The 54,745-nt window shown below is 39.0% G+C and overlaps 1 protein-coding gene across 1 annotated transcript; it reads left to right on the forward strand.

Moving 5' to 3' along the window:
• Nucleotides 1-228: 228 nt before the first annotated feature.
• Nucleotides 229-29,534, forward strand: CCDC170 (coiled-coil domain containing 170; the record flags this gene model as incomplete). Its single annotated transcript, XM_084201539.1, has 11 exons — nt 229-264; nt 3,595-3,726; nt 6,680-6,936; nt 10,572-10,716; nt 12,449-12,634; nt 19,023-19,340; nt 21,913-22,113; nt 23,895-24,068; nt 24,834-25,076; nt 25,635-25,871; nt 29,337-29,534. The coding sequence occupies 11 exons, from the start codon at nt 229-231 to the stop codon at nt 29,532-29,534; spliced, it is 2,127 nt and encodes a 708-aa protein (XP_084057665.1).
• Nucleotides 29,535-54,745: the final 25,211 nt, after the last annotated feature.

The following is a 54,745-nucleotide window of genomic DNA, read 5'->3' on the forward strand; positions in this document are numbered from 1 at the left end:
GGTTAGATGTGTGTTTGAATACTGTGGAGACAATCAAAGCTCACAGGCTGCTAGAGAAACTTTCCCATGGTGTTCTGCTTTCATGCCCAACTTTGTTGATGATAACCTATGATACAGTTTAGCATATTGGTGAAAAAGTACTGTCATGTGCCATCATATTACAAATCTATATAATTTTTAACCTTTTTCCTCTCTTCCTCCCACTTGCTCTGTAGAAACAAAGGAAGAATGAAGTCAACAAAGGTTCGTGAGTCATCATTTTTGGTATGTCAACCCTGATGTGTTTTGGTTCTTTGGGAATGGGAAGAAGAAATCCCTGCCCTGAGCACAATCTATGGCAGGGCATTGACAAGTCACTCAGGGTGGTGATGGGAGTTTAAATGCCTACTGGGGGCTTTCTGTTTCCAAAAAGATTTTTTAAAATTATGTGTTTTGGGAAAGGGGTCAGGGCTGTGTGCAGGCAATGGCAGCAGTAGTGCACTTGGCAGCATTGAAATAGGAAATACAACAGGAAATTAAAGACAAGCTGCCAAAAGCAGAATGGGAGTGAGTGACTTTAACGGTTGGCTGATTTCAAAGTACATGGATAGGTATAAAACTACTGAACATTGCTGTAGTTTTGTTGTTTCTGAATCAAATGAAGGTTTCCAAATAAAGGCTGGCAGATAAAGGCAGTTATATGGTTAGAAAAGTCAAAGAAAAAATGGCCAACAATAACAAAAATCACCATATATTGTTGATCTTTTAAAGAACACCTATTACTAATAAATCTGAAGGTCTAAGTAGATATTGCCCTTAAGTAATGTAGATATAGGCTCAGCTTTTGTTTAGCATATGAAGTTAGATGAAAGCTTCATTTTCTTGCAGGTAAGTGGAAAGAGATCAAAAAGATTAATAATGTGAGTGTAAAAAGATTAATGTGAGTGGGAGAAACACCCAAAATCTAGGTTGTTTAGAGCTGATTGAGTATTAATGTATTAAGACTTCCTCTGTTTACTCTCTCTAATTCTTTTAACACTTCACTATTTTCCAACAAAAATCAGTACAGATTACATAATACTCAAGAAAAATTAGAAATCTGATTTTTTCCATGGATAGAAAAATGCTGCATCTGCATTACAAATTTTATCCCTATCGTAAAGTCATCCCAATTTAACTGAGTTGTTGGATAGGTCTGATTAAAGATCAGACTTGTGATTGGCTGATGGCAACCCAGAAATATAGAAAACTATTAATTTTAGAGCATTCATGTTTCCTGCTAAAAGTATGATGATAGGGTGGTGCCACCATGATTAGTTTTATATTTACCAAGGCACTGGAGGATGCAGAGATCTGCCTGTGTAAATCTCACTAAAACTGTAGATGAGTCAAGCAGTAATTGCCATTGACTTTGGCACCTGGCTTCATTTAAACTTCTTTTAAATCCTTCTGGATGTGTAGCTGCATCTTTAAAGTGTTCATAATTTAAAAATCTAATTTGTATGAAATGCATAGATTTTGGAAGTTTCAGCTCTAAAGCCATTACGTTGATTATTGCTGCTGAATAGGGGCTTCTTTTCTTCAGCTATGCTCTGAAATGTATTTATTTCACCAGTTTTGATACATACTCCTTCTTTCTGTGAAGCCATAAGTTGTGGTTTTTTGGGAAGAAAAAGAAAAACCTACATTCATGCAGTACTACAAATGTAATAACATACATAACCATCATATCCAGTGTTACTGTTTGCAACCTCCACCCATGGTTTGCAGCCTGGTGAACTACAGAATGGGAAAAATGCCCTCTACGTTAAAAGAATTTCATGTGGTCATACGTGTGAAACAAGCAGAGTGAAACAAAAGTAAGACAAAAGTGGCAAGGAGATGGCACATGCTTTCCTTCACTCCCTCAGAACAGTGATAAAGTGTTGAGAAAATTAGCAGCCCTTTTATCTCCAAGATAATGTGCTGTGTTCTATGTGGCTGTGAGTTTTCTGCATGTGTCAGTCTGGCTTGATGAGAGTGGCAACTCCTTTGGGGAAGAGCACAGCTGAGTGTCTTTGAAGGAGATGAACGCAATTAAACTTGATGGGTCTTATCTAGTGTCAACCAATGCAGGGAAGAAGGATTAAAGAATAGAGCTGGTGATATTATAGCAACTAATCCAAGGTGATTTATCTTCTGCTGCAGTCTAAGCAAGTAGTTTTTCCTTATTCCTCAGGGATTTCTCTCTGTGTTGCATGGTAAATGCTTATTTTACTACATGTTCACATATTTGGAAAGTTCTTCAGGATTTTTTTTCCTATTTGAAATGGGTAGGGGTTGAACTTGTAATTTATCTCAGCCTGAAAATTGATGCTGATGTAATAAAACAGGAAGAGAAATGTCTTCGTCTCCATTGCAGTCCCTTTTCCCAAAAGCAGTCATTATCTGGGGGTGTATTGCATTTTGTAATTCATACCCAAACTTACCAGGATTGCAGTTTTGTTTCAGTGCTTTGTGAAAGCTGATGGAGAACAAATCTTATGTTCAGTTCTCTGCCATGTGTGCTTCCAGCATAGCCTAAACTTACTTCTGTTCTGAAGAGGTTATATTTCATCAGTTTTAGTTACTATTGATTGAAAAAAGAAAAAAAAGTTCTGTCTAATGAAACTCTACTAAGACTTCAGGTCTGAATTTTCACCTTGAAAGACTTAAGTAACAAAGGCCAAGAAATCCAGCACATTCCTGCTCTACTGCAGAAGAGCAGAACATCTCAAAAAGGCGAAAGCCTACTATAGAATCTAAAGGGCACAGCTAAAGGGTTGTACAAGTGGTGTGAAGGAGACTGTACTAGAAAGACAGAGGCAGTGCTTGCCATGGAATCAGAACTTGAAAAAGAATGAAAGGTAGTCATTATGGTGATGGCTGGGGATGAGAAAGCATCAGTCAGAAAGCTGAAGTTGTGTCCAAGTGATGGTGTTCAAAAGGACCTCTATACCTTGAAAGGTTAGAAGTAAAAAAGCAAATGGCAAGCCAGAAAGTGACTTGGAGGAGCAGATACAAGTGTCTGAGTAGGCATGGGCTCTTCAGCCTGGTAGAGAGACTGTGGATGTGAGATATGATAGAAATCTGAAAAATCATGAGTGGCACAGAGAAGATGGATAGCCATTGCTTTTTTCCAACATTTCTTCCGAACGAAAAATGAGGGGGTGTGCGGTATAACTAGGGTCTAAAATCCAAAGTTATTCCTTGCATAAGAGACCTTTGAGGACTCCCTTTGGGTTAAAAGTTTTACAGGTTGAAAGAGTAACTAGATAAGTTTGTAGAAAAGGGACCTTTTCTACAAATATATAGAAACTGCTGGAAATAGCCAGAGCTGCAAACAGTGGGAGGTCATGGGATTGTTGTCTTACTTTAGCACTGGTGTTGGTGGCTGAACTTGGAGATGAAGGTGGAAACTCATAGAAAAGTGACTCTTTAACCTATTTTTCAATAAGTGTGTGTTACTCTGGGAATAATACTCTGCAACATTAGGAGTAATGCCCTGGAGCAGCTTGATCAAACAAAAAAGCACTGAAGCAGAAATGTTCAAAAAATGTGATGTCTAAAGGTCTTGTATTCATTCTGTCTTCACAGGAATCTCATGATCACGTTCTTTTGGATATTCCTGTCACTAGAGAGCAGATGAATCATTATCGAGTTGCAGCTGAAACTGCTCAAAGTGAACTTGCAGCACTTTCAGTGAAGTATGACTGCGCCCAGTCAGAGGTCCATCTAAAAATAATTTCAAATCCTTCTTCAGACCTAGAGGATATTTTGCAGTTTCCTTATGTAAAGAATAGAAAGCTTGCAGAAAGTCTGAAACTTGCTTTTCTTACAGAACTTTTGGGTTTTTATTTTTAGAATGTCTGTGTGATTTTTACTTTATTTCCTTCTGAGATAAAGAATTGATTATAAGTTTGTATTTGGAAGATTTGAAGCAGTGTAGCTTTTTATAATCATCTAAGTGCAATATGTTTATATTAAACCTGAAAATTAATTAAATTGTGGTCGTACAAATGTTCAGATAGATATCCTCCTCTTCCTGCTGGTGAGTTAAGATCTAGCTGCTTATCTTCACTCATGTCTCCCTGTCATTCAAATTATAGTTCCCCAAATGTGCTCTGCTTTCATCACCAGTGAAATTGTGTTTGTGCTAATGAGGTTGATTGTAGCTACAGAGGCTGAAGAACACATACATATACTTTTTTCTCTTCCTGCTCTATAGATGATGTTTCTAAGGAGAGGATTTATTACGGGATAATTTTTAGAGCTGCCTTATTTCCATAAGCATTTTTTTTTTAACATATAACTGGTTAAAATTGATTTGATTGAAGTCAGCAATGTGGGCAGTGGTCAGTTTAAGTGGAGTAAAACTTGCCTTTAGAAGACATGAAATGCTTACATTAATTCACATACAGAACTACAGGCATAAGTGGCCATTGGCTGAGGTTTAATTTGATCAGTTAATCCTGCAGTTACTGCAGGGTTCCCCTACATTTAACATTTATCCAGAACTGGTGCCTTAAATTTAAATGTATTTATTTAAATTTAAGAAGCCATACAGAATTTAATGTTCTCATACGAAGAATTTATTACTGGAAATGTTGAATGGCTTTATTGCCAGAACATCTGACTGATTTATAGATTTTTCAAGACAGTGCTTGCAAACGCATAGTCAAGAAAGCAGCTGTTCATGCTCTTGTTAATAAAGACCTTCATGACCCAGCTGAGGTCAGAGCCTTGTTCTGCTGAGTGCTCTGTAAAACACATGATATGGGATTATTCTTGCTTTTTCTGCAATTGGAACTGACCACAAAGACAATGGACAGATGAAAAAATATCACATGGGGAGTTGAACCACAGAGAAATTTTAAGGTTATGAGCGCTCTAAGATACCATAGCTTCTTCCAGCTGCCAAGCAAAGCAGCGCTATTGTTCCTTCAGCTGCTCATTTCCTTCCCCACACTGCCCCACCCCTTGTGCTGGCACAGATGTATGTGTCATTTTTACAGTGCTCTGCTGTGTCCATGCAATTGAAAAATAATTCCATTCCTTCTGAGCTGCTTCTTAGCCAGATCAGTTTGCCAATCTTATTTCACCTTGTAGCCATATAAGTGCTTCTTCTAGCACTAAGAGGAGGGTGGAGTATGGAAATGAAGCCCATGAACCCAGGAAAAAGCCAAGCTGCTTTCTTGAACTCAGTGCTGCTCCAGAATGTCTGATAAAGCTGTGCTTGCATGTGAAGCATAAGCTTATTGAAGGCTCTGCTGCTGCTGCTGCAAGGGTGATCCTCCTACCTGATTTCTCAGTGTTAGCCTTTGCTCTGTGATTCTCTTTCTCCTCTGCAAGAGAAGAAGTGAACTATTTTCTATCGGTTGTTATTGAATTGTTTGTAGGGGAGTCGGACAAACACAGGGCTGGTGCGAGGGAGAAGACAGGCGTGCGTGGCTGGAAAGAGGAGAAGCAGGACTTCCCTTTTCCAAGGCTGTTGCTGTTCTGTTGGCTCACCAGCCTCTCAAATTTCTCTGAGTATCTTTGTTTGGTAATGCTGAAAGACTCCAATAGAGGAGTGAATTTCCCATTGTCCTGGATTGCAGTCTAATGTCTTAAATATTTTTCCCTTAAAATGTTTGCCACAATTTAGAAGTTCTGTCATTCACCATAAAGAACGGTTCACTTGGCTAAATTATTTTTCTGTTAATTTTATGTGATAGAACAGAAGTCCTTCAGATTGCATCTTGCTGCTTTTCGGAATTGTCAGGAAAGCTGAAACATGCCTTAACACTTCTTGTGACAAAAAAGTCCACTTTAAATTACTTCTTCCTAATAACAGAAAAAATAATATGGAAATTTTATGTGTCTGGTGAGCCTCCCTCAAGTGCAGTTTTCTAAAGAAGCTTCTAATAGAAATGGAAGTTCAATGGAAAATGGTATTTCTAACAACGAGAGAGAGAAAAATTTACTGAACTCCATGAGCTCTTGAAAAGCTCTAGCATCATCCTTCTAAGAGGTCTTTAACATTTGAGGGTGATTTTCCTCATCCTACTCTTCCTTAAAAGGCTCTGTTGCTGTTTCTGTGTAAATACAGCTACATTTAATTGGATTATCATACCCAAAAATAACTATTTGCATATGGTGAGAAGAGGGTGCCTACCACACAACACTCCAAAAATTTACTTGCCTCTGAATATTCCTCAAACTGTCAAAAGGCTCCACAGTCATACAGCAGAATACTTTGCTGTTACAACTCCCTGCAGCTCTAGATTATCAAAGGAATTGAGCACCAGATTTAGAAGCAGGCAGGCAGCAGGCAAAAAAGAGGGAATTGTGGTATTAATAACTTTTCTGTAATGCAGATACATAGGAGACATGAGTTAAGGTTGTGCAGCAGAACTTAAGTTAGACTTTTTCTAAATTCTGAATTAGTAAATAAACTTATCTATCTTCCTGTAAGATGTGATCTTGAAAAGTTCACAAAGCTATCCAACAGTAGCTTTTGTTTTTGCAAACCTCTTCCATTGATTTTTCCTAGCCATATGAAAGTAAAGTTGTGTCCCTCTACACAGTTTTGTAGCGATAGAAATGTGTTTCTTGTCACATTACTAAGCTTATGATATAGTCAGGTTATTTCAAGCTGGGAAAATTATTCTTCATTAGTTTTCTCCTTTTATATCTATAGCTGCTTAAACTCAGGTCAAGCATCGTCTCTAAAGAAGCTTCCTTTCAAGAGCTGAAGGCTGAAGCTGAAAGCCATAAGGAAAACAAGGCCAGGCTGATGTCTCGCCTGCTGTCTTTGCAAACGCGAGTCCAGGAGACGGAAGAAGAGCTGTGCGTGCTCGCTGCCGCTAAAAACCAGGCTGAGCTGGCAGCTCAGGCGGCATGTAAGGAAAACCTGGAGCTGAAGGAGGAGCTTCATGAGAAAAGTGCAGAGCTTAAGTAAGAGTCATGCGAGATAAGAAACAACTTCTTTTTGGATGGGATGACAGAATGGTACATTTGTCAATATAGAAAAATAAGTAGGTAGATAGACTTTCTTGCAGTTCTGAATTCTGTTACAGTGCCTGAGTGTGTGGAAGGCGTTCAAATTTGAATTTTGTTTTGAGTTGGTAGTCAATACCTAGAGGTTTGAATGTTTTATACTTTGAAGGTGAAATGCATTGAACTTATAAAATAAAGTATCCTTTAACTGTACTGTTCTTAGCATAGTGTATCAGAGCACTGATATATCAGTTCTACATAATTGCTCATGTTTCGTGTCTCTAGGCTGGAGACTTGTAGCAAAATTGATTGGTATGAAAATATTTTAAGCTCTTAAATTCCAAAATCAGTGTCAGTCCTTTTAATAGACACCTGGACTTTTAAAATGGATTTTTCTGCCCATTATCAGACTAATATTTCTGACTCCATCAATACTGTCTAAAGCAAGGAGTGAGTGTTTATCAGAGCAAGGTGAGTGTTTACCTGTATTTCCCAAATCAGTGTTTGGCACAGCTCTGCCAGGTTTTATGCATTAAAAGTGAATAATTAAGTAATTTTAAAACTTAGAGAAAAAACATTACAGTGCACTTGTTTATTACCAGCTGATTTGCCAAAAGCCCTGCCTGGAGAGTGCAGTTTTACATAATGGCTGCTAAGAGTCTTTAAAATGCTATTTCTGGTAGGTTAAAAAAAAATAAGAAGAAGAAGAAAAGGGAAGAAAAACCTATCCTGTTTGCTTGTCTAACTCACTGGGAGAAAACTTCTGGAATACTGTTTCATACTTGCCTGCCATAAAAGTGATACAATCAATTTTATGGGCATAAATCTCTGCTGTCACTCCCAGAGCAGTCCTGGCTGCTCTCCTTAGCATACAATACTTGTGTAATCAGTTCTGTTTGTGCTGATGTGTGGTGATCAGGACCAGGGGACTGCTCCAAGAGAGAAGTGAGCAAAAAAAAGACCTTGATTTCCACCTCTACCAATCCCAGCTCTGGTTCACTGTGCACCTGGAGTGTGCCATTGGACTTCTGGCAAAAGGGAAGAGATACAGGGATAGTGACTCTGCTCATTTGCAAGGAACAAACATGTTGGATTGCTCATGAATGTGCAGTGTTTGTTTCCAAAGCTTTTTGTTATCCTCAGCTTATGGCTCCATGTGTCCCTTCACACTAACCAATATATTGACTCAGTGAACTTCAGTCCCTCATTCTGGCCACCCTGGTAGTGCCTGGCACATGACTAGTCCTAATTAGGCGCTCAAAAAAGATTTTCACTGGAAACCACTAATGAGAGGGAAGAGCAAGCCAGCACTCATGAAGTGCACATTTGCATTCTATACCTTGGGGATACAGTAAGAAATGTTTGGTGAATTCTCTGATTGGCTTCCAGGATGTGCACCTCTCCTATTGAAAATGGTGCTTTTCTACTCGACATGTCTATTGCCATGGTATTTTTAGAGTGTGAACTGTCAAAAGCTTTTTTCTTCTTCTTTTTTCTTCCCTTCTCTTTGCTCATTAGTTCTGAAGAGCTAGCACAGCTGTGAAAAAGCTGTGTTCTACTTTTTTGTACCTGATTGCCTATTTTCTAGGCGCTCACACCTCTGCGGCCCTACTGCAGGTAATTAGATTATTCCTAAAGTTATCAAATGAGTGCTTTGTACTTCAGATTTTTTATTTTTAGCAGCAGGCATGGTTTTGTTAGTGGATACCTCAGTTTCTTAGAGCCACGGAACAGTTGGGGGTGGTCAATCTTATATAATATTCTGACATATAGGCATGCATGTATGGCATGTCTGAGCCTAACACCTTTTCACTTCTGATATATCCCTCCTGACAACAACAGTTCAGCAATCTTCTCATGGCTCAGTTTTGTTGGGGCTACAGAGGAGAGGAAGGTGCCCAGAGGTGAGGAAGCTGTGAGGGTGCTGGTGTTCTGAGGACAGTGTCTGCTGCAGAGGGCAGAGCTCTTTTGGCTCACGGTGTGTGCTGTGCAGCAGTGTGTGGAACTGCCCTCTTCAGTGTCCAGAGCAGCAATGAATGTTTTCCATTCCTCTCTGCTATTCTGCCACTCTTTCACTTTGCAGCATTTTCAGCAGCTGTGCTGATGCCCCTCCTAAGGTTATGTGTTAAATCTGTTCATGGGCTGTCTGTTTTGCTTACTGATTTATAAGCATGCAATGTACTGTGTTTGCACTCACTGTGCACCTCCTGTTGGAGTCTCGTGGGGCTCTTTGGTTATGGAATGATGCTCTCTTTGATTGCCAGCTGGGAGAAGAAGAAATCAGACATGGAAAAGAATGAGTCCAGCAATGACTACTGGACCCACCTTAAAAACTGAGAATAGTGCTACACTTTGATAAGCAAATGAGTTTCAATAAAATATTTGCTCTAGGCATGCATTTGGTTACATCTCAGGTCTTGATTTATTCTAGAGTGAAGAACTTGCTTTAGAAAAAACCTTGTTTTTCAAATGGAAGCTTGTCTTGCAAATTTACCACCACCAATCTACCATGTCTTGCACTCTTCCACTAAGTACCTCACTCGTGGGTGTTACTGAGAGGTACTGGAGTTGGCATTTGGATTACACTAGTGGTTGATTTGAGCTCTTGTTGGCTGGCTGGCTTTGCTAACCTGTTTGTTTGTAGTTTTTCATAAGTGATGTGTGTTTCAGCAGCATGAGCAAGACTTTTTTTCTGTTTCCTACCAAATCAGTCTGTGGTGGTTCTTGTTTGCTGGACCCATCTTTGTCCCTGGCAAGGGAAGGAATGTAACCACATTTATATCGAACTCACTGCTAATTTATTTGGTTGGTTGTTCTTGTAGAGTATTTACAAACTGACCCCTGCTCTTAAGGCTGAGAACACGTTTCATGTGGGATATACATCCACATGATAGGCACCTGTTGAGTCAAATGGATGACAAAATTGTGATGAAATTGCTGGCAAAAAGCTCCATTTTCTTAATATCTTTGTGGTAGCCCCTAGATGCTGTCTTATTTAAATACATCCCTTTCATGAGTAGTGCTTCAGAGTACTGTACAGCAAAGTAGTGTCTCCCATCTCTGCTTCTGCTGGTAAACTTCCTTTCACAGGTACTCTGGATGTCTTATACTTCCATTGGTCCAGAAAGGCTTCTCTTCACTTGAGGTTTGTTAATCACCTCTGTCAGCTTCTTTAGAGAGAGGGGATGTGAAGTGCTTTCCACATATTTTTGCTGAGAGTTGATCACTCTCCCCCCCACTTACTTTTTCTAAGGTTTTGCTTGCATTTTCTGCTCGTAGTATCTTGAGGGCACTATTTATTTGTGTCACTTAGTTCTTGTGTTTTATTCAAATTTATGCTGAGAATGAGATTGGGATCATAGAAGATCTTTTTTTTTAGCGTTTATCAAAAGCAATGATGAAGAAATGTTTACACATAAGGCAACAGCAACAGTTATTATGTATAACATAACAGATATAGAGAATTAAATGTAACTTAAAATTCATTTGGTGGTATGCAGAAGCTAGCAATAGTCTTGGGACAATCTATTTTGCCTAGAAATCTTTTTCAGGGAACATTCATCCTGACGTTTGTATTTTCTCTGCCTGATTAGTAAATATTTGAATGAGTGTGAAGAAAACATGACTCAAGCTTCTAAAATCAGCAAAAACTATGAAGAGCTCCTTACACATCTTTCTGGATTCTTGGACACAGACATCAGAGAAAAAGAGAAACCACAAGAACATTTAACATCGAAGGTGATTGTGTAGGCAAATGTTTCTCTACAGTGATTTAATAGAAAAATATTTAGTTGTCACAGAAGTAAAGCAAATAATAGAGACCTTTGTATTTAATTATGGTTTGCTGACAGTGCTATCATTTAAAGATGGATTTTTTTTTCATACTGGGCTAATTTTCAAAGGTGCTGAAGACTAATAGGCCTCACTGAACTCAGTCTGCTCTTATCTGCATAAATAATTTATGAGCCTGCAGTTCCCACATACAGCCCTGCTTAGATACTTGGTTAAAAGCTTTCCTTAAAACATTAATGTGGGGGTCAACAGGTGATGTGTAAACTGTAGCACTAGATCTTATCTCTTATCTTGAGCTGACATACCGTTAAATACAGACATCTGAAATGGCATGCCCTAAACCAACCTTTTCTGTGTCCTGTAATAACATACTGTAAATAACTTTGTGGTGCTTCTGAGACTTAATAATATAAATTTATAATTTCTCTTCAGAATACTTCTGAAGTTCCAAAAACTAAGCTTCCATTTAGGAAAAGAAAGTTGCTTGTATATTCTTTTACCATCTATCAATGCTGCTGAAAGTAATTTTATTCTAATTTTATGCATTTGACTCATCTTCTGTCCACTCTTTGATCTCTATTTTTCTTTACTTTGGAGCCCAGTAGATATTTGGAGAAACTCTGTTTCATAATGTCCATGTCATGACTGTAAGATTACAGTCTTAATAAATCAAGATTATTTAGGTATGTATCCCAGTGAGTGTACGCCCTCATAATATTACAAGCACATTGAAATTTTAATAGATGCTCTAAAAATGTTGTCACGCAAGATGCACTCTTGCATGCTTTAATAATTAATAAGTTAATCATTAGAGCTATAAAAAACATTTTTTCATGTCTTTTAACAAAGTAGTAATAAATCTAGTTGGGAAATCTAATTTGTGCTGAAAGCTGTCCCTTAGGAAACCTTAGCAACTAGTTTTTCTGGGGTCTTGGCACATCTAGTTAGCTTCTTTTCCACATTGCGGTTTTATTTAAGACGGAATTGATCTGTTTTAGTCTTAACGAATGTCTTGCCAGCAGGAATCAGGGTACATTTTTTGCTCACTCTTTGAAGTGCCCACATTTGTCTATTCCACTGATTGGAAATAGCAGAGTGTACCAAAACAGCCCTAGAATACTCCTGGAAAGGACTCATTTTTCCAAGGTGTTGGCTGCTCATAGTGTCAGCACACCAGGTATTTGGCTCTGTCCTTGAATGTGCTAATGAAATATCTGTTGCTAACTCAAACCTCTGGTGCTTAAAAAGTTTTGAACATGAATTGCAGCTTTCTTGTTCCAAATGAAAGGCCCACATCTTAAAAAGCCAGGCTGGAATGGTTTGCTCCTCACATGAAGGAGCTGCAAGGTCTGTTTTCTGACCTGCCTCATGTCAAGCACAGATATGCAGCAGCAGTAGCTCTCCACCTGTTTAATACATCATAAAGTCTGTGTGGGAGCAAATCTGAATCACATTTAGCTAAGGTGGGGGTTTATAGCGAGACTATAATTCTATGGTTTTAACTGTCTTTCTACTCTTTTTCTAAAGGAGCAGTAGAGTACAATTATAAGTCTGATCCAGGGGTCACCAGAAACATTGAGTCTTTATTGGCATGATTAGGAGCAGATATAACTGGAATGAATATTTTTAATTTTTAAGAGCTTTTAAAAAGATAGTAATATTTGGTTTTTTTCTCAAGGTCTCTGAAATATGTAAAGAAAATGTGACACTAAAAGACCAGGTTGCTGCTCTTCAAGAAGCTGTGAATGTCCATGAGATGGAGTCTAAAGCTAACAGAGAAACTATAATGAGACTAGTTTCAGAAGTGGCCAAGGAGCAGAAAAAGGCAGCAGGATACTACCAAGACATGGAAAAACTTAGTAAGGTACATAATTGCATGGTGTGTATGCTTGTCTGGTTTTCAAATGTTTTCTTGAAATTTCAAATTAATTTTCAATAGGAATTGCATGAGAAAAAATTATGTTGATTAGGGTCTTTCCTATAAAGGACATTTTTCTAAGGTTATTTTCAACTTTTTGAAAGTGAGATATGAAGATGAAACAATAACATTTTGTAAAATAGATCTGAGGTAGATTTGACGGCTTTCAATGCTGCTTGCAAATTTCTGGTTTTGCTGTCTTCTTAGTGTTGTAACCTTTGTGCTTGCACAAACATGTAAATAAATGAATTGTATATTGTTAATATCTCAGGCACAAGTATGAAGTGGTGAAAAATGCTTTTAAAAATAATATTTATTTGATACTGCAAGTTTTCTGATTTTTTTTTTGACTCAGTTTTACAAGAATTCTAATGAGAAATTGAAAGGAATTGACTGGACACTATTCTTTCTGTTAAAGCACTGGCAGGTTAAGTGTCTTGGCTTCCATACACCCTAGATTATCTTTTCACTGCATTATAAATTTGTATTTCATAACCATTGACTCATAGCCCAAAAGTTGTAGCAATAGGATGGCTCCTGCAGGAAAGCAAGAAGTTTCACTGTTGGGAAATCTTAGAGGAAATCTGTGCAGCAGAAAGGATGGTCAGATGAGAAATGTAAGTTAAATTGTAGGTCAGGTATTCCAAATTCACCTAGCTATGATTTGTAAAGGAAAAGGATGTGATTTAAGGATTGAATTGCTCCAGGAGTACTCCCCATTAAGAGTTCATGTATTTCAAAGGATGGATGAACAAAGTGCATTTCTCTTGCAATTTTCCTTATTGCTTTGCCCTTTGAGTGGTATCTGTGGAAAGGAAGCAGTTTAGTGAAGCCAGAATGATCTTCTGCAGGTGAAACAGTGCAGTTAAAGCTGATGGCCAGAACGTGAGAAAATCAAAGAAACCCAGACTGCCAAATACATAGCTGAGTTGTGTGTGATTGAGTTTGTAGGAATTTTTAACATAAAGACAACCTTCTGCAAGTGAGTTTTCCAAAGTAGCAAAGCATTTTCCCCACCCCTGGCATTCCTCTCTTCCTGAAGAAGAGACACCCACCATACACTTTAAAGGATATAGTGTTCTGATTTGGTTGTAAGCAAAATACTTAGGAGATGAGAAATAGCTGGCAGCCTGCTCTGGAAAAGAAAGAATTTGTGTGGAAGATAAATGTAAGTACCACAAGGGTAATAAATTTTTCTTACTGCTGAAAATAGTTCGTACCAAGCTGTGTACAATTTTCTAAGACTCAATGGAACTGAGAGAGAGCCTGCAGCAAAAAACTTAGACAGGTCCTTTTTGAGAACATTTTGTTTTCATGCTTCACTTCAAACACAGGTGTGTGAGGAAGAACAGAGCGTAGTTTTCTCAGTAAGCCAGAATCAGGAGATGTTTTAAACCAAGATCAGGGCTCCATTTGGGGCTTGTTTTTCAAGTTTGCTCTGACTGCCAAAACATTAACCAAGTTGAGCTATTTTCTAAAAAATATTTTCCTGCCGTTATTTTGCATGTGCCAAATACATAATTTATTTAACCAATTTTACAGAAATATCTTTCTAAATTATTAGCATTGCCTTTCAAGAGCATTGCCTTTGAAAAGCCCCATCTGCGTAGAGGCTGCAGATTCCTCCAGTGCAATTTCAGTTTAACAACTTACATTTGCAGACACTGAGTAAATCCGTTGAGAAGGTTTTGCGTTCACAAAATCTTATGAAGAAGTTCAGTATTGAAAAAGAAGGTAAAAAACAAAAAGTGCTTTAAGTCCTCACATGTGAAGCGTGGGATCCCCTGCTCCCTTGATGGGTGTGTGGCTTGGTCACAGGAGGGGCACCAATGGCACAAGTCAGTCTGAGTGCACTGTGAACACCATGCTGCGCAGTTTGAGCACATGAATGGAGCTGCATGTGTTGTGACATGTTCCCCCATCAAGGTGAGAAGCAGAAATCCACACTGCTCCTGTGCCAGAAGACTCATACTTGGCTGAGTGTTTCTGGGCTGCTTTCTGGACTTTATTAATGGAAGTGCCTGTAGCTGAATTTACCCAGCAAAGGCTGAGTACAAGTGGCTCTTGCCTGCATGTACCAGCAGCTCTCAGGGTCAAACATTTTGGCTGTCTTCAGTGTTACAGATGGAGATGGCAGCCCATTTCCCCCAGTTTTCTCTTAAAATTCTTCCTCGGTGTATAGAGACCATCACACTGTTCTGTCAGTCATCTCTACCAAGATTTGGCCACCACACTGTTCCCTGCCACCCCTCTGTTCTCCCCTCCCATTCCTTAGGAATTCTATGAATTCCTTCTCTTGATCAGGTGCCTTTTTTTTTTTTTTTAATGTCCCAGGAGGAAGTAGCTGCCTGTATTCAAAAATTCTTACTGAATAAAATGAAAGCTAGTTAATTACATTTGGAGGTTAATATATTCAAAGTATTCTTTAGCATGTTTAATACTTGAGTATTTGTTGCAGTTAGCTGGGCTTCATTTGAGGAACATTAAAAAGTGAACAATCATTTTATCTGTTCCCCTCTCAGTCTCACTGCATGACAACATCAAGCAGCAAAGAATAAAAGGCAATAATTCCTGAAACTATTAGAAGTAAAAAAAAGCAATTCAAGAAGCTGTTTTTTTTCTAATCTATTATTTTTATTTATTTCTGAATATATTCTTCTATTTATTTCTGCATTTCTCATGTTTGTGGTAGAATATTGCAAGATTTTGCTTCTGGAAATCTGTAAATAATGTGCATACCTTTATTATGGCTACATTGGATATCAAATTTGCATTTGATGAAAAATAACTTTCAAATCCTGCCCAGATTTCTAGGCTGAGAATCAGAATACCCAAACTTTCTTTCTGTATTTCAAGAGAGTGATTACTGATTATGCTAATCCTAATTAGAGAATGATAACATTCTTTGAGAGTGTCTATAGGTCCTCTAAAATGTCTTATTTACTCTAAGCGAGTTTCTTTTTAATATTTAATACCTCTGTGGTATTTATCTAAGATATAGAAGAGGATCATGTATTCTTCCAGATTAATTTAAATACAGCATTGCCACAGATGAACCGCAAGAACAAGTGAACTGTCTTGTTCTGTTTCACATCTTTGCTGATGGTTCAACCTGGAAATATTTGTGATTTCCCTCTGGAGTGCTATTTTAAACATTTGTTTTGCAAAGATGTGCACCGTACAAAATCTTTAAAGAGCATACTTGAAGTGTATGCAAGCAATTTTAATTAATACAAATACTTCTGCATTTACTACTGATGCAAAATTAACCAAGAAAATACCCTTCAGTATGCAATATTGGCTTATATTGTTATGTTAATGAACAAAATAGATCTAAGTAGTTTCTAATCAATATAAACATATTAAAATAAATCCATTTTTATGAAAAGAGTTAATCAACATATGAAAACCTTATTTAAGGAATTTGATTGAACTTGTGAAACATGGCTACATTTTGAATATACCAAAATACTTAGATTGTAGTAGAAACAGCCAAATGATTTTAGGTTTCTCTTCTCTCTCTCAGGAATGAGTTTCTCAGAACCTGGATTTTGTGTTTGTTTGGGTTTTTTTGTTTGTTTTTTTAATAAGATGTCATTAAGAAAATATTAGAGGCAGGTTTCAGCAGGCATCACAGATATTTCCAGATTCGATCATTTGAGAAGACAGGAGATAAGAGCAAATTAGTTTGCAATCTTCATGGCATTAACAGTAGTAACTGGAGGTGCAGCTGGCGTAAGAATTGATCTGGAAAATTCTTTTATTACCTTATTATTACTGTTAATGTGGTGTGGGCTATTTTTCGTAAATGTATACATAGTTGAATTTAGTCTTTTGAGAGTGTGCTGATGACTGGGGTGTCAGTATTAATAGAATCATGGAATTATGTAGGTTGGAAAAGACCTGTAAGTTCATGGTGTCCAACTGTTAACCCAGCACTGCCAAACCTGCTACTAAACTATGTCCCTAAGTATCCTGTATACAGTATCCTGCATCCTAATATCCTGTATATCCCTAAGTATGTCTCCAGGGGTGGTGGCTCCACCACTTACTTCCCTGGGCAGCCTGTTCTAGTGCTTCATAGCACTTTTGATGAAGAATATTTTCCTAATATCCAATTTAAACCTCCCCTGGCCACAATTCAAGGCCATTTCCTATGTTTCTTAACTGGGAGAAGAAATTCACCCCCACCTGTCTCCAGCCTCCTGTCAGGCAGCTGTAGAGAGTGATAAGGCTGGCTCCCTTGAGCCTCCTCCAGGTTAAACACCCCCTGCTCCTCCAGATCCTCCTCATCAGACTCACTCTCCAGACCTTGCATCAGCTCCATTGCCCTTCTCTGGTCACCAGAGCCCCTCAGTCCTCCCTGCAGTGCGGGGCCCAGAGCTGGACACAGCCCTCGAGGTGCAGCCTCCCCATGCTGAGGACAGGAGGCCATCCCTGCCCTGCCCCTGCTGGCCGCACCATTGCTGATCCAGGCCAGGGAGCCATCGGCCTTCTCGGCCACCTGGGCACAGCTGGCTCATGTTCAGCTCCTGACCAGCACCCCCTGGTCCTTTTCTGCCAGGACACTTTGCAGCCACTCTTTGGTGGCTTGTATTTCTTTATTTTAGACTTTGCTTTTTTTAATAAACTATGTTTGTTTTCAGGCGTTCACAGTTTAACAAGATGGTGATTAGGTAAGCTCCCTGGTACTGGCAAACCGTTTTAGCACTGCCTTTCTGAAAGGAAAAATACACGCTGCTGAAAACTATAATTGAAATAAATGACTCTTTATTCTTTGATGTAATTACCATTATGTAGTTCTGAGCACAGGTGGGAATTTTCTATTAATAGGACTTGTCTAGAATAAAAAAGAGAATTTGGTAAGGAATCAGGCCAACATTTGTTTCTAAAACAATTCTAAAATTACTTCAGAAATGTGTAATAACAAATAATTTCCTAAATGGCAGGGGTTGTTTTTATTTATGTTTTTGCATGTTTGCCTTTTTGCTGCTATTAAAAATTTTAGTGGCTTTAGTATCATATGTTTGTATTTTATTTTCTGAAAGTACCCTGCAAATTCCTTTTTTTTGGCCACCCTCCCTGCTGATCTACAGAAATGCTCTCAGATTTAACTGCTTGATTGGCGGGTATTCCATTAATACAAATGACATGCTGTGCTCCACAGCATAGCAAGCACACACAGACACCGAGAGACCCTTGAGTAATCACCATATTCATAACTCCTCCAGGAACACTTCTCTAACTCCAGTGTGCACAATCTTAACTCTCATCAGTCCACTTACTGAGCCTCTACTTATCACTGAGACCTCCAGAAGAATCCAGTCCTTCTCTGTAAATATTCCATCCTCTGTAGTAATTTTGTGTCATGTGTGGAATGATATTCTTTCCCATTTGTTCTTCCCAATCAATAAGTGACCTGAGAAATGAAGACCTGGTCTTTGCTGTACTTTTGGTTGGACTTGCTGCAAATATTTTTCTTGTATGTGTGTGTGCAAGCACTCTTAATATTGGTATTTTGGGGAAAGGAGAGACACACAATACTTCATTTCTTCATGTTTAGATGATAATTTTTCTTTTTTTTTTTCTGTCATGGTTAATTTTGTTGTCATGGGTCAGGATGCACAATTCTGTCTGCTCTGACCTGTTAGGTCAACATTTATACACAACTGATATAGATACATATCTATTGGCTATATTTTATCCTTTCCCAACCAAGCCTTGGTTTGTCTGGTCCCTCACTTCTCATTTCTGTGAATAAATAATCTCAGTAATTTTTGTCACATAAACTTTTGTCAGATAAACTGATCCCAGAGATCAGCTCTTATCGCTGTGTTCAGGGATTGTGTCCATGGTTTTGGTCAGCTCTGAATTGTCAGGCAGTTGGAGATGTCATCACTGCAGGTCCCTTCCATCTTAAGTATTCTATTCCATCCTACCCTTTCCCCTCTCAGTTTTAGTACTTTGGCTTTATTTGTGATGCATCTTTTTCACTGCTTGTTTCTCAGCCCATATTGTCCGGATGGAAAAGTAAGGTTTCAATAGTTTTACAATAAAAAATTTGGTTTCATTCACCTGAAAATTTTACTTATGTGTTCTTTTTTGCAAACCAATATAAGAGGTTGCTCTTTAGTGTGATTACAGCAGACTTAAGCTTTTCATCAATTTTAGTGGCAGTTCCCCTATGAGACCCTGATGTTGAGCAAATATGAGGAATATGGGTCCCAGTTTCTCTGTCTGCAGTACCTGCTCCTGAGTTATTCCTTAATTTGTGTGTTGTGAAGAGGGTTTATAACTGATTCTAAAATCTTGTTTAATATTTCATGCACTTTAGGATCTTGACAGTGCTATAAGAAAGAGGCAGAGTTTAGAGATGGAGATCAGAAACCTCCAAGAGAAACTGACTGTTAACCAGAAAGCTTTGGACACCTCAAAGCAGGAGCTGCACAATCTGAAGAAATCTTCCAGTGAGTTAGATGCAAGCTTGAAGAGTAGCAGAGAAGAGGTCAGGGCTGCTCAGAGCTCTTCAGAGGCTTTTAAAGAAGAAATTGCTACCCTGCTCAGCTGTGGATCTGCAATGGTTAAACCTTCTGAGAAGGCCATTTTGGAGAGGATCCAAGAAATAAATTGCAAAGAAAAGAATAAAGAAATAGTAAGTCAGCCGCTACTGCACTTGCCCCATGTGTGTATTTATTGTCTTTGGGTTCTGTTTAATTTTATTCATCTGGTAGAGTGTTGGTGCTTTCTGCTTAGGTTTTGGAATTACAGAAAACTCTAATTTTGCTGTCTATTGATTTAAGGTAATAAGGGAAAAGCATCTATGTTTTACTAAACAGGAAGAGTTCAGAAATTAAATTACTAATAGATGATGTTAAGAAGAAAAGAGTTGGAATGGTCTTTCAGTTACAACACTGACATTTGGTTTCTGTGCCAGCAGACATCAAGAGTGGCTGTTTGGTTGCTATGATTTAGTAAAACCTGTGAACAAGTATGGATTTGCTGCTACAATGGTGACTTCAAGAACTTCTTTCTCAAAGCAGATATAATTGATGAGTTGCCAGAGGCAACTTCTCTCCCTCCAATCCTCAAAACCTGCACCTAAAAATAAAGATGTGTTTTTACACTTACAGCTAAACATTATTCAGCACCCAAAGAAGGCAAAAGGAGGGCTCTGGCTTGAGGCATTTGGGCTGGTGGTTTGCAAAGGTGTGTTTGAATGTATAGGTAGAGAAGGGGCAGCTCAGGGGGAAAGTGAATCAAAATGCCAGGAAAACCCAACTTTAATATTCTTGCTAAAGTTTGAAATTCTCCCGCTGATGCGAGCAGCAAATGGTTCTGTGTTCTGTCCAAGGCTGGAAATAGTTCTTGAAAATATCCTGTGCATTTTGGCAAAGTACTTAAAAAAACCCAAACAAATACCAAAAAAACCCCATGTTATTGGCTTTCCTGCCTACCTAGGCCCATTGCTGGCTCAGTTTCAGCCAGCTGTTCACCAGCACCCACACATCCTTTTCCCCCATGCAGATTCCCAGCCACTCTGCCCAGCCTGCAGCAATGTTGTGACCCAAGGGCAGGACCTGGCACTTGGAGCTGGCACTTTGCCTTGTTGAACTTCATCCATTGGCATCAGCCCATTGATCCAGCCTGCCCAGATCCCTCTGTAGAGCCTTCCTACTCTCCTGCAGATCCACACTCAGACCCTGCTTTGTTCACATGTAAAATGGTTGTAGTCTGAAATTATCCAACAGCCACATTAAAACAAAAAGCAGGAAAGGGATTTTTATTTTGCGGGTTGACCGATCAAGCTGCATTAGTCATAGAAATGAGAAGCTGGGGAGGTCAGAACTGCACAACCAAAAGTGCAGCCTTCATAAATGATGGATTAGGCATGGGTGGGTAACAAGATGCAATGTTGTCTTAGGAAATGCCTACCTTGTGGCTTATCCCGAAGCCAAGGATGAAAGTTACACCAGGATGCCCCAGGCTCCTAAAATGACAGCTTCTGCTCCGCTTCTGTGGCATAGTCCTTCCCTTTCTCACATTTATGCATCTTTGAAGCCTCTAAAACCCCCTCTGCAGCCTGATAAAGGGGCTCTAGGCTCCCTGGCAGTAATGCATCTGTGGTCACTAAAATTCTTGTTCCTGCTGGGTGATGTGAAATGCAAAACACATCAAATATGTTTCTGGGTTCTTGCAGATTTATTATTGTTTAGTGTTGTCTACTGCATGAGCATCAGTAATTTCTCAGAGTTTTTAGGCAAGTTGGGAGCAAACTGTTTGTATTTAATTGCTGTTTGAGTTGGAAACCTTTCAGTGCCATTAAAATTAATGAGAGCTCCGTGTACTTACTGTTAATTTTATTAGCAGGAACCAACAAGATGCTTAAAATTAAGAGGCTGCTTGGAGATGAGTATCTGAACACTGAGTTTCAAATGCACTATAGTTAACTATGTAACCAAATAATTATATGACAGTAAGAAGAATACAGAGGGAAACAAGCAACATGGTGCATAGAACTGCCTTTCAGTATTTGGCAGATACTTTAAAGCATTTAATTTATAAATAGTTTACAACTTAGTATCCATTACATTATATGCAGGTGTTGTAAAGTTAACAGTGAAGAATTAGAAATTTTTTCAAAATTGTTCTAATTGCTTGTTTTGAGATTTATCCTTTTATCCTTGGGCTCTGGCTAGATTACAAAAATTATTATTATTAATATTTTTTAAAGCACAATCTTTTGAACACTGCTTAACAGTTACCAGTTGGGAAACACTCCTCTGAGACTTAATTATCCATATCAACATTCTCCCCTACATACTGCATATATTTTCTGAATAACTTATGTGCTTTTTCTAATCAACTCCTCAATAGAATAGTGATTTCTTTGGCTTATTTCAAGGAATGATAGCTGACTGCCAGGCATTGCTGCTGCGCCCACATCTTTGGAAATTTTGTGTCTGAATTACTTAGTATTGATTTTTTAATACAAAGTAATTGTATTTGACTCATCTTATTTATAGTATCTGCCATTCATTTTTGGGTGTCTCCACTTCTGCAATTTTTTGGTGGTGGTTACAGATTTTTCTTTTTGACTTTTAAAATGCATATATTTTAAAAATAGATATTTTGCCCTATTTTTAATAATTTGTTGATTTATCTTTCATATCTTTCTAGCATTCCCATCTAACCCCATATGCTTTGTTGTTTTGCTTGCTCCCTAGATGGTATCTCAGCTTGAAACCCAATTAGCTAAATTGACTAAAGCTTTGGAAAATCAGACCAGATTGTACCATGAAGCCCTGGAGAGGAGCAGGAAAGCTGAAAAATGTTCTGAGAATTTCCACGATCAACTGAAGCACTTGGAAGAGGAATTATTAAATGGAGACCTGATGCAAGATGGTTTGAAGCTTGAGAAACAAAAAGTAGTTGCACACATTATTTACTTTTGAATGGAAGTCACTAAAGGCAGAGACACAGCTCATTGTATTGCTTTGGTCTACTGGAGCACTGCAAGTAATGTGAAATAGCAAAGTCAGACATGATGTAGGGAGTAATAATACCTTTTCTTTAAACAACCACTGGAAGATGTAGCTAAGCTTTTGAGTTCATTACTGTGAAACAAAACAAACAAAAATCCTAAACACCGCCCAAAAAAAACCAAACCCACCAAGCAAAAAAAAAACCCCAAAACCAAATTACACCCCAAAAGCAGCTTAAAAGAAGTCCCTGTCACTACCCCATCAGAAGTCCTTCAATTATTCTCAGATCTCAAAATTTCTCTCATCTTTGTCTTTCTCTAAAACATCATCTGGTCTGCAATCTCTCAAGATCTTGTCTGGCATCTTTGATTCTTTTATATGATTAGGCAATTGCGACTACTAGGTTTTTTGTCTAATTGTATGAATGAACACAGCCTAGAACTCATTCACATACCAAAGAGTTTGAAACATGACATAGTACCTGGAAAGCCAAACACTACAGCTATGAAAAGCAAAGTTGCAGCACGTTGCCAGGTCAGGATTAGTGCTTAGAGGAATCAACAGTTTTGTGCTATTTATTTTGCCTTAGACTATGATAAAATAAGTTTTTTGAATGAGGCATCCATCACATTGGGAGAAAACCAGGAAAAGGAGCTGTTACTTCTGCTTTGCTTCCTCTGTGAATAACATGTGGCCCTAGATTCTTAAATTATTCCCTACATTTTGTTGCAATGAAGAGATCTTTTTTGTGGTTTTTTTTCTGTCAATGAGTAACTTCAGTGCTTTCCTCTTCTGCTGCTGTTTTTAATTTTTTGAATCAGAAATGTCATGGAACAAAAGGTATTCTTGGTAATGAACAAATGGTGAAACTGGTTTGTTGGTGTTTTGGTTTTTTTTTTCTTTTTATTTATTTTGTTGGTTCTGTGCAAAGATAATGGTTTGCACCAGAAGTAAGAGGAAACAAAGGGAAACAGTTCTTAGTGAGAAGGAGGGCTTTGGATTTTGCAAGAGAAGCTAATTGCGAGCAAGAGATTAAAGCAATTTTTAAAGAGCTGGTAGGGCAGGATGAAAGAAGGAAAAATTGGATTGAATACTCTTTGATATCTGTATGTGTTCACATCAGTAAACCAGATGGAGATGCAATTAAAATAACCTTAAAAGCTATTTGTAAACCAGTAACTTATCTCTAAACCTTGCTGTTCCAAAGAAGGGCTGAAGGCTGACTCTGTTAACATTCCTGCATCTCCTCAGACTACATAGCATGTCATTCATGGCATCACTGGTACCAGTTCCCCCTGTTTGAGAGCTCTCAGTATGGGGAAATCCCAGCACTTGCAGTATTAGTCAGGACACAGCTGCCCATTCTGACTTCTCCCTGCCCATGCACAGCTGTGTAAAACAACAGAGCTCCAGACAGGAACTGGACTCAAAAGCAGGGACCTACCTGTTGCTGCAGAGAAGCAAACCCCAATTTTTCTTGCTAAGAAGATAAATATATAGATCTAGGGATTTATAGACAAAGCAAGTGTTGGCTAAAAAAGGACATAGGGAGAATTTGCAGTTGTGTCAGGAGTGTGCCCAACTACACCCTTTCAGTATATTATTTCCTATAGTGTACTTGTACATATTGTTGGCTGCTGTGATAGTGGGGATTGCTTTATAATTGTACTTCATGACTTTTAATGAAATTTTATTATTCTGCTGCCCACTTTCCCACATCTTAGTACCTGAAATTTCTGGAGCAACTTAATGAGAAGATGAAGCTGGACAGTCTAGCAGCAGAGGTTGGATTTGACATGACTATGGATGTAATTCTGGCCCGGGTGGAGCAGTTGGTGAAACTGGAAGGGGATGCAGTGGTTGAGAACAAGACTGTAGCATACAGCCTCAGAAGGAAGGTATGCAAAAGAGACATACCATTCAAAGATAAACATATGCCTGTAGTGGTTTGCTAGAGGCAGGAGACTGTATATGTGCAAGGAATTTCAAAGATATCCATGACATAAAAAGAAGATATTGAATGTTTGCAAACTGTGCAAAAAGACTGCATATTGAAATGACTAAACTTACCAGTCAGTTGAACACAATACTGCTTTTCACAACTTCTTAAGAAAAAACAATGAAGTTATGGATGATTATATCTGTATATTTGTCTACTTTTTAATACGCATTTTTGGTTCTGTAAACAACTGCCAGTAATATTTAAATCTAAAGGGATCTCCCAAGGAGGGAGGCACATTACACAAACTTCTCTAGAAACTGGTAGGGTCTTGGTTGTTCTTCACCAAGAATTGCAACGTTTACAACAAGAACTGTTCCTTCATTCAGTTGTTCCTACAGGAACAAGGATGTTCAAATTTGGTCAAACAACCCTCTGTCATCCTGTTATGACATAGGAAAATCTTTTGGGTTTAGGCTTGTCAGACTGGTATAGAGCTGTGAATTGGGTCTGTTTGAGGTTTAAAACAATAGAGAAGGACAATGAATTTGTAATACAAGGAGTATCAAGTTAGGGTATATTTGCTCATACTTCTTCACAAAGTTTTCAAGAGAGGAAAAGGAGTTCAGGTTATAAATGCAACACGAGGATTAAATTTGCGATTATGTAGTACCACGGTCTCTCACATTTATTTTTTGAAATGTCCTTGTGTTTGGAAATCAAGTTGAAGGCTCAGAAAGAAAAACTCGAAAGCCAAGAGCTGCACATGAACCTTCTGCGGCAGAAAATAACCCAGCTGGAAGAAGAGAAGCAAGTAAGGGCTGCCTTAGCTGTGGAAAGGGATGAGGCCAATCTTGCTGTCAGAAAGTTACATAAGATGATAGAGAGGCTACAGAAGCAGCTTGATCTGGCAAGGGAAACAAATACTGATCTCAAAGCCAAGCTGTCTGAAACCAGTGAACTTAAGGTGAGTTAAAGGATTACATTTGTACTTCTATCCATTCTTCTATTCCAGTTGGATACAGCTGGGTTTAATTTAAAATAAATGTGTTCATGGAGAACTGCTCAAATCTAGGTGGCAAAACCAAATATAATACTACAATATTTTGAGTATTTTTCAATTTGTCTTTATATGCTAAGTAGCATCTGCTAAGCGCAATGTAAATTTTCAGGCTATTTTTACCAGCAAAACATTTGACAACTCTTTTTAGTACTCTTTATCCAGGGAAGAGAGTGAACCTTCACTGTGGATTTTCTTTTCTGTCCAGATACCTTCCTTCACAAAACCTGTGGAGAATTAACTGTCTTTGAAGGAAAAATCTTTTTGTTAATTGTGTTGAAATACAATTAACAAAATGTCTCCTTAAATAACTTTTCAGTTCACATGCACATGTGATGATTTAATGAAGAACCCCAAAGAAACCACACTCAAGTGCTTATCTGTGATCACTCCTGATATTTTTATTGTTTGCTCAAGTTAGATGAAAAAGTATGACAAATTCAACACTTCCTTATCTTACTGCAGATCAAAACTTTGGAGCAGAACCGAACAATAGAGGAACTCAGTAAATCTCAAGACAAATTGGAAAAAATGAAAGAAAAAGCTGAGAAACAACTTAGATCTGCCAAATCAGAACTTCTTTTAAAGGAGCGTAAAGCTACTGAAGATAGAGAAAAGAACAAAAATATGTTAGAAGCAGTTACCAGCGAGATGAAGGTGCTTCAAACAACCCTTGCAGAACTAGCAAAAAGAGAGAGACAGGTGGGTGCGTAGGTATTAGACAAGTGCTAGGTCAAATGTTCCCTAGAGTGTAGGAAAATGGTATATCTGGAGTAGCTATCCAGCTGTGCTTTAAACTGTTCCGAACATTATCAAACAAGGAAATTTTAGCTCACACTTGTGAGCCACAGTGACAGGTGTGATTGCAAAGTTATACTGCAAGTTTTGCAAGAGAATTATAAATACAGGCGTTATTTTCTTTGCTCATCGCAAAATATAACGTCATTACCTTTCGGAGAAGTATTAAAATGCTGTAAAATCCTAGTATCTCTCTTAAGGTATGCCTTTTCCCAAATATCATAGGTATAAAACTTACCACCTTCTCATCTGTTTCCTTTTGTTTCTCACACATCCATCTCTTGCGCTTTCTCCTTGTAAGAGATTCAACAAGACTAAGGGACAGGATGAAAGGAAGCAGCCCCAAGTTGTGCTGGGGGGGAAGGGGAGGGAGTTTAGACTGAATATTAGGCAAAATTTATAAACTGAAAGCATAGTCAGGCATTGAAACAAGCTGCTCAGGGGAGTGGTTGAGTCACCAGTCCTAAAGGTATTTGAAAGACACCTAGACAGGGTTTGCAATGCAGGTTAGGAGTTGGACTTGATGGTCTTAAAGGTTCTATCCAACCTAAATGATGCAACAAGGCTGTGTTTCTGTGTATAGGCCACAAATTCAAAGAATGTTGGAGAATACAAGAAACACCCCTCTCTCCCTAGAACTTAATTAGATTTCCCAGCTAAAAAAATTATGGCACATGTTGGCCTTAACAATGACTCTGGATGAATTTTAAGAATGCTATTTCAGAAAATTAGTCAAGAAAAATATTTTTTTATTGATGTGGAGAGAAGACCAACCACCTGGGAATCTTTTTTTTTCACCTGGAAATCTTTAACCCTGTTTTGTTTTATAACAGAGGTTATAAATTTGAAAGGAAGATTTAATTTATTCATACATCTCATGAGGAAACAAAGCATCTGGCACAGAGGAGAAGAAGATATTAATTATATGCAGGAAATTATTCCATGGAGTCATACATTGAGTATTGTGCTAAAAGCACAAGTACAAATGCTGACATTTTACCATCTGAATTCAAGGTGTTTCAAAACACTTGAATATTCTTGGAATATTGTTTGTGCTTTTCTTTTTGTTCTCTTTCTGTTGGAATAAGATCCTTTCTACCTTCTTGTAGTTACAGTGTGAAAATAAAATATAGCACCTGCTTTTTATTTCCTCAAACCCCAATATCTTGGGTTTATGCTCCAAGTTGCATTAATTTCCTGTATTTTACTTCTGATAATTTTGCTCACTGAATGGAAGGTGCAAAGAAAATTTGGCAGGAGTGTTGTTGTCTGCAGCATACCTTTGTGTTTGAGTCTTTAGTGATGTTTATTTCTCTCCTTCATCCGAAGGCTGGATCTTTGCAGAAAGCTGCCTTGATCTTTCAATGTAAAGTCTGTATGGAAACAAATTCCAGCTTTGTTGCCTCTTTATCCTATCTGTGATCCAGGTGTTTTAAAAACTCTTTAGCTTCTGCTAAAGAAGCTTGCCTAGCACACTGCCAGACCCCTCATCAGTGACCTCCTGAACTAGTGTAGAATATAATATATGGCAACTTTGGGGTTTTGGTGTAATGTTGCTCCAACATTTGATTCAGGACATCCCACTGCCTAATACAGATAGTTGGGACTGAATTCTCAAATCACAGAATAATGGAATGGGTTGGATTGGAAGGGACCTAAATGACAATCTACTTACAACACACCTCCCACGGGCAGGAATACCTTCCACTAGACCAGACTGTTCAAAACCCCATTCAGCTTGACCTTGAACACTTCTGGGAATGGGACACCATGAGTTCCCTGGGCAAACCTGTGTCCAGTGTCTCACTACCCTCCCAGAAAAGAACTTCTCCCTAATGTCTAATCTAAATCTCTCCTCTTTTAGATTTAGACTAAAGTTTTAGACTTCTCCCTTCTCCTATCCCTATATGCTTGTGTAAAGTGTTGCTCTCCCTTTTTTTTTTTTTTTGTTTGTTTTTTGTTTTGTTTTGTTTTATTTTTGTACCCCCCTTCAAGTTCTGGAAGGCTGTTATAAGGTCTCCCTGGAGCCTTCTCTTCTCCAGGCTGAACAACCCCAGCTCTCTCAGCCTGACTTCATGTAAGAAGTTCTTCAGCCCCCTGATCCTCTGTGCAGCTCTCCTTGGGAGCTGTTCTAACAGGTCCATGTCTGTCTTGTGCTGAGGACCCCAGACCTCAGCTCTGTTCTGTATTGGTTTCCATGTATTGGTGTTTCTGAATGGATGGCAGGTCCTCAGGGTTTGAAACAAACTGCCTTTGGTAAAGTCTTAGAAACTGAGACCTTGTTTTCAGGAAAGCTGCAAACCCTTTTCCTCACAGAGTTAACTGCTTTAGAATTCTGCAGAGTGTTCTTGGGGTTGGAGACCTTTCAGGACTCTCCATCTTCTCCTCATCCTTGGCCCTTGGCATGATTGGTGGAGTGAAGATGTTGCCACACAGAACATGAGTCCAGTTTCTTAATGGCTCTGATTTTGTGGCATTTTGAGTCTCTTTCGTGCTTGGGAATGGGGATCTTGGTATTCAAATAGAGAGCAAGAAAAGCATATTTCCTCAAATAGTAATGTTTTCCTCTTTTATGTGTTGATAAGGAGTATTAAGGCATTTGTCATTTTCTGTGTAATTTATTGGCTGTTCAAGAGGCCTTGAAGTTTGATAATGATACATATCGTGAGTTGAGAAGAGTAAATCAGCAGTGATGACAGCCACTTGTGGATGTCTGTCCATTTGGAGCTGCAGAGAGAAAGCTGGTGTCTTTAATTAATTACTTTACCAAATACTATTCCTATGACATTTCAGCAGCTATGCACAGAAGAGAAACACGCATTTTCTTAAGCTGCATCTTGAATTTGGGCTGCATCCTGATTCAAATCAAAGTCAGACTGCAGGATGTGCCAAAAACTTCCACCTTTCTTCTAATCTCCTCCTTTCTTTTTTCTCAAGAAAGTGCCAGATAGAGGGGGAGGTGGCAGATGGTGGTCAAGGACAAGCAACAACCTCTGCTCTGGGAAGTGCCCACCAGAGTTTGCAGTTTGTAGAGTTTTTGGTCGTCTGGGTCAAGTAAAAGTGTGTCTTCCTCAGTTTTTGGAGTTGAGTCAGCAGGGAAGATATGCTTGTGAAAGATACTAAAGAAACACTTGAAAGCTGTTTTGTGTTTGAGACACTTGACATCTCAGCTGTTTGTGTTTTGTGATTTGATGTATGCCCCAAAGGGTTGTTTCTGTCCTCTTCTGCTCTCTGTATTGAGCAACAGCTGAAATGCCTATATTTAGCACTGATAACACTGGTGCCTGTACATATGCCTATATGTACATGTTTTCCCTGACATCTCCTTTGCTCCCTATTTGATCTATTCCTTTCTGTTTGCCCTGGCAGCTGGCAGATTTCCGAGAGGTGGTCTCGCGGATGCTGGGCCTCGACATTGCCAGCCTGGCTCTTCCTGACTATGAAATCATTTCACGCCTTGAAGGGCTGATTCACTCCCATCAGCACCACTTCTTCCCCTGTGTCTGCCTCAAGGACGTGGCAAGGACCCCAGAGGAGCAGCAAAGAAACGTCCAGCTTCTTCACTGAATGGAGATGGAACACAGGAAAATTTTCTGTTTGCTTCCTTACCTGCTGGACATCGGCAGAAAACAGATCCCTATTTCTGTTCCCTACTCTAGAGTTACCAGCTAGGGCTGATTTTTAGAACTTCAACAGAGAGACTGATTGGAATGGGCAGAGTCAAGCCAGCAGCCTGGAGATGGCAAACAGAAAATCCCTGGGCAGCTCAATACTTCAGTTTTGGAAATGACAGGCAGCACATCAACAATGCCCTCGAGTTACAGCGCAGAGGTGTTGAAGTCATGGGTCAGCCAAGGTCAGCTCACAGTTTTGAGAAGTTACTGGATGCCTGCTTCAGCGGCATTCCTTGTGTTTTACCTCTAGATGACAAGGATGAAATCAAGTAGGCGTTGTTCTGCTGCTGTTCTTCTTGCCACCTGGGACATCTCTGCATTTTTACACATGAGGGCTTCAGCTTCATGACGAGTATCTGCAAGTTAGAGGATTATGTCAATTTTGGAACAAGAGATTTTTTTTCTTCTGTGGTTTTCTTTTGTCTGCTTGTATGACAAAACAAAAAATTTCATTTTTTGCAGCAAAGGCTTTCTCACAGGGTCCTGTCACGTGCCTCATATAGATATATTTGGTAAAATTGAGTGTTGGCCTTGGTCATGATGTCTTGAAAAGTTTGCTTCCAGCTACCTGGGCAATTAATCTGCAGTGGCAATTCTTCAGGGTAAAAGAAAAATTATTTTAGAATTCTTGTTCACTACAGAAAATAGCTGAACTACTAAAGTGTTTATTTTCAGAGAAGTGATGATGAGGTGTACAAAACTACCTCTTAGTAGTAAAAACTGCGTTCTGAGTGTTGTTAAACGTCATGATTTTTTAAGAAGAAATATAGACAATAAATCTGTTTTAACAGCACAAGATTCAAACTAGATTCTGTGGTTTTAGTTTTCCCATTATATGTTTTGTATGGTTGTGTAGAACAGTAAAGATGCCTTTCTTATTTTTGTCTTGACCATTTGTGGGCTTTCTACAGTATCTCAGCAAATGATGACCCACTCACTAAAACTGAACACACTATTTTAAGAAAAATGACACTTTTTCAAGTAAGAGTGGTAATCTCAGTATCTGGCTGGGGACTCAAAACATATTTTTATTTCATTGGCTTCTGAAGAATTGTTTCTCATCGACTTGCCGTAAAATAAAGAAATAAACACTCAAGCTTTTGTAAAATCAGTCATTTGAGAAGACAGAAATAAATCTTGCATAAATTCTTACGCTCTTGTGGCTAACTGGATTGAAAGCAATTTAATTTTTTGTTTTGAAATGTAACATTGTTTTGGGGGGAATGACTTCGAACTGAAAGAGAGCAGGTTTAAATTAGATATTAAGAAAAAATTCTTTTTTGTCTGGGTAGTGAGGCACAGGTTGCACAGAGAAGTTGTGGATGCTCCATCCCTGGAAGTGTTCAAGGCTGGATGAAATGTAATTTTTAGGCATGATATGTTGATTGAGGATTTAGCGGGTGGAAAAGGATACAATAATTTTTAATTCATTTTGAGATAATACAAGTAGTTTCACTTTGTGTTTTGTTGGTTTTATTGGAGCTTCTTTTTGATTTATTATTAAAGAACAAAACCCATTTTCTTCATCCACATTAATAAATATCATACAAAACATGATTTACTGTATTTTGAAAGTTAAGTAAATTGCATTACAAATTCAGGTCCACTCAGCCTGGATAATACATTGATAACATTAAGAAATAGTCTCTGAGAGTGACAAATATAAAGTAAGGTCGCATTGTAAAATGATTTCCTGATGTCTGCAATGAGACTTGAAGTCTCCTGGCAGGCCCATGAGCCTCGTCCCTGCCACCCTGTGAGCAGCCCTGGCACCAGCAGTGGAGTTCCAGCCCCACAGGAGACACCAGCATGGGTCTCTGATCATTTCAAACCAGGCAGATTCTCCCATGAAGCTCACAGCAATGCTTGAATAGTGGTTTGCATGTTAAGCCAGAATGAGGAATAAAGGTTTTCTAATGCTTTTTTTTTTTTTTAACCTAGTAGATCTGTATTTTCTGAAGTATTAATGCTCACCATGTTCACAAAGGAATGTGACCTATTATCTGACTACTAATATTCCCTGTATTCGCTTTACTTTTGGAAGAGCACTGACATATTTCTCCATTTAGCCAAAGGAAAATAAATAAATAAATAGATAGATTAATAAGAAGCAATTTGATTTGAACAAATTCAGGTGATTTAATTTAAGTAAGCCCTGAAAAAACTGACTTTCACTTTTTTCTAAGGCTTATTCCATACAGCATTGAAGTAAGTCTTTCTTTTGGGAGAAAAATTTGAAGAGGCTTATGAATGTTTTGAACATTTGTTTCAAATGTTTTCTTCTTTTTAAACCAAGATGCATTCATTCCAAGACAGGCGTCGCAAGTGTGTTATTAAGGTTGTGTCAGCAGACACCCCTCTTCCCATAGGTTATTTTTATTAGGTTTGTCTGTATTAAAAAAAAGTGTGGGATTAAGAGTTTACTATCTGTTCATAATTACTCTTTTGTTGTGGTAAAGTAGATCAAATTCTTGATTTATCAATAGAATGCATTCTGAAATAGAAATAATATATGTTAACTCACAGAACAGTAGGGCTACAGAACTACATTTTTTTTCTCCAAACAACAGCTCAACTAACTCCAGTGAAAGCTTCACTAAGTGTCAAGGCAAAACTCAGCAAATTAAAGTGTTGCAATTGTAGATATTAAAGTGAAATTATTTACATGTTATAAACACAGTAAAAATAAAATCACAAAGCAGATAGAAAAATGTGTTATTGTGCCAAAAGTGTATTAAAGTACATGGAACTAAATTTTTGCCCATGCATCATATTATTGATAATACACTATTTGCAACACAGCAGAACCATGCATCAGAATATTAATGTAGTAGAACCATGGTTCCTCAAAGAAATTAAGTGCAAAAGTATTCAAGTACTTTGCTAAATTAGAATTAAGATGCATCAAGACAGATCACATTAAATTAGTCTTTGACTTCTGTTGCTCTGTAGTTTATTATTACAGTATAAAGCAGTTTGCTTTCTTTTTCACATTTTCAGTAGGTGTATGCATCATGCACAATTTCCTACAGCTGTTCTGTTACTGGGTTATTTTGCACATTATGATGGTGCAGGAGAAGGGAAATATTAATGACCCAGGCCATACTAGATTTTAATTAAAAAATTATCAGATAAGGAATCGGGTACATTTTGAGAGAAAAAGTAATGAATTCTACCAAATTTTTGATGTGAAATAGAAGTATTTTTTAAGACTACAGGTTCTGACTTTTTCTCTTGACCCACTAAAATAAAAAGGGTGAAGAATGAAGCAAAATGAAATTAAATTATCTAGAAAATTAGAGAAAAGGGATTTCTTGTATCACTGAAGCATAGAAAAAAAAAAGTTAACTATGTGGAAAATAAACAAAATGATAGCTTGCCAGAATAGAAACTGGAAAGAATGTTCAAAGATAATCCTTTTCAAATGGAAGATTTCATTTTGGGTTTTTTTTTGTCAAAACAAGTGAGAATCCTCTATGGAAATACTTTTTTTTTTTTCTGGAAGGCAGATGAGTTTATTAGATTGCACTCATAATTAGTAAGGAATAACTGAGTCAGAAAAAAATCTATGAAACAAAATGTGTTTGAACAAAATAGTTTACTTTTCTGTCAGTTTTAAAGTCAGCTAATCAGCCTGGAGACAATGAAAACCCCTTATTTTCAGAAGGGAACAAATAAAACAGTTGAGATATGTTATTTCATTTTTTCCCCTGTGACTACTTACACTTTGGATAAGTAGGAGAAACAACACAAAGAAGATTGCAAAGTGTGAGCCAGTGGCCTCCAAACAGGTTCCAGGTAGAGAATCCAAGCGTCAGATGGCTTCTGGTAATGCTGGGGATGGGACTGGAGACCAGGAATTCTCACCAAACTGGGGGCTGGAGAGGTTTCAGCTCCAGGTTAGGTGTATCTTCTATAATTTTGGTTATAATTTGGCGTTTTTGTGAAATGATTTGGGCTTTTTTTTTTTTTTTTTTTAAGGAATGTTGGGTGGGGAGGTTGAGTGCTTGGTTATAAACAAAACATTCAGTTTTTTATTAATACTGTTTTTAAACAGGCCATTGGATGCAATTTAATCTGAAAAAAAAAAAAAAAAAAAGAAGAAGAATCTTGCCCACAAAACGCTGGGAGCTCTGATTACAAAACAAACACGTGATGGTACCCCTGGAATGCTGGAAGACCTTCCCCAGGGCTGGCAGCAGAGCTGACTCAGCCCTTTCCCCTGCTGGCCACTCTGGGAGCTCTGGGGGCTGTGGCAGGCACGGGGGTGAGCCTTGCAAATGGAAATCTGGGCACACCAAAGAGGCACCTCTGCTCCCAACAGGGACTGCCTGCAGCCTGGAAACTGTGCTTTGATCCGTGCCTTGGGCTTGAGCCGGCTTGCAGTAAGGAACAGTAAGAGTATTTCTAGCACTAAGATTATTTCACTGAGTATTTCAAAGTATTTCCTCTGTGTACCCTTCATACTGCAGCAACGATTTAAAAATATGTAGTCTGAATTATAAAGTAGCAGTATGAATTGATATGGTCAGCCACTCTGGCTGACTTCTTGCCCTTAGAGGAGGTCAGAGGCTCATGATTAAACCAAGAGGCATCCCAAAGGATTAGCAGAAAAACATGACTGGCAACAACTCTCAGGCCTTTATCTGAAGATATTTTTTTTCTTAGTCTCTACGTGCAGCATTGGATTCGTTGTGGTTCACAATACCTTTCTCACCTGGATCTTTCCCAGATCCCTTGCCTGCAGCAAGTGCTCAGCCCTGTTCTTCATCCAGCAAGGTTTCACATCTGCACCTTGCACAGTCCCAGCTGGGTTGTGTAGGTTTGCTGGAGAAATCTGTCCACACCTTTGCTCTGCTGCCACTTTCCATCCCCCAGACCTGGCAGCCTCCTCCTGCACTTCAGCCAGGCTGTGATCTTTGCACATCGTGCGGCATTCAGCAGACACCAGGACACAGCTGAATCTCTTGTGTGAGACTGTGGTGCCTTTTAGATGCTTCCTACCTCTTTTAAAGTATTTTTTCTGGAGTTGCCAGGGCAGGGACAGTCAGTCCATGCTTGTGTGGGTGGGAGAAAGCACTGAATGGTTTTGGTCAGCTTAAAGGCTCCTATGAAATAGCAGGGCTGTGTCAGGCATACGGCCACAAGGGGACAGATATGTACTGCGGGATCCGCAGGGGAGGTGGAGCTGCGAGAAGGAGAAATAACACGAGGGTAAAATGATGGCAGCAGACTAGCCAGGACGGGTGCAGATTCTTGTGAAGCAGACTGCAATGATTTTTATAGCAGAAGCACTATGGACATCAGTGTAGATGGATGGAATCCTGCAGATGATGGAGTAAAAGTTCCTAAGAGCTTTCCTTAGAGATCAGTCCAAACAAGGTTGTGCAGAAAAGGCTAGTGCCGAGATTATCATAGTAATATCGATGCTTACTATTTTTGATATTGTTTGGTATTAGAGACATTTAGAATTCTACTTCCATGGTATTAACTCCAGCATATGACACCACTGTGTAATCCTGGCTACCTTTGAAAACATGGATTGGGAGCACTGGAACAGAGGACAGACAGCAGAACTGGGGTGTGTCCAGCAGGAGTGGAGAAGCAGCGTGACTCATGTAGCAGCACACAGGGATCCGGATCTCAGCACGTATTGATGACATTTAGCTGCCTGAGGGGTTGTGGAAGGAGCTGGGAACACAGGGTGTCTGAGATGCACCTCACAAAGTCATGGAGCTAACATGTATTGATCCGAGTGGATAAAAATATGCCTGAAGACATTTTTTAGTATTTACGATTAGGAACTATTAATTTCAACAGCTCCAGACAGGAGGCTGTGGAGCGTGTAGGAATCAAAAAGAATAAATATTTGAAAAAGCAACCAGTAAACAGACAGGGATTTAGACTAATGACCTAAACAGAAAATAATGTCATGGGTTCAGAGCTGCACAGACTAATCCTCTGGTGATAAATCTTAACTGCAAGGCTTTATAAACTTCTCCTGACTTGTGGGTGAACTTCAGGATAGAAACAAGAGGAACTAGTTGCCCTTGGAAATCTGCTGGTGCTGTAGAGGGAAAAAAAGAAGCTGGAACAGGAGAAAAGACTGGCTAAGTGCCTGAAGACTGCTGCCCAGCTGGTTTTCAAATTAAGACAGGTAAGCTTCCTTTCACAGTCTCATGAAGGTCTACAAATGACAATGTCTGCACCAGCAAGTGATAGAGATCCAAAATCCCCCCCCAGTTAGGATAACAGTTTTTCACAACTCTCTTATTCTGAAGTGGTGTGTGTTCCAATACTTTGTAGCTCTTTATAGTGACTTCCTGGCCTAGTCAAAGAAGAGGCTGTATTTCTCAAGAAATGTTTTCTCTGTGGTTTTCCTAAGAAATTATTGACTGGGCTGGTTTGGAAGTTCAGTTTTTACATGTGTCTGTAGTAGTATCATTGCCTGTAATGCAATATGATGCTTTGCTTTTATTTACAGGAGGTGGGAAGTCTTTCCTGCCACATGGCAGAATTTATTTATTTGAAAATTTGAGCCAAAATGACTCAGCCCTTCCTAAGAACAAGACTAATGGAAAACCTATAATTTGCCTATATCTATAAACAAAAATGTGGCAATTTGGAGCAATTCAGGCCTGAGTCAAAACTAAGTTTCTTTGTAGCAAGTGTTCCTGGCTTGCTTTGGACCAGGGCAAAAGTTGACATACCTTATGTCTCCCTGTGCTTTTTTCATTAAAAATAAATAGGATTGGAAGGAGGGGACCATCTCCAAGCCAGAAGGAAAAGGAACAGACTCAGGAAGGAGCTAGTTATGGCAGGTTTCACAGGGAAGGGAAGAGAAAGGAAGTTCAATGGGAGAGATCCAGTAAAAGTATGCGATAGCTGAGTAGGGATTTGGGAACAAGTGTTTGGGAGAGCTGATGATTGGGAAGCAAGCAGCTTTTTAAAGAGCAACCAAAAGGGCTGAGGATGGGAGCATTTCAGAACTCCCTGGTCATAGACCAGGATGAAGGAGAGGGGAGAAGCCAATGGCAAGAGGCTGAGGTTGAGTCTGTTGGGTGCAGTAACAGGAAACCCAGGAGCAGCATGAGAAATCAGCATTCTCATCTCCAAATAAAGTGGGAAGAATGGGAGGGAGCAAGGTAACGTAGGATGGAATCAAGTGTACAAAATGTTCCCAGCATTTTATGCCAGCAGGAGATGGGACATCTCAGCAGTCCCATTATGAAGTGAAGTAACTTGTTGAAAAGTGCAATAAAGTGCAAGGCAGAAGGATCACTGTATCCTCTCATTCTGTCCTTGTGCCGAGCTGCACATCTGTGCTGCAGCTGGACCTGATACTTCCCTGCTTTTCCTGGGCTCATTTCTCAGCTGCATTTCCTGACAAAGTATGGATCTTCCTGTAGTACACTAAACCCTCCAATTTAGCAGTTGCTAAAGGAAAAAGCATTTCAGCTCAGTTGCAGCTTGAAGGGCATCACTTAAACTCCAGGCTGTTTGATAGACCGTGTAGAAAGTGGGTTGGAATCATGCAGGAATCACATTTAGTGGTTTTAAGATTGCTTTCACACTCCCTTGTAAAATATCTGAATATCATTGCCACGAATAGTTCTAAATGATCATAAATACAGGGTGCTTTTTGGCATTAGTGGGTTCAGAGAAATTAGAAATAAAACCAGGAAGTGACAGCAAAGAGAAAACTCCCCTGTGTGGGATTTTTCTGGAGCAACCTGTTATAACTTACACTAGGGGACTTTGAAATTATAATTAGGAGTAGCCAAAATATAAGCATGTCAGATCTTCTAATTACCACATATCTATATCTATATCTATATCTATATCTATATCTATATCTATATCTATATCTATCTCAGGGTTTGCCTCTCCTGGAAGCTTACTATAATTTTTCAGATGGGCATGTTGGTTATAGTTCTGCATGATAAACAACAGGAGATGTAAAAAAATTTGCAAAACTTTCAGCTTCAATTTAACGAAAAGGATACTTCTTTCACACCAAAATATGTCTATAAAAAGCAAGAGTTGCAAAAGCCCCAGCGAATCAGCCAGCAGTATCCAAGTGCTGTAAGGGAGTGGGAATGATCAGGATGCTGGTGGCACAGAGGTGTGCCATGAGGGAATGGGACCAGATTGCAAACTGGTGTAGAGGAATTACCCAAATTACTGATGTCTCCATGTAGTTATGATGTGTGTTCCTTATACACATCCAGATACATGATAGTCTTTGTTTTCTAGTAGGTAACAACTCCCAGTCCTGAGTCTGTGGTGTGCATTCATCAACTAAGATAAAGGGATGTTTGCCATATTGATATTTGCCATTGCCTCAGTTATAGGCTGTTCACATGTAAGGTCAATTACATGGTGTTTGATTACTCTTGAAGTCCAGCTAAAATGCCTGCTTGAAACAAATGACATTTTTTCTGGGTATTGTGGTGCCTTCTAGTGCTTCATCCCCCCACTGGAGGCAATTCATTTACCTGTTTCTCTAGCAGTAGAGCAATGGCAACAGCCTGCAAAAAAGGGTGGTAAAGAGAACAGGGGTAGGTCAATAACACAGGCAGAAAAGGAGGGGCTTATTTGCTGAAATAAGGTTGATAAGGCTGGGAAAATCTGACAAACTCATGGCAGTACCTGTGATCGAGGTTTGACAGGACTATCAGTGGGATAATCATACGCACACAAGTCTGGAGAGAATCTGATCACTCCTGTTACAAGAAAGGGACTGGAATAGATGGATTTCAGGGGGATTTTTGTCCATCCAGAGGTACATAGTTATGTATCACAGATCTGTCCAAGGTTGGTAATATTTTAAACAACATAAATAGCTGTAGCAGTATTTTGCCATCCTGTTTCTATCCTCAGTTTTGCAGTTAGAAGCTATAGTTAAGTATTTATTTATATTTTGTTTTTAAAGCCTTATTCGTAACAGAGTAGCACTGTAGCTTTTTAAAGAGCAACAAAAAAGACAGACAATTTAAAATTTAAGGAAATTATATTCTATGAAAAAGTTACATACTTTGGCTACTGTGGAATTTCTTATTTAACTTCTTCTAAGTGTCCTTTGCTCTTCTCAGGAGCCTAGGTAGTCCAAATTAGGTGGTATAAAAAAGCCTTAAGTTTTCAAGAGCAGTTTTTTTAACAAATTATGTTATATGTGTGCTTGTATGTTTTAGCCTGTTACTAAATACTAGCAGGAAACTAAAATGGGTACTTACTGCAGATGGTGTATTTTACTGGCTAGGCTAGTGTGAAGCATTATGGTGAAGCAGGGAAACATATTACGAAGGCAAGAAATAATAAAGAAAGGTGAATGCCAGTGCATAATATAATTTAGGAGTTGCCTTTGTAGGAAAAAGCCTGAGAACTCTTATCTGATCTGTTTTCAGAGATGTGATGCACACATTTCTGGGAATTTGCAACTAAAATGTTCCAGCTGACAGGTAAAAGTCAGCATAGTGCTTTTATTTGTGAAGCAGGCAGAAATTGTCAGTGACAGAATGCAAATTCAGAAAAACTGATGGGAAAATATTGACTGTGTAAACATGAATGGCCAAAAGAATTGGGAGGCAAAATGCCACCAGTGCTGTTGCTGTCACGCAGCGGGACGTGGAGCCTGCTGCTGGACAGGGAGGTACTGCTCTGCCCTGCTCTGTCAGGGCTTCAAAAGGTTGACAAACTCATTCAATCCGTTGGTCACTATCACAGAGCTAAAGAAACAACCTATTTCACATGACAGATCAAGCAGTTGCCTTTTCCAATGTGATTTGGTTTGGGTCAGCTGTTGGATGCAAAGAAGCGAGCCCAGCATCATTACCCAGCAGTTGCTGCCTGCTCAGTGCAAGAGCCTCTGGAAAGCAACATCCTGAAAAGCTGAACACATCCAATCCCGAGAGGATCAGAATTTGCTCTGTTAAGGCGAGGTGAGTTTGACCTGTTAAGAACATTATACTATGTTAGGTATCAATGTAGGCATCAAAAAGAGTCCTGTTGTGGAATCTTCTTCCTTATGCTAAGAAAATATGGCCATTTGTAAGAACAGCCGAATTATTAATGGAGTAGAAATTTTCTTTAAGTATTCTGCAAGCTTTAGTCCCTGTTGGAAGCAACTTGTTCTATTTATAGCTTTAGTACAAATTTTCTGAACACAGTTATTGATTCAAATTTTCTTTCCTTTTATTGCTAGTGATTTAGCTAAATAGCAACATAAAGGTACTCGAGCCAAACAACAACACAACAATAGAAGAGTGCAGAACTGAAATAGGGCTTGATGTTCTATTAACCAATTAACATTTTTATTCTGGGGCAAAGAAATACACATCTGCCTTTAACAGAATGACCGACCAAATTGCTGTCAGTCAGCCAATCTGATAAAGGTCAACTACCGAAAACCCAGGCTGTCAGTACACAAACTAAGTGACCTGGGCAGTCAGAAGTTCATTTGTTGTTTTGAAAGAAAAGTGCACTATTTCCATAGATGCATCTGTTCTGCATCAACTACAAAACTTTTAATGAAAATTTATGGTGGAAATAATACTATCTACTTCCTTAATTATACTCCTTGCTCATTGGGACTTCTTTGGGTATCTTGACAACACAAACTTAGTTTAAATAAAATTATATGTTTTAAGTTCCTTCAACATGTTGTTTACTTTTATTTTAGTCAAACAACTCTTCCCAAGAGTTAAACTGGCTGAATTAAACTGGCAGGGGTGGAAAAGAGGAACATGGCTACTATTGCTAAGATAGACAATTATTTTGTGTAGAGATTCACATTTTAGATTGTAGAATAAAACTTGAACTGTTGTTTCCCTATTTTCAAACTACCTAACCATGAAAATATTTTAAGCAGGTTTCACTCTCTGTAGAGTGCTGGCCTGTGGGACCTGGCAGTGGGGCTGACTGATGCTCTTGTGTGGCTGATGCTCACCAAAGGAAAGGGCCAGGACTGAGCACCACAGAAGCTCATAGAGTAACTTTCCTATGCACAGAAGTTTGCACAGGAAAAGTTTATCAGTTACTACAAAGAAATTCACTTATGTTCTTGGTTAGGAGCTGATTTATTTATTTCGGTCTTGTTTATATCCCTCCTAAGAAAAGAATTAAAAAAGATGTCATCCTCTAAATGTGGTTGCCTGCACATCGGCTGGACACATGTTTAATTTTGGAGTCAGCCTGAATAGTTGCATCACCACACTGATCTAAATCTCTCCCTGCCATGTCTGCCCAGAGGGAGCATTTTGAGTGTTGCAGCATTCCTCATGCCAGGGAACAAATAGCATTTCAAGGTGTAGGTACCTTTTGGTTTTGTAGAAATTTCAGGAACTCGCATCTGCCAGTAAAACTATAATGCAAATTAGACATTCTGTCTAAATTGGTAAATTATGTACTTAGTCTTTTAACATCCTTTTTTCCTTTCAAAAGTACCACACATGTACATTTTTTATTTGAAAGAGGGAAGCTGCTCCCCCAGCTAAGCTGCAGGTGTCTTAGCACTTATCTCTTTTGTCCTCTCACTTGCCTCAGTTCTGGTGTCTGTTGTCTGCAGTCACTTCTTTCATAAGGGTGATGGTTTTTTACATCCATGTTCTACCTTTCAAAAAAAGAGAAAGCTTAAAGGAATTAAGATTTACTCTGACTTGTGTGTAGGATATAATAATTTCCTTATAGAGATGGGAATAGCTTGTTACAGAGTAAATTACATAAATGCTGTGTGAAAGCACTGCACAGAAATCCTCAATCATAATGCTGAATATATCTGCTTACATGATTCCAGTAAATAAGTGATTACTGAAAATGGCTGCTAATTCTTCTGTTGCTCAGATGGTGCCAGTTTCAGAAGCTAGAAATTACAAATTTATTGTTGTTTGTTCAATCCCTATGTTATTGTGTACTTCTGTTCCCTTATTAAGCTGGAGACGAGCAGAACTATTTCTGGTTTATGTGCTTGTTTGAGCAGAATCATCACTAGTGTCAGCACTACCAGAGAGAAGAAATTGATACCCATAGGTTGTCATATAAGCAAGAGGGCATTTCCCCCCCAGTTTATACAGTGCCACTGTGCTGTGAGTGCACAGAGGAGCATGTGAGCACATATTAGCAGTGCTTGTGGACACTTGTGGGGCACTGAGGCATGTGTGTGTGAAGCAACAGGCTTTCTAAGGAGATGCTGACTTCTCTAAAGTGGTTTGAAATGAATCAAGGTGGCAGTATTTGGGAGCCTGGTGCCTTGAGTTTTAGCTATCACATCAACCTCTTTCTTCCAATGTGCCTGGAGCATGCTTGTCTGGCAGCTTGCTCTCCCCCAGCTTTCTGCTGTCTGACAGACCTCTGGGGGTTTGTGCCATCGTTCTTTCTTTCCTGTCTTTCTCCTTAGTGTCAGCAGAAGGATGTGGGCAGAGAAGGTGAATGTTGGCACACTGATTTCTGTCCCATGAGGACTCACCCCAAGTGGCTGTGGAGGAAGGGCTTGTTCACCACTGGAAGTTGCTCCCTCTGACTAATACATCTTTCCAATTGCAAGTGTACCTCCCTCACCAGTCCCAGAGGCTCAGGAATGCACAGCCTCTCCAAAAAATCCTGAAGTGAGAAAGGAAAACCAGCAATGGCACAGAAGCTCCTTATGATGTGATTTTTTAGCTGGATTTCTGATTTCCTTCTGAGCAAGAATGCTTAAGAGTGATGATGGTTCTCGCACTAAACTATAGATTTTCAATCATAAGCTTGGAGTGGTGAGCCTAGCCTAAGTAGTTTTCAAGAAAGAGTTAAAAAAAGAGGAAGGCACACTTAAGCTTTTCTTCCTCACCCCCTTCTGAACGTACCTTGCATTGAGCAGACATGAGACACCATCCTGATGAGATGGAATAGCTATTTCTTGTGCTTTGTTTTTCACAGAACTAAATCTATTTTTTCTTATTTTTCAAAAAGGAGGAACAAACCACAGTAAGGAATTAAACATATCACTCTAAAAACTTTGTAAAAGGGACATACATTAGGTCATTTAGCCCAACAGAAATGCCTTGATAAGACAAAAGTTTAACAACATGTAAATGCAATAGAAATATTTCTATTAAAATCTATAAAAAAAAGTAATTGTAGAGCTATTTTTGTTGCACATTAAAGGATTTTTCCTCCACAGCAGTTTTTCCTTGAAACTGTGGAAAGCGTAAAACACTGATTTTGATGAGTTTTTTTGATTGCTGCCATTTGTATCATCTACATCAAGAGAAGCAAAATTAAGCTAGCAGACAGTAGAGAGGCCAGAAGAAAATTAGATTTTAAAAGTCTATCTGAATCTCATTTACACTTTGCAGATCAGGCGTTGAAATCTTTCTTAACCAGCATATTTTAAAATCAAACTGTGCTCCTTTAAATTGCTTAAATAAGATTTGTGCTCCTTTCTGCTTTGCAGACCTCCTCTTTCTTTGAAGCAAACTTAAATTCCTTCAGGAAACAGAAGGCTGCAGAAATGGAAACACCATGTGACAGCGGGGAAGGGCCATCCCAGCTGAGGAGAGCTCATCCTTTCCAGGGTCACTTTGCAGAAACCCCATATTTTTTAGTGTTGGGATGAAAAGGAGCAACAATAAAATATGTGTTTTCAAGGGGGAAAGAAATTGTGCTAAACTGTCTCAGTCCACCTCTGCCAGCCACTTTATGTTCCCTTTCAATACGGTTAGCTCTCAATTATATCTTTGTTTAACTCAAATAGCTAAAATAACCCCTTGTTTGAAACTGTTTCTGCATATAAAGATTTATAGTGCTGGGAATAAAAATAATCATCTGGATTTCATTAAGATTTTCCTGGCAAGTAATTAATGCTGAAAGCATGTTTTGATCAAGCATCTCCAATAGCAGCAATGGTGAGTGAGTTAAAAGCAGCTAGCATTATAGAAATAGGTCTACTTGGGCTCTGAAAGTTTTTGCTAGTTTTCCCAGCCCTCAGCAAACGGTGGTGCTAGTACCTTATTTTTCATTCCCTGTGTTTCCTCATTTCATGGTCATATCAGCCTCTTGGTGACTGCCAATGAGCGGATCTCATCATAGCTGAAAATTCAGGAACATGTGCAAAGAAGCCACCCAAATGGACAAGAAATTTGAATATTCTCTCTCCTGGCTTTTTCCTTTAGAATGAGAAGACTGCAGGTATGAATCTGTCAGAGTAGGTAATTAATTTTTTTGTTTGTTTGTTTCTGTTTTGATTTATATCTGTTGTGACTTGATTGCATGTCTCTATTTACATGTACAGTAAGTCAATGTAGGTTTTTCTGTGTTACACCTGTTGTGCATTTTTGTGTTCTAGACTATGAGAGCAGGACTCTGTCTCAGCCTGCTTTTGGGAGAATTGGCTTTTGGAGCAATAATCAGTAAGATGTGGGATGCCCTTTTCCCAAAGCAGAAATGACAGCTTATCTACTGTACTCCAAGTAAAATACATAGTATACAGCTCCCTGTGAAGTTCCACGTTGCAGAAATGCAGAAATACCCATTGGCACCAAAGCAGTGTTTTACATTCTGCACCGGGCTGGGGAGGTACCTGTGAGATAACCTTACTCTTGGTAAATGCATAATAACTCTTGTCTGTATTCAGTGGGGTTATTGACTGGATGGGAAACTATCAGCTACAGGTGTACATTGGGAGAAATTTCCAGAAAGTACGGATAACTTGGAACATATAGTGTGGCAGCAAGTGTGCAACTCCTGTTCATTTCACCCATTGAAAATGACGAGCTGGAAAAGCCGTTAGGAGTTGTTTTGAGAGGTCCGTGTTTTATCATCAGCTTGAAATTGTGCTTCTGGCTGTTAGTCACTGGGCTGCCAAAATTCAAGTGGCTTGAAGTGTGAGAGCTACTGGACCTGCAGGGCAATAACGGGAAGGAGGTTTTTTTATGGCTGGTCTCCCTGCATGTGTTGTGTGCTTCCCTCTGATAAGGTGGCTGTATCAGCCCCACCTATTAAAGTTGTCTGACACTTCCCATTACAGACTTTGTTTTCAGATGATTATAATGTAGCCAAACTATAACTGTCTGAGTTGAAATCTGACTTCTTGTACTGGCGTGCTGAAGTGCTTCGTGTGGAAATTAATCAAAAAAAGTTCCCCAGGTGTGGGGTTTCTTTTAATAAGGCTAGAGAAATTGTTCTGCACAGTGAGGATAATCTCCTCTTTGTGGAACTCTGGACGTAGTTGTGTGATCCTCGATCTGCAGGTCATGATTTCATGATCTCATTAGTGTGAGGAGAGTCAGTGAGGGCTTTGCATTAATGTAGAAAATGTGGACCCTAATGGATTTTTTCATGTATACTGTGTGGGCTGTTAAAGGTATTTTCAATGTTTGAGCCTATTTGGCTCTCCTTTCTTGCCTGAGTGCATCTGTGTTTTCTGAGTGGAGACTTGACACTTGGAAGAGAAGTGGCTATTGGCTAAAGGACAGCTTTTATCTCCGTGAAATCAGACCAAATCTGGCAAAGCTGTAAGCTGCTTAAAGAACACGTAATTCCAATATGCTCATGCTTGCTGGATGTTTTCAGCCTTATTCCCTATAGTTTATCTCTGTGTGCCCAGGCTGGGACAGTTCAGGCTCAGCAGATGTCTCCTGTAACTGAAGTTCTCAAACTGTTGCTGGCTATGCTGGCCCTGGACATCATTGCAAAGATCAGGGCCGCTTTCTCTTTGTTGCCAATGCTTTAAAAATTGTTATATAAAATTATAAAATTAAAATAATAACAGAAGAGACCTTTGTCCAGGCAGTAAGCAAGAGACTAGGACAAGGGATCTAGCTGTAGAAGACCAGAGAATACAGGGACTGGGGGCCTATGGGGCAGTGAAAACAGTGTTTGGGTTACTCTGCTGGGTGAAAACAACCAGGATTTAATGGTTTGATTCAACTGGACAAAGAGATTAGGGCAGAAAATGAGGAAGGGAGTTGAGGCATAGCCAGAGGTTATTTTACCAGCCTTGAATGGAAGAAATGGGGTGGTGGGCCATGTAGCCAAAGCAGGTGTTTCCTGCAGGAGGGACTGGAATAGTGAAAAAAAAAAAAGTTCCACTGTGGTGTCTATGAGAAGATGAACTTCAATCAGAAGGCTAAGCAGTGAACACTAAAATCAGCCCTGAAAGATAAAATGGGAAGACTTATGTGTAAGAAAGCACCAGTCTAAGAAAGGAAAAAAAACAAGAGAAGGGACAGAAGATGGTTTTGTGGGTTCGGTGGTTCCAGTCATTCATATGAATCGATGGATCAGAACAATGTACATAACTGGAAGAATGTTACTTTGTTTTTTCAGACCAAAACAACTGTACACAACACCTATTCTATGTGTTTTTGCAGTTCTGCAGTGCCAAAAACTCAGAAGGAGTGGATTTCAGAGATAAAATATCCCATGCAACCTTAATATTGTCCTTGCTTATTTACATCCTGAAAATGTTTCCCTTTGCCTAACACATGCACAAAGTAGGGGGATTGAACAGTCTGTGAAAGTTCATGTCACAGTTATTTTAATAGCAAAGGATTTCAATAGCAAAGGATTTTGATAAATATATTACACTAGCTGGCACAAGGTCCCCCTGAGCTAAACAGTATGCGGTATTTTAGAACAGATTATGAAATAAATAATTTTTAAACCTGAGCTATTCTGTTGGAACCAAGAGGAAAATGACACCTATGTTAAAGTGCATGCAGGTAAGTGGCAATGGAAATCTACAAATAGAAACAGTAATGATAATCAGGCTAGAATTTTATGTTCCTTTACTTTGAATGCCCAAGTTAACAACTCTGTTCTTCTAACGTTCTTCTAATTCTTGGAGCAAATTACTTGGTTTTCTCCACAGGACAGGCCAAAAGTATTATCATATTTCATGCAGAGCTGATGATACTGGGTCAGGACCCAAGAATGAATACAGGGGTCACTAAACTGCCCCTCTAGGCACTACCTAGAGTGTAAAGGCTGTGTATAGCTTCCACATGAATTTGAATTACTGCCACAAATGCTGATGGGTGTTTTTTCACCAAAAGATCAGTATTTAATTAAAATTATGTGCATTAAAATATGGTGCTTTTTCTCCCTGTCACAATACTGGCAGGTGTGCATATAGCTTTATTTTACTTTTGAATCTGCTTGGAACAAATAAGTGTTTTGTGTATCTAACCTTTTGCAAGTTTGTTTCTGTTTGAAGATTTTGCCTGCTTAATAAGCAGTAAATGAGCTCCCTGACAGAACAAACCCCTCATGTATTCCAATATTCTTTACCAGATGCTATCAGCTTGTGCCCAGAGAAGGTGAGCACCTAAATTAGGCTCCTGTTAGGAATTGTCTCAGGTTGTCTGCTCAATGGAAAAGGTTTAATTTGCTGTTTAGGACCCACCCCTTTTCCCTAGTTATTTGTGGCACTAAAATGAGATGTGCACATCAGGAATAAAGTTACATTGTCAAAGTTCAGCAATGTGACGTCTTTCAGCTGTCATCTGTTACTGCCTTGAGTCAGTCTAATTCATGCTCACCAGGGCAGAGCTGCCATGAGAAGCCTTTAATGATGAGCCTTCCTTTCATCAGGTGCAACAGAGGGCCCACATACTTCACCTCCCAAAATCAGAGCAAATTCTGCCACAAGCAGGTGGAAGGTGTGTGATTTTATAATTTACAAAGTGGATGGTTGTATTTTTGGAGAATAAGCTCAAGCTTGGATTCCCATTAGGTCATGGCGCTTGTAATGGTAAGAAGGGAGAGACAACAATGGAAAAATATCTTTTAATTGGAACAAAGTTGTGATTATGCTTGTTCCCAAGAACAAATTCTGTTTGCTCTGTGCTGATAGCCCCTAGCAATGTGGAAATTTTGAATTCCGAATAAGAGCTTTGATTCTGTTATTTCCCCACTTTGCACGCCTTAAACATACAGAATCAGCAAGAAGTGAATAGACAAGATTTAACTTTTTCCAACCAAGTAACATACAAATGAAACCATATGAGTACAAACAATAGCTCTTGTGTCCTATTCCTGCTATTTGTAGGTCCATATATTGTTCCTTTGGCTAGCTACCAGAACTCATAAAATGCTTTTAGGCAGCTGTGTCCCATTAAAGCCACATGTTACATTACATCAATAAGGAACCATAGAAGTGCAGAGCTGACAAGGATTTTAGAAGACTGCTTTTTTATCTTCATAGACTGGGAAAGGATCGAGCATGCCACCCTAGAAGATACTAAAAGCCCTCAGAGGAGCAGATTCCAGAACTCTTTAAACGATTTTGGTATTTCTTTTCTCTGACTGTTAGATAACTCTTTGTAATATCCAGCCTTAGTATTTTTGCAATTTTTTCTCATGGTGGACACTGTAAGCTGTTGATTAGCATCCTTTTATAGAGCTCTATTACTTATTGTAAGATCACTGTCATATCTGCTCCCAGCCTTCACTTCAGAGAAATGCAACCCAATTAGCACGGTCTTTTTTTATCTTTTCATCACCTTTTCTGTTTAAATCCTCTAATACTGTTACAGTTCTCTGCATTCTGATTTATTTTTTTTCTTAGGAATGGATAAAATTAATTCTTCATCTGAGGACCCATCAGTGACCAATATAGCAATCAATAGCTTATGTGGATACATGTGATGCATTTGCTGCCTGGTCAAAAATTCTTTCTCTTGTATTTGTGCATTTGATTATATTCTATAATCTTTCTATAATGTGAAATTAATACAAAACATAGAAATTAATATCTGCCCCAAATGGAACACCACATGGGTCTGAGTATTAAAAAAATAATTTTTTTTAAAACAGTATTTTTGTTAACAAAAAATTATGCAATTGCAAGGAGGACTTTTGTTAGCAGTGTCTCTTAAGTCACAGATTTCTGAGTTTTGTTCATATACTGAGATTAAATGGGGAACAGTTTAAAAGGTTAAGACTCATCACACTAAAAAGAGATGAATTGGGGGGGTGTTTGATAGAAATCTTCAAAGTTATGCATGCTGTTAACAGTTTATAATTTCTTTCAGTACATGAAAGATAACAGATGCCAGAAGATGGGTTTGTTTTTAATGCAACAGTCATGCAGCAAGTAAATGTTAAAATGTGTTGGGGCTAATTTATACGTGTGGTAGTTTACATATGTTCAAGAACATGAGAATAAGTTTGCCAAAAATATTATGTACATGGTTAGTAAATGGATAAATCCGGGTCAGTAAATGGACAAACCAGATCCATTCCACAAAGTACTCTGAGGGTGAATAGCTGGGGCGCAATAAAGTACTCAGAAATACCACAGGTACTTGTTTCCTGAGCATCTGCTTCTGTTCAGCTCTGAAGATGTGACACTAGAAGAATTGCCAAGTCTGTGCACCTGTCTGCACCAATGGACCAGTCCCAGTGCTGTCATGCTACCAGAAACCAAGGCAGTTTCCTAAGAGTGTTGCCTTTTCACCAGAGTTTGAAAGTTAGTATTTCTCCTCTCAGAGGAAAAACCTCTCCCTACCTCTGAACACTATTTCTTTAAGGAGGTGTTCATAGGGGAATGTGTTTGACCAATTTATGAGTGCATAGAATGAAATCAAATATATAAAATGTCATTATGACTTAGCAGAACAGGAAAGAAAACGGACTCTCCTACATAAATTGTGATTTAAGAAGTTACAGAAACATACACTAAAAATCAGGAGAAACTGAAGAGGATAAAACCTAACCATTCTATTCTGTGCAAGCTTTATTCAAACAAAGGACAGCATTTCAGAATTAGGTGTAGCTGCGCCTATATACATATCATACCGGTAAGTTCTAATCTGTTCTTCCAAATTTTCTTTGCAAAGTATGGATACAATGACAAAGAAAGGGAAAGGGGGAAGAAAGGCAGGAAAATGAAAGATGCTAATTGAGTAAAAAATTTTTGAAAGACTGAAAACTGAGAAGATATCACTTTAATATTTCCTTCTTTGCTAGTTAAGATCCTCTATAATCTGACAAGTGTCTATACCTTTGTGTATAAATTACTTGTTGAAAAGTAAAACAACATTGAGATAAACTAAATGAAGGCTGGAAGTTGAAACGAGCTTCTAAAAAAAGCCCTCACAAAATCCAACCCCTTTACCTAACAAATCATGTCTGGCTGGTGCGCCAGTGGAAGACATCAAATCCGCAGTAAGGTCAATGGCACGCAGCATTACCAAAAAGAGACATCTGTGTTTCAGACCTTGGAAAACAGATAGCACTTTAAAGCATTTGTCTGCACTCCTTAAGCTTGTTCATGGGCATGGAGGAGTTGCACACAAACATTCTTTGAAAAATACAGACAAAGTAATTTTTGTATCAGTGAAAACTCAGAGAGGGCCGTAAATCATTCAGAGGAGCAGCCTTCTTTTCTGTCTAGCATAAAGGACTAACAGATTGGGCTTGCCATACAGCACAAGGTAGAATGTTTGGACAGAATTTGTGGAAAAGAGTTTATTTTTAAATTCAGGACAAAAGGCAGAGCTCAGGATGGCTATTCTTTGGCAATCAGATAAGGAGAAGATTGATCATCATTATATGGAGGTTGTGAAAGCCTTCTAATTTAGAACTCAAGATACTAGAAATAGCAAAGTTGCTCTTCAGACTTCAGTGCAAGTTGTGTTTCAATCCTCCCTGTTTTTTAATCCTCCCAGAATTTTTTGGTTAAGGAGTAATGTGGAACTTTTGTGAACAAAACATAAAGTAAGCAGATGAAAAGCTACTTCAGATGGCATATTTTTCATAAGTTTGATTGGTTTAAAGTTTTTTTTTTTTTTGTCTTCCAATGGGGAAGTTTCCTTTTCGATATCTTTATGACAAAAATGGTTCCCCCAAATTCATATGATGCTCCATGTCCCAAAGCCTTTAAGAGAATATTGCCCAATTGTAGAAGTCCACGCAGCATTTTTTGAGTTTGTTGCTACGCATTTCGAAAGATCAAATCATTCCTCTCAGCACCTCACAGCTCATCAGCAGAGCAGTGCTGGAGCTGGAGAGAAGGCAGCGCTGGAGCTGTAGAGCAGGCAGCTCACACCACGCAGTGAAAGCACCTCTTTACTGTCCACCTCTTGATTTAGCAATCCTTGGGCTAGCTAATTTCTGAAAGGAGTCACAGTAGCACGGATTTTCAGCTGGTCCAAAAGATATACTCTCCACAAGGTATTCCCCTTATACCTCAGTGGCTGGCCCCTCCAGGGCACCCTATGCAGGGTGCAGCCAGGGCTGTCAGGCACACTCTGTCCCCTCTAGACATAGTATGGGATCCTATCCTGGCTTTTGCTTCTTTTCCTTTTTTCTTTTCCTTGCCTGTTGTTTACTACTGGCAACACTGACAGAGTTCATGGTGAGTCAGTGGTAACCCTGGACAAGCTGGCCTGAATTATCTATCAGCTAAAGAGGAATGGAAGGTGTCTGGACAGTTAAACAGACTTTTTCCAGCAAGAGGTTAGTATGTCAAGAGGTTAGTGCATGGCTCATGGGGTCCAAGGAGGAACATCATCATGCAGTGTTTGATTTACTTATGTCCATTGACACAGGCCTTAAAGACTTTTTTTTTTTTTTTAATAGAGTTGGAGGGCATTAATGCAATAAGAAAACAAGCATGCTGTCTCCTGTCTTGTGGATAGTACAACATGTCTTAAAACTTACCTTATTATATTATTATCGAATTCTCTGTTCTTTGCAAATGTTAAATGGTCATAGCAATGGAACTATAGATAACTTCTCTGAATTTGGCAATGTTGCTATCCAGGCCAGCTGGAATTAATTTTTAAGATATGATTTTATAAGAAATCTAGTGCTCTTCTTACTGTCACATGGTAATTCACTTCTTTCACTAATTTGATAATTGGTTTTTTGGAAAGGGACATGGATTTCTGGCAAGGTTTTTCTTCTATAATTTAATACTCTTTGATTCACATAAACCTATTGCTAGCCAGTAAATAATTTTTTAGCATTTGTTCCATTTGTTGTTTAACAATGAAGATAAATTTACAGGAAGATCACCAGAAATACTCTCTTGCATTTTTTCTGTTCTTTTCTTCTTGGAAAAAATGCCATTTACTTATTTTTCTCCTTTCTTCCAGTATCTCCCTAAATACTAATAAATTTTTTAAAAGATTGGCAGCTCTCCTCTACAAGATAATGCTCAGAATTTGCTATGGGATTCATTGTCTGCACTTTTGTACAGATGCACAAATCCACTTACCTCCTGCTCTCCTGCAGGCTTTTCTTTCTAATTGCAGAGCCAGAGAACGAAAGCATCTGTAGTGTTGTGGGAAAAAACGTGGTGCTGTGCTCTTGGGGAAGCTGAGATCCAGTGCGAGCCTTAGGATGGATCGATGAGCTGTGTTTCTGCAGTTTTAGCTGCCTTGCTGGTAGGGGTGATTATCCCAGGGGCTGTAGCTAAAAGGCCAGAAGCACACATAAGAAATCCATGCTGTTCAGATGGGTGAGCTGAAAAGCAAGCTTGCCCAGGATACTGTGACAGAAATCATACAGGGTGGCTCGGACATTTTCCATCCCAATTTGATGGGATAAAGCCCTGTCTTCAACCACAGTTGACCTACATTCCTAGATACTTTGCATTGGCCTTCAGTAACAGCATCTGAAAAGTGATCCAAATATACTTGATGACCAACCTTTAAATCCTCTGCAAATGTTGTCCTCTGAGATTTTTACTTCCCCACCTCTGATTAATAGGTGTGATCAGATCATTTCAAAGTGCCCGGGTCACTGTGGAAATTTTATGAGAAGGGCCAAGAAGTGCCAAGCATCTTTTGCAACTGCTCTGCTGCTAGATTAGCAAGCCAAAGATTGCTTTGGGTGCCTCAAATAGTGCCCTAGGGAGTAATCTATCAAGTCTTTATCTCTAAGAGGTGTTGTTTCATGTTATCCTCAATGAAGAATGGATTTGGAAATTCTTTGTCATTATCAGTTATGCAAGCATTGCACTCTGCTTTTTCTCTAGGTTGTTCTTTTCTTCCTAATTATCAATTTTATCATCTGCAATTACATTTGGAAAACAAGCAAATGTTCTTAAATCTGGAAATAATCCATATGCTTTCCCCTAAGATTTTAACTTTTTTTGCACTTCCCTGCACTTCCCTCTTCATGCAATCAATTTTTTCCTCTTTGTTACTATTTTCTAGTGCTCCTGGGAAGAGTGGAAGGAAAGGGAGGAGCCCAGAACAAGGACCAGTTTTTTTCTATTTCAGATCATTCCCCTTTCCTCTTAGTCTAAAATCCTGTTGCATTTCTCACAGATGTTTGGCCATTAGCTTAAAGTAAACAGAATTCTTTTCATCGCTTTCATTCCCCTTCCTTTTCCTCTTCCTTGTTTCTGTGTCACACTTACTATTTTTTTTGGCACAGGGGAGAAAACTCTAATCCTTCCTATTACTCAGGCCTGGTTTTCAGCTTTGCTTGGGACATCTTTGCTGTATGCAGTTCAGTGCTGAATCACTAATTAAAATTAAGCTCTTTAAGTAAAATTGAAATTAATAAAAATAATTAAGCAAATTTAAATTATTCTCCAAGTTTATTCGCTTTTTTATTAGATGGTACTGTACACACAGAACATTTTCAAGCAGCTCATATTTTGTGTTTTCTCCCCACTGAAGGCTTCACACCCATACAGGAGTAAGTCCTTGTTCCTAGTGAAATCCAGAAAAGCTCTCTGCTACTGCGCTTTGCGATCTGTCTTGAAACGTCCAGCCTCTGGGATGTTAGCCCAAATGTGACAGCAAGCAAGTGCAGAATCACTGTCTGCACAGCCCAGGAATCAGAAGACAAAACTTGTGGGTTTGGGCATCAGAGGTTCAAGAGGACTATCTTCCTTGCCTTGAAGGTAGGATCATAAAATCATTTAAGTAGGAGAAGACCTTTGAGTTCAATCATTAACCCAGCACTCTCCAGTCCACCACTAAACCACATCCCTAAGGGCCAGATCTATGTATTTTTAAAATACTTCCAGGGATAGCGACCCACCACTTTCCTGGACAGCCTGTTCCAATGCTTCTTTAGTGAAGAAATTTTTCCTAATATCCAATTTAAACCTACCCTGATGCAACCTGAGGCCATTTCCTCTTGTCCTGTCACTCGTTTCTTGGGAGAACAGACTGACCATGCACCTGGCTGCAATCTCCTTTCAGGTAGTTGTAGAGACCTCACCTGAGGCTCCTTTTCTCCAGGTCAAACACCCCCAGCTCCCACAGCTGCTCCTCATTACACTTGTGTTCCACATCTTTCACCAGCTCCAATGCCCTTCTCAGGCCCTGCTCCAGCACCTCCACATCTTTCTGGAAGTGAGGGGCTTAGAAGTGGACATGAACTTGAGGTGTGGCTGTGGAGAACAGATGTGGAGGAGCTGGAAGGAAGATGGGACTTCTGGCAAGTGTCAGACTTGGAGAGTGTGCCTTGTAACCAGCTACCTCAGGCTTTTGTTGTGGTTTACACAGTATGGGAACTTTGTTAATTAGAAAAAGGGCAAAGTCATATGATTACATTATGTTCCTCTTCTCTTAAAGATGAGCATCTATCCTTCACAACTGCACTGATCAGTTATAAAATTTTGCTCAAAAGGCAAAAAAAGAAGAGACGTCCTCCCCTCCCCAAAAATTCTGCCAAACCAAGTCCACCAGAAACCCTAGGTCATAACTTTTCTGAAACAAGAGAGGAATTTTAGGCATATAAGATTGGCAGTCATGTGGAATGACAATTTTGGGAGACAAGCATCCAAAGATTGGAAACATGGAAGAGTGAGGATTTTGTTTTAAGGTAAGAAATATGCTTGAAGGAAATGAAAACAGGGCATAAGGACAGAATTACATCACCTAACAGTGCTTGCTGAGGTGCTCACATCTTGGTTTTCTCTGGCCCCTCTGACATAGAAATATGGTGGTATTGGCATAGAAATATGGCAGAACTGGAGAAAGAGCCTATTACTACTACACTAATTAAGATTGCAAAGACAGTATTTCTGGATTCTATGTGAGTTAGATCATAAGACTAGGAACCTTACTGATATATGAAGTAATAGTTTGTCCAGATAAATAAGCCAGAGCCTCTTTGATTATGTCCCAGTAGCTGCAGCTTGCCTGAACTCTAACA

This window comes from Fringilla coelebs, assembly GCF_963513975.1.
Source record: "Fringilla coelebs genome assembly, chromosome: 3".
Taxonomy (NCBI): Eukaryota; Metazoa; Chordata; class Aves; order Passeriformes; family Fringillidae; genus Fringilla; species Fringilla coelebs.